This window comes from Callorhinus ursinus, unplaced genomic scaffold, assembly GCF_003265705.2.
Source record: "Callorhinus ursinus isolate GAN/ISIS: 27379988/994484 unplaced genomic scaffold, GSC_fseal_2.0 scaffold28, whole genome shotgun sequence".
NCBI lineage: Eukaryota > Metazoa > Chordata > Mammalia > Carnivora > Otariidae > Callorhinus > Callorhinus ursinus.
The window spans coordinates 13,028,452-13,086,240 of NW_027397090.1; the positions used below are offsets into that span (position 1 = coordinate 13,028,452).

Below are 57,789 nucleotides of genomic sequence, written 5' to 3' on the forward strand. Positions count from 1 at the left end.
ACCACTCCAGCAACCCTCAGTTTGTTTCCTGAGAGTAAGAATTTCTCCTATCAGTGAGATCATATGATACATGTCTTTCTCTGGTTGACTTACGAAATACAGTAAGATCTTGGGCCCCTTTTTCCCCCCAGGAGGGTCACTAAAGACCCCCAGGTGGGTCACTAAAGTCCTTATGACATGAAGAAGATATGAAGAGACATATTTCCATAGAAAAATGGAAACTCAAAGTCCTTATACCGATGGACACTCAAAGTCCTTCATTTCCCATCCCCTTCCCTTATAATTTTAAATTCTGACTATCAGTACACTGCCACAGCGAAACCCTCACTGGATACTCCATTAAAACCACTGACAATCACTTATATGTACATTCTCTCTTTGGAGCCAGATGAAAGGCTGTAAGAGAGGTAGGGCAAAAATTGTCTTCTTACTACAGCCAAACAAAGTGAGGCTCAAGGACGCCGAGCTCAGGAGTAACAGAGCCCAGATGCAAACCCCAATTTCTGAATCCAAATGTCAGCACAGATCGCATCACATTAAAGTGATAAAAATGAAAAATGTTGTGAAGCCAACCCAGGGTCAAAAAAGTCCCTTCCACAACACTCCTTGGAAAATGTATCCTTTGGTTCTTAAACAAGGAAATAGAGTCACCCTCTAGGCAAGCAGAGAGGATATTATTTACATTCTGGGTATATCTTATCACCAGCAGGGTCCAGAAATCCTTCTAACACACACATACACAAACACACTCACACACACACTCACACAATCTCCTACCAGTTACTCACTCAGCTGCTTATTAATAGAACATGTCCAGGCAACTTAAAATTTTATCTAGGGGTTGCAAATTTCACACTGGAGTTATCAAACATGACTGCTTATTGTCTCCCATGTTCCTGAACTCAAAGGTCCTGTGGAGCCTGGGGAAGAACAGAACGTTTCAAGAGTGCCACTTTTTAGTGTGTTGTTCCCCATCACAGAAGAGAGCTCCCTGCTCTGAAATCCCAATGTTGCTCGGACAAGGGCCATTCTCTCTTTCCCATATCAAGCATGGGCACCTCACCATTTCTCTGTGCGGGACACCTCTGCCCTCCTAGAGAGCTGGCCAGGTACTGGAGGAAGGGCTCTCCTGCACACCGCTCAGAGCTAACTCAGATCTGTGAGCACATGCAGCTCCGTGAGGGAGAATGGCTATGGGCTTCTGGGCCCTGGAAACTGGTGTTCAGGACCACGAACCGGAGCATCTCCAGGCTGCAGGCATAGGACAGACGTGCACCCCCAGGGCCTACCCATCAGAGCTCATACCTTTAGAATGGTGTATGTTGCATTTCATCTATATCACTGAACGAGTAGCACAGATCACATTCAGTGGTTAAAACTACACACAGTGGAAGCCTATGGTTAACTTCCTTCCATGGAGCCATTTTAGTGCAAGACAGGTGTGTCTTGTGTCCAGTCCCAGACTCTCCGATGCCAAGTTACACAAGGATTCCAGTATAAAGTATCACATCTAGGAGAGGCCCATGCTACGTGTTCCAAAGGACAGAACTTTATGAAGGCTTCAAATGTGTTGGGTCTGAGTTTGGATTCCAGTAGGAATTTCAGGAGGTTATAGGCGGTATAGTCACAGGGTATAGATTATCCTCATTAACCACTTAAGGGCCCTTTAAATGTGTCCACGTTGCAGCCTCCTAGTTGTGTGGGCTCCATGGTTGTGACCCCCAAAATTATAGGACTGTCAATGCAGTTGAAGAGACTGGACAGAGTCCTAAAAGTTTAAGAATACCAGAAGGAAGGCAAAGTTACATGGTGAACACATAGTAATGCTTTATGATCCTCAAACTTCTCGGGTATGACGTGTACATAACGGCAAAATTTTCATATACTCCTTCCCATGTGATACTAACAACCAGGGTCAAAGGTAAGCTGTGAGATAACACATGACTGTAGCAGGAGGTTCTGAGTAGGAAGAGGGGCTGATGAGCTCACAGAGATGGGTGGGGGGCAGGAGGGTCCAAGGGTCCAGCCTAAGGGGGCTAGCCTTTGGAAAGAAAGACAGTGGCAATTTGTCAACAAGTGTCATATGTACAACAGGGAAAGCTGAGAGGATGAATTTGGCAGTCCAATTACAAATAAATGCCACAAACCAATGCAAATAAATGACTCCCACCACAACCCCAAGAAGATTTTTTTTTTTTTTAAATTAAACAAGGGAGTATTTGGGGAGAAAACCACAAAGAGCCCTTCAAAAATCCAGATCACCACATGAAAAGGCACAGTCAGCTTGCTGCTGAGGTTGTAAACCCAACACGCACACTTGCCAAGTCTAGACACAGGACAGGTATTTATAGCTGAGCAAGGTTTAAATGGCCAGTAACATTTCCTTCCAGAGACAGTTTGGTGATTAAGAAAATCAAGCTGCTAACGGAACAGCTACTCCACCTGACAGGGAACAGACCTGTTAGCGGAAATAAACAAACTACTGCCATTTCACGTCAGAGTCCAAGGAAATGGGAAGAGAATTGACCTGACTGGTAAATAGTTCCTGTTTTCACCTTCAATTTCCAAATAATCCTTGTTGCAATATTTCCGATAACTCCTCCGGTGAATCCTCCCCTGAAGTGGACTTGATTTCAGGAAACACTATGAGAGCCACAAGGCACAGTTCCATTTCTCTTCATAGTCTACGAAATATCTCTCATGGGCAGAACCTGCTGAGATTTCTTGAGAGCGCCATTCAGGAGGCAGGCAGAGATCAGATCGACCGGGCGGAGTGAAAAAAAGGAAAAGAAGCAACTTGATTGGCTGTGATTAAAATTTCCTGGCAAAGACAGAAAACAGGACTTTACCTGCCACAAATTATAACTCCTGGGTTTTCTTTTTCCTCCTTCCTTCAAGTTATTAAGAGAATTTCTCACTGCTGCACTCTGCCACAAGATCCTAATCAAAACAACACAGGGAGATAGAATGTTTTCATTTCTCTTTCCAATGACTCTCCCCTAAGACTCTGGGTTTTGCCTGAGGTGAGCCAATGATAACACAGATACTACTTGGTATCTCTTGTTTTGTTCTGTCGTTTTGCTTTTGTCTGGCTCAAAAAAAAAAAAAAAAAAAAAGTTCATGGCCATTGGGGAGAAAAGGAGGAGAAACTATAAAAGTGTTCAGTGTGCCTTTTTAAAGCCTGTGATGTAGAGTTCCTCAAGAGACCTCACTTAGGTGGAGGCATCTCGCCACCTTTAGTGTGGACGCCCGTCTTTCTGTATGTGAGATTTTTAACGCAAACAAGCTGGGGACACTCACTTTAACTCAGAACGTTGATCTGTGCGTGAGCTCCTCCAGACTGCTGCAGGGGGATTATTCTCCTGCGCATGGGTCTGCAGTCTCCTCCGGGGAGTAATGATGTCACGTTTGCCGAGTGCTTTGAAACTTCTAAGAAAGGCAGTACACAAAGTCAAGACATTCTTCACACACTATGTAAGACAGAGCCTTCGTTTTTTCTGTTTCATATTTAGAAAACTGCCCCTCTAGCCAGGCTATGCTATAAAAGGAAGAGAAGATCTTCTGTGACCTTCCCAGATTTTCTCTTGAGTGTTCTGAATAGTCTTTATGCCAGCCAGCCCTCTCTCCCTCGCCTCTTTGTTCTTTCTTGGCGTCTTTGGCAAAGCCGAGAGAGCAATGAAGAAATGTAAAGAGACAAAACTAAACCACCCCCCGTCCTCTCTGCAGTCACTTCTTCCCAAAAAGTTGCCTCTCCAGAGTTCACCAAGAGAACCAAAAGAACCAGATCAAAAGATCTGTGCATACAGTCATCCCAGTTCCATTTCACAAACATGGCAGGCCTTCTAAGTGTTTAAGCCATAATTTTTTACCCTTCAAGGTGCTTACTTCTGACGACAGGAAAGGAATAAGTTTTGATTGCAGAGAAGGATGTTGGTGATATTGGGGTGTTCGTGTTAAGAAGGTGAAAGGTAAGCATTAGCTCTAGTGCAAATCTCGGGTATGCCTTTTCTCCCCAACCCCCTGATCCCAATTCCAGTACTATCCACCTCTCCGTCTATAAAAGACCTCTGATCTTTGCTTCCAAATGGCCTTCCATTATCTTCTTCCCAAAGCAAATCCAAGTCAATTTAGGAACAAGCTCTGATTGGGGTCATTAGCCATCCATCATCCTTCCATTTGGGTCAGTAACCAAGAACCACCCCTCACGTCCAGAAGCCCCTCCCAAAGGGTGAAGCTTTATATTTCCTTCACGTGCAAGAATTGTCCATCCAGAAAAATCGTCAGACCCAGCCCAGAAAACTGCTCTAATAAACACACCTTTGGAGAGAGTTCCATTTCTCCTGGATCAGGGAAAATAATTCTTAAGATCTCCAAATAGAATTCTAATTTCTAGGAGGTGCTAATTCTAGTCCCACCGTGGTTAGTACAACCGCAACCTGTGCTTTGTGATCCTATCAGATGATCAGCTGAAATCACTATTCATTTATGTTCAAAAACATACTTTCTCTCCCACACAATTTATTCAAGGGTTCCTTTAAGATTTCAGCGGAAGACCCCGCTTCTGCTGGAAGTGCTTCTCCAATTACAATGGAATCCCCTTAACTCTTTGATCTGTCTATCCATTTATTCCCGACTTCTGACTCCAGGAATCATTAAGTGGTCTTTCCTCTCTTACATGGCAAACTCTGTCATGCCTCATAATTGAGTGGGCACTCGATAAATGAATGCTATAGTGCTCTGAGGAATAATACACTTCCTATTGGCAGCAAATCCGGCAGAAACTTCCTTAGAAGAAAGCACTGTCAATTACCACTTAACAAGCCTGAATTTTGGCTCCCAGAGAAAAAGCAAACCAAACAGTAACAACTCACCCCCAACAGGAGCCACATCACTATCTGGCCCCTGTCCCCCAGTCACCTGACAAGTGGCTGGCCCCATAGCAGGTCCTTGTTGGTAGACTGACTCATAAAGGCAGGAGAATGGTGATACGTAATCCATCACTGATAGGTAGACGCCAGCTAGGTGCCTGACCGTCTGGCTCTGCGGAGCTTCTGACCTCCTGTGGTCCTTGGCTCTCTTACAGTTGACACATCTAGCTGCGATGAGAGATGTCAGGCCGGGAGCAGGATGCAGAGAGAGGACGGGGAGGCCATTCCGGAACACTGGCAGGAGATTCCACCTCTTTCTTCTGCTGCAGCCACCCCAACTTCCCTGTCTCCCTGAGGGTGAAGCCTCTTCCAACTCGACTACACAGCCTTCCTTCTACGCTACCCTGGGCCAGGCTAGAGCTCCATGCTTGACACCAAGTGGTTCACAATGAGAATGCCAGTCACCTAGGAAGTTCACGCCCAGGTCCCATTTCCAAACTTTGTCATCGAATTGGTCTAGAGTCGAACTTCAGTGTGGATATTCTGGAAAGCTCTCCAGGGGATCTGAATGTGCAGGCAGGGCGCAGGCCCGCTGACCTCCTTCATTCCAATCCTTGGCCCAGACCTGCAATCCCTCGGTCTTTTACAGGGGGCGCTGCTGATAACAACAACAATCAATATCACGTTTAATAATAGTACCTCACAATTCCTGAGCATTTATTCTATGCCAGGCACTGTTCTAAGTGCTTTACTCATACGAATGCACTGAATTCTCATAAGAAGTGGGTGCATTTGTCATTCTTATGTTTCAGGCGAAAACACTGAGGCATAGGGAGAGGTTAAACAATTTGCCTAAAACTTCACAGCTAGTAGGTGACAGTAGGAACCCAGGAGGACTGTCTCCAGCACCTTCTCTGTTAACCATTAACCTACACTGCCTCTCTGTATTCAGTGCACAAAGGTTTTCAGGTACCACAGGGGTGCCCTCTGGATCCTGTATGGATATAATCATCTCCTCAGAAAACTGTATTTCTGAATACATATATCTGCTCCCACTACCCCCTGACCAAGAACCTTCTATGGCTTACTAACTGCTCGTGGGATAAAAGTCCAAACAATATACAAATACCTTCCTCGACTGGACTGGGCTACCCCTCTGGTATCTCCTCCCACCTTCAGCCACTCTACCCTCCAACAATTCCGAATGACTAACAGTCCCTTCCATCCACCATAGAACCCTTGAGAACCAGGACTGCCCCCTCCACACTCTAGATATGGTTGTTATCGGCATTCGTACTCCTCATGAGTGTGTTTCTGAAACAATTTAGAGATGCCAAAGAGCCAAGTTGGAAGGAAGCATATTCATTTAGAAACTCAGCCCTTCAAGGGTGTGACCGGCAGTCTAATGTGAATTTAAACCATACCTGTAACAAGAAAACATTAGATACATCAACTCTCCACCTTCACAAAACCAAAAACTTAGAAATGGAATTATCGTGATGAAATGATATACGCTTATGGACCTTGCTGCATTACTCATAACTTGCAGATTAAAATTCTTACGTCCTATTAAGCATTTACACTTAGCTGGCTCAGTAGGTGCCACAAAGCCCCCATTTCCTTAGAAACTCCCATTGTAGGAGTGTTTTAAACACTATAGCACCACATTCCAAGACCTCCTATAAATTGCAGTTATGGCAAATGAGAACAATCCAGTTTGGGGCCAGAATCTTCGGAATTAGTTCTCAAGAGTTCCTGGAAAATAAAGTGAAACTGGTCCAGCACTTCATTCCTTCACTGAAAAACGGGTAAAGCAAAACCCAACACTTTGCAAAATACAGGCCACCCATTAGTGCACAATGCAACCGGACCGTGGATGTCCATTTGAATGTAAACTACTTGTGGTTTGCTCTCCTTTTCCCAGGTCTATGAATCTCCCCACTACCCTCTGATCCTGCATTCTCATCTGTTTTTCTACTGGACAAGTCCCAGTTTGTGCTTTCTTTGTTCAGAGAGAGAACATCTTTCTATTGGGCCACCAAAGTTCCAAATCATGTCCCCTGATCCTACTCGTTAGGTACTACACATTACAGAATCACTTGACTTCTCAGTCTAGCTCAGGATGTCTCAACCACGGCACCAGTGATATTTTGGACCAGACAGATCATTCTTTGTTGTAGGGGCCTGTTCTGTGTTCTGTAAGCTTTCGGTTTAACAGCAGCCCTGGGCTCTACCCCCGGCATGTCAATAGTACCTGTCCCGGGAGGGGTCTCCAGACGTTGCCAAACATTCCCCGAGGGCAGGATCACTCCCAGTCAGAACCACTGGTCTAGCCTCACACTCAACCCATTTTGGAGTTTCACTCCTGCTGTAAACGCTTTCCCGTGATTGGCCACATTTTTTTTCCTTTCTGAAATTGTTCAAAAGCAGCCTGCGAAAACAGTCTTTGGCCTTGGGATTTCTAAGGTGGTTTTCTTAGACTGTAACCCTCAATGGGGGCTTGTTTGTACTGAGTCCATATCGAGCATTTGATTTCGGTTGAGGTGGGGGTGCAGAGTTGAGAACTTGGCCATGACTCACAAGAAAGCAGCTGTTAGGACAGGCCTTCCTAGTACCTGCATTCCTTTTGTGAATCGCCTCCGGGAGGGGAGGGGCATGTTACTTCCGCTGGATGATCACACATGGAGTTTTGCCTAACACCTTACAGTAAGCACCCTACATCCCCCAAGGGGCCACCTCTCCCAGTCAGTTACTTGTTAGTAATAGAAAACTCAATCCAAACTGACGTATGCAACAAAGAGAATTTATTGGCTCCAGTAAGTGAGCAGTCCTACAGAATCAGCGCTTGCAGGAGAAGCTGACCTCCAGGTGGGCTGAAGGTCAAGTTTGGGTGCCATCTCTCTGAGTCTCTCAGCGTCCTCTTCTTGGTTGGTCTTCAAATTGGCTTCCGTCGTTGTGGTACAATCACCGTACAAGGTCTGGTCCAAGGTCCATATACCACAGTGCTTCCAAGAGGGTGCCTTTCCAATGAAGCAGAAGTCCTGAGCGTCATTTTAACTGGACAGACCTGAGTAATACGCTTAGGGCTGAAGCATCCCATCCATGTGGTCAGGACAAGACCACGGGCCGATGGGTTGAGGCCCTAGAATCAGTCACAGAGGCTGAGGGAGGTAAGTTATGCTGATGGGTTTAGAACAGTGCTTCTCAAAGTGTGTTCCCTGACCAGTGGCATCAGCATCACCTGGGGACTTGTTATAAATACAGATTTTCAGGCCCCACCCCAGATTTGCTGAATCAGGAACTCTGGAGTGGGGCCCAGCCATCCCTGGTTGAATAAGGCCTCCAGGTGATTCTGATGGAAGCTAAAGTTTGTGACCCGCTGGTCGAGACCATCAGGCCCTCCCCCACGGAGCCTGGAGTGGGGTGAATCTGATGCACTTCATTGGGCTGTCACATCATCACAAAAGGATACGGTAGAGGCCTCAGAAGTTACCAAAGCCTTTAAAAGGGGAAAGTTCATTTCACATCTTCCTCCTGTGGCTTGGCTACCGGGTAGAAAATGCAGTAATCAGAGCTTCAAACTAGCAACCGGTCTGGCGACTACAAGGCTTGAGGCAAAGGAAACATCCAACATCGTGTTTGCATTTTCTGTGGGTCCTACCCCACTCACCCCGGAGAAACAACAAATACACGTATGCATATTTGAGAAAAGTAAAGCTACTTGGCCATTCAAACCGCATCGAAGAAGACATTCTCTAAGAAAGTTTCTTAATCATGGCTCATCCTAGGAATCAACTGGAGTAAGATTATATACACAGCCCCTCGGGACAGACAGGAGACCCACTGAGTTAGGATCTCCAAGAGAGGAGCTGAGAACCTGCACTTTTTGCAGACACTGCCAGGGTTACGGATTATGAGTGTTTCTCGAAAACACTGTTCTAAGAGATACATCCAAAGAACTGGGGAGAAAAATCTCAGGAAGGAATTATATGAATATTTCTCAGCGCAAGTAACAGTTTCTTCCTCTTATTTACCTGTTCCCCTCACTACCAGAGCCCCCTAATTGTTTTTCCTCTCGACTTACCTGCTTCCCAGCTCCATCAGTCTTCATACCACTGCCAGAGGGAACGTTCTAGAATGCACTGGCTATCAGGGCTCCAGTCAAAACTCCTCATCACAACCATGGTTTCCTCCAGGGAAGAGAACTAGATGTGTTCCCAGGGAAGGACTTAGCTGGGGGTTACTGCCAATATTCTATTACTTGGAGGCAACTGTGGGCTTATAGATATATATATATATATTTTTATTTACAGAAGTAAATAAGCAAATAAAGAGAGCCATAACTGTACTGATTATGGCAACGTCAATACAATTCTGGGCCCTGAGGATAAAACTAAATACATTTTTTTAAAGTAAAGAAATAGAATATGTCAATATCTCTGGGTATTCAGAGTATGCTTTTAAAAATTCTTTTTCAGGATGCCTGGGTGGCTCAGTCAGTTAAGCAACTACCTTCAGCTCAGGTCATGATCCCAGAGTCCTGGGATCGAGTACTACATTGGGATCCTTGCTCAGCAGAGAGCCTGCTTCTCCCTCTGCCTGCTGCCCCCCCGCGCCCCGTTTGTGCTTTCTAATAAATAAAATCTTTAAAAATTCTTTTTCTCTGCATTTTATAATTACTCCTTTGTGAATCACATAATTTAATAAATTTTTTTTAAATTAAAAAAAAATCCATCACCAGTCCTTGCCATGGCCTGCAGGATGAAAGCCAAGTGTCACTATGCCATACAGGTCTCCACATAAACCAATCCCCACCTCTCCTCCTTAGCCTTCTTCCCCACCATAAGCCTACTTGAAACTCACCCTTGAAACATGTGGCATCTCTTGCATTTCCTTGAATACTTGATACTCTTTTGCCTCTGTTCTGTCTGCTCACGCTGGTTTTCCTTCCCCATTCACCCAGTGCATCAGCCAGGTTAATGCCAGGTCAGGCTGAGGTAACAAAATCCCAGTAGATGAACACAACGCAGATTTATTTTGCACTCACTCTGTGTTAAGAGGCTACAAGGTTTTTTTTGTTTTTTTTTTTATTCTCCAAAGACCCAGGTAGTAAATATTTTAGGCTTTGTGAGCAACATATAGTTTCTACTACATATTTTTCTTCTTTGTTTTGTTCATTTGTTGTTTTTTGGGTGGGGTTTGTGTGTGTGTGTGTGTGTGTGCAATCTTTTAAAAAACGTAAAAACCATTCTTATATTCACAGGCCATCCAAAAACAGGTCACTGGCCATTGGCTGACCTCTACTCTATATGACCATTGCCAGATACGTGCAGACAGTAGAGAATTACTCATGTAGTCATTCACACTGGGTTCATGAAGCAATCAGATCTTGCACATTTTTTGTCATTAGACAGCAGACAAAAAGTGAGGGTCTCATTCAAGTAATTAAATGCTCCAGTCTGCAAATGACATCCTGTGACTTCTCACAAAAAATTGCCCCAAATTCGTCCTTCAGTCCCACCCAACCATAAAGGGGCCAGAAAGTGCAACCCTACCATGTGCCCAGCAGTAATAAGAACTGACATCACTTGGTCAAAATGATGACTCTACTCAGCTCAGAGTCAGCTGCCCTAGAAAGCCTTTTCTGAAGCTGTAATTCCCCAGCCAGTTTAGCTACCCTTCCCCTATAATCTTATAGCACCTTGAACATCCCTTGGGCTGTGCTGTTTCTCTGCCTCTCCCCTACCCCGTTCCTGAGCTTGCTCTGGTTAGCATCTCCCTATGCGCACTGCATAGCACAGTGCCTACCTCCCAGGGATACTCAAAGCATGTTGCCTCAACAAAGAAATAAAAGTGATGGACTGTGGGAGTGAATGGTTGCCTCTGCATCTACCTGAAGGCTTCTGAATCTAGCATTGTCAACCTTTCTGAAACCAGTTTGTTCAACCACACCCGTCTCCACTCATGATAAATTTCTCATTTTGGTTATTTGGTTACTTTCTGTATTCATTAAGTCCATTTCTTCTTATAACTGTTTTCTTCTATCAGTGCTTTGCGGAGAGCTGGTCCCTGAGGCCAGAGAGCACTCGGACTTTATGTGGCTTAGTTTTGTTTTCAGTTTACAGGTCAGAGGGCAGGCACGGAGAGGCACAGTGATTTTCCTAAGTTACACAGCCAAGCAGAGGTCCAGCTAAAAGTTATGCTTCGATTCAACAATAAAGCTACCAGATTGAACACAGAGCCTCAGCTAAGTTCACCAACAATTTATTTATATCCCTAGGAGAGGCAGAAAGCATAGTACATGTTCATCAACTGTTAAGTCTATTATACCATACCAGGGTTTAGCTTGTAGTACCCAGGCATTTATCTCTGAGAAAAATATTAAACACAAGCCACATGGACTGTTTATTAACACTGTGCTTTTTCATATTGATTCCTCTCATCCCTCTACCACCTTTCCTCGTCTGTAAAGTGACACAGCTCATTCTCAGATGGTCTTTCAGAACCCTGAGAATATTGAAGATGATGTGCCCTGGAGGTTTTACCATCGCACCTTAATGCCTGTTAGGTAAACAACACCCGCATGCATTTTCACTACTAAACGGCATAAGACAAATTTGAATTCAATTTCACATGCAACATGTGCATGGCTGCTCCAGTTGGTATCAAATGTACAATCATAGAGAGGGCAAAACGGCATTCGAAATGAGCTATAGTCTAACATTCCACCCACACGCAGCGTGAAGCCCCTCAATGTTTATCAGTCACAATCCTGATATCCTCTGGCCCCACCAAAGTGTATCCTGATCTGCAATTTTCCTTTTCTTGACATCTCCTGAATACAGTAAGTTCCTAATAAATAACCCCTCTGATGGACAGCCTTGACAAATGCCTAGAAGAACCAGGGCAAAGAGAATATAGCGAGGCAGTGCCCACCACGTCTCAGATCACCAATAGAACACCGCTAGAAAGGGGTCCTATTGAAACCTGCAAAGTTTGGGTCATTTGATATGAAAATTAAAAAAAAAAAGAAAAAGGAAAATAACTTTTTAAAAAATATGTAAACCCTTTATTGAAGAAGGAGAAACAGCTCAGTGTGCCCTTCAACTCTTGTTAAGTGCTAAACAGACCACACGAGACAATGCACCTCAGCGAAGGGAAAGTGTGCAAGAAAACTGAAGTAAACACACACACACACACACACAACAAATTACAGGCTCAGGTCCTGCCGGGCACAAAACAAGAATCAGTCCTTAATAGGAATCTTGTCTCTACTTCCTTTTTTTCTTAAGCCTTATAATTAACTGTTACAAAGTGTATCAAGAAGAATAAACCTAGGTTCCCCTCCCCCCAAACAAGAAAAGGTTAAGCTTTTAATTACAGGCCCTCAAACTACCATTTTGTGCAATTAGCAATTAACTATAATCGTTGATGAGAGAATGCAGGGCTGCCCTAGCAATTTCCCTCCTCCCAGGCTGGGTTATTTTAGTCCCGTTCTATGACAGAGAACCAACCACAAACGCACGCACCCTCACACACACTCTCTCATTTAAAAGCACGTGTAATTTTTAGCGAAAATGGCACCTCGGCGCGCGACTGAGACAGGCACCCCGAACCGCACCTCAGAGCAGCCCGAACGTTTCGAGCCCGTCCACTCCATCACTTTCAGGTGGAGGGAGGAGGCCTGAGGAAGACGCTACCTACCAGCCTTACAGTACCAGCCTCTCTCTGGGGTGCAGGAAAGGGTGGCTGAGAGAGAGAGCGAGCGAGCGAGAAAGAGAGAGAGAGAAAGATGCTTGTTGCCTTTGGCAGCCGCAGGTGCCCCCGGGCCGCCAGCCCCGTTAGCGGGCGGTGGCAACGATGGCTGTAGTTTGCATCAGCGCTCACTGCCGCTGCTCCTTGCGGCCGCTGCATTTACAGTCGGCGGCTGTCGGGACCGTACGGTAATGACTGTAGGGAGCGCACCGCTGCGGCGGCTGCAGGTTCCCTAGATCAGGAAATTAGGGCAGGCACCGGGGATTGGAGGCGAGGGCGGCGCGCGAGCCAACCAGCGGCCGCCCCGGGCCCCCGTGAGCCCCGGGCGGACGCGCGGAGCAGCCGGGGCCCAGGAGCAGTCCGGGTGGCAGCGGCGGCCACGGCCACTCACGTACGCACACACACTCGCACACCCCCTGCGCAGGCACCTGGCTGCCCAGAGCTTGTAAGAGCGGCGCGTCTAGGGGAAAGGAGGGCTGAAGCCCCCCTTCCCCCCCCCCCCCCCCCACCCCTCGCTGACCACTCCCCCTCCTGCCCCCTCCTCGCTGCTCACCCCGCGCTCCTGCAGCCGCCAGTGTGGGTGCTCCGCGGCCGGCTCCGCTCTTCTGCCTTCTCCTCTGCTCTCGGCTCCCCACCCCCTCCCCTCCCGAGCCCTCCCCTCCTCTTCCCTCCCCTCCTCTGCAGCGCGTGCATTATTTTCTGCCCGCAGGCTCGGCTTGCACTGCTGCAGCAGCCCGGGGAGGTGGGTGGGTGGGTGGGTGGGTGGGTTGGCTGGTGGGGAGGAGATTGTGCAAGTTGTAGGGGAGAGGGTGCCCTCTTCTTCCCTGCTCCCTTTCCCCCTTTCTAACTCCTTTCCCTCCTCCTCCCCCTCCCCCCTCCCCGCCCCCACCTCCTTCCTCCTTTGCGAAGGGCTGGTAACTTGTTGTGCGGAGCGAGCGAGCGAGCGAGCGGCGGCGGCGGCGGCGGCGGCGGCGGCGGCGGCGGCGGCGGCGGCGGCACCATCCAGGCGGGCACCATGGGCACGTCCGCGCGTTGGGCGCTCTGGCTGCTGCTCGCGCTGTGCTGGGCGCCCCGGGAAAGCCGCGCCACCGGAGCGGGTGAGTGAGAACGCGCCCCTCCGCTGGCTGCCCGGACCCAGCCGGGGCGCCAGGGGGCCCCGAGGCGCGGGTCTCCTTTTGCCCACCCCCCTCCTAAGAGGCGCCTCTCCGCTCTGCTCGCCTCTTTCCCTCCCAACCCTGGTGGCGCCTCTGAGCTGACTGTCAGCGCCGCGGCTACGCGGAGCCGGGCTTGGGGGACAGTGGGATTTGGGGTGTCCTAAAGCCTTGCCTGAACTAGTCTTCATTCCCTTACACTCTGTCCCCCAAAGCCACTGTTTTGCCTCGTTTTTCACCCCGCTTGGCCGGGTCTGGGGAGTGTGGGCTTCTGAGCCACTGAACAATGGTTCTGTCTGCTCTGCCAGGCGGAGTGTTAGGAAGGAGGCAGAGGGCCGGGTAGGGCCGAGCGGTTCGCGGGAGCCCGGTGCACGCTCCCGGGACTTGAGGGAGGGTAGGAGTGCTCGGTGGACGAGGGTGGGCGCCTCCGGGGACGCGTGGCGCCGGGTGCGGGTCCCGGCAGCGAGTCCCTGGTGGCGGTGAGCGGGCGCACGTTCGATGGGCGGCAGCCGGGAGGCTCCAGGGAGCCACTACCAGTGCGCAGCCTGCGCACCCGGACTGCGACTGCCCGGGCGCCCGGTGGTCTCTCTGGAGTACGGGTTAGAGGACGAGTGCCGTTTCAAATAGTACTCCCCACTGGGTGTTTCACCCCTTCTCCCTCCCCACCCCTCCCCCCTCGCCCCCACGCGTGGTGTTTGTAAACCTCCCGGGTCTCCCGTGTAGCTGAGCGGGGGAGGGGAGCGCAACGAAGACTTAATCAGGTTAGTTTGCTGATCTTCGTTCCCGGTGAGACTTCCTCGGGAGGAATTGAGTCCTAATCTAGTGACTGTAATTAGCCTTCATTCCAAACAATAGATCAAAGGGAGTAGCTCGAGAGCTGGTGTGTGGCGCTGGGGACTACCGTCGAGTGCCCAAGGTCTGCCGCTCTGGGCCCGGGAGCCCTGTCCTCAGCCACTCTCCCAGTTGGAGCCGCACAACTTTCCTGGGCAGAGGACAGGAAGCCCTTCTAAGGATTCGGTCAGAGTCCCGGCGCGTCCCTGAAGTGATCTTGGACGTGCGTGACTCAGAGGGGCTTGCTGGCCAGCTCCAGGGAAGTGGGACCGAAAGCTGCCCGCGGCCTGAGTACCCGTTCCAGAGTCCCTAGCTCCTGCCGCCCGGTGGCTTAGGAGGCCCGCCTGCCTGCAGTCACGTGTCTCCTAAAGTGAGCCAACTTTAAAAAGTGTGTGGTCAAGCAGCCTCTCGGGCCATACTTGGGGGTTTGAAGCCTCCCAGTGCCCCCTGCCCTTTGGCTCCGACTGTCCCGAGCGAGCGTGTGAAGCTGGGACGGGCTTTTCTGCCCTCTGCGATTGGCTGGCCGCCCGATCACGTTTGGGTTGGTCACATGTCTCCGCGAACTCAGAATATAGCAGCCTGAGAAGTATTATCTGTAAGGGAACGTGGAACACCCGACAGGCTCCTTCGCGCTGTTCTCTCTTTCCCGCAACCTGGACTCCTTGAAAAAGGCGAGTCGTGGAGACAACCTCTGATATGTAACAAACCTCAGAGCCTGGAAAAGGCCTGCCTACAAGAATTTTCAGACTGGAACATTAATCATTAATGAATGAGCAATACTAACTTATTAAATGATTTCTCAGAATAGCACCATGACTTTCATATACTTTTCCTAACATTTCAAAAGACTAAGGTATACCAGAAACTATTGATAACCTTCTCGGAGGTGAGAGAAAGATTCATTTTTGCTGCATGTTCTCTCCGTATCCTTTTGATTTAACATGTAATAACTTACCCTTAGAGGTTAACTTTATCCAATAGAATGCTGGGAATGCCCTTGAACTGTTGAAATGAGTTAGTTGAAGCCATCTGTTGGCCTTGTCTTAGGTAGGTGAGGGTCCCTTTGGCTCCCCTGTGTCACGTGTGAAATATATGACATGCCATGAATAGTGAAAAACAGAAGCCCATGCAAGACTTAAATTCTTTAAAGGAAAGGCGGCACATCATTTTTTCAACTGGACAGAATCTGGGGTTGGCTGGGGAAGTATTGATCTTAAGCCAACCCAGACTGACTCCTCTCTCAAGTTCAAAGCCCCAGGGTATGTGGGTTGACTTTCTGGTCCTGGTTTTGTATACATCCCTTCTTCCCAACCCCTCCCCCCAAAACCCACTCATGGCACTGGTCTAAAATACTCGAGGACGGGGCAGGGATGTTCTAAGATCCTGACCGGAAACTTCAACCAGGCTAACAAGATAAGTTGAAATTCAGTAGGAGTATACCTGATTGCAAATCCCTAGGAATTCTAGAACATTTTCCTCCAGCCTAGGTAGTCAAACTTAGGATGTGGGATACCACATATTCATTAAAGCCAAAGCCTAGAAGAACCAAGGTTTTAGGAGAGCTATTCAGATATGGCTAGCAACTAGCAAAAGAGGAGACAGAAACTTCTCTGACTGTGGGAGTAGGCTGAATGAAGCTAGCAATACCGAGAGACCCAGAGGGAGAGGAGAAAATAAACTTGACTTCCAACCCGTAGCACCAAGGGAAAGTGTGACAGTGATCCTAATCCTCGTTCAGGCCAAAGAACGAGCGTGTGAGCTGGGCTCCTTTAAAGGAGGATCACCAGGCAAGTGACAGCTTCCTCAAGTCTGAGCACCTCCCTTCCATGAATCGGCCTGTTGCTCCCTTCATGTGACATTTAGCTAGAATGTCCGTCCTGTGTTGTTTTGATTCTCTGCTTTTACTGCTTGTGTCCCCCAGATTCCTCATGTGTGTATAAAGGCCAGGCTCAGTAGCAGAGCCCAATATTAAGACTTTACCATGATCAACCACATGTTGAAGCACTAAGCATTGCTAGTAAGGTTAATTATAGCAGTCTCCATGCTTCAAAGAAGTGAAGTCCTGACTTAAGTGTTTCTGCCTTTCATAAAATTGAATAACCATAAATTTGATTTCACACTTTTACTACCATTTTAGAAGCGATGAAAAGTAGCTACAAGCCCCTTCGATTCCAGAAGTATCCAACTGGTAAGACTTCACAGGAACTCCCAGAGTAGAACATGGCCATAATCAAGGGAACAGGTAGCTCCCAGGCACATGGTTTTGGGTTTTGATCCAAAGGCCAAAAAACTCAGAGCACAGCATATAGACATACAAATAAGTCATGTTAAAAATCTAGATCATTTTCTATTTCTTACAGAATGTGAATGAAGCTGTCCTTTTTGGTAGAAGGAAGAATGACCAAGTATAGGCAGTTACCTCTTTGACTTCAAGTTATATTTAAATTTACTTTGAGTACTGACTGTTCTTTGGAAAGCCACGTTCCTATACTAGCCTATGAGAAATCAAATGCCTCCAAAGGCTATGATAAGGTCTGCAGTGATGTTTGTGATAAATGTACCTGCCTTAGGAGTGCTGCTCAGGGCGGACTGCTCTCCAGATAGTCAATAGACTCAAAATTGCTTAGTGTATTCCCTTCTACTATAAGTTCATCTCAAGAGAGTTCTTAGGGCACAGCATGGAGACTACTTCCAAGACCAAGTGTCCAATAGTACCTTCTGCAAAGGTGATGGACGAGATGTACCTGTTGAGCAGAAGTGGTCCAGGGACAATTTTTTGTGCCCAGCTAAAGAATTTTTAGCTAGCAAATTTGAGGACTGATAGCTTTTTAGCTTTCAGGCTGAGTGTGACTTAGCTTGAGCAGAATCTTACTTGATGATTTCACTCTGTATCTTTCAATCTGAATCGGTGTCTCTTTGCTAAACTGTTCTGTTGGCTTAGCAATAAAAACTCTTAGCATGGCTAATGCCACCTCGTTAGATACACTAGCCATGCTGCAGGAACTAAATCAGATGGCAGGTGATACCATAAAGTTAGCATACTTTCTCCTTCATGTGATGTGTCCTAGGAAAGCTCGGGCCTGCTGGTTATTCGGGGGCTCTAAGTGAAGCAAGAGCTTGCCTCCTGGGTACCATGAGATTAAGGACAGAGATTATGCAAAAAAAAAAAAAAGGGGGGGGTCTTAATGTTTGCTTGCAGAGCCTTTGACTACTTTGTATTTTAGAAATGCCCCTGGGTGGGTGGAGTGGAGGAAGGGTATGCATGCTCTTGCATTTAAGAGGTAACTTTGAAAGCAGAAACTTTAAGATGGGACCACTGGCTGGAGTGGTTGATCTTGCCACCAACTTGGGGCTTCTGGCTTGGGCCTACTGGCTAGGAGCCTTTATGCATATAGATGTGGCTTTGGGGGGCCGGGGCAGGGGGAGTTTGCAATTTGCCAAGCAAGGGAGATGATAAAACCTTAGTGATAGACAACATTTGCAAATTACTTCACGTGTTTATATGTTATAACCTGATACTTCCCCTAAACACAACATTTGCAAATTACTTCCCATGTTATAACTTAATTCTTTTCCCCCCAAACACAATGAGTTAATAGGGTTCCTATTTTATAGACTGCCTCTAATCTTCTGTTTTCCTAAGAAGCCTTCCCAAGATCTGAGGTATTAACTGACCTGTAGGTTCACGAAGCAGGTGGTAGACTGATGTCAACATTTCTTGTACTTCTGCTTAAAACCACTTGACATCCATCTACTGAGCACCTACCATGTGCCATTTGGCATCACCAGGCATGGGGCGGGGAGGGCATGGACACAGTAACTAGGGAGTTGGTCCTTTCTTTTATGGCATTTGGTCTAGTGCGGAAGTCAAATCAAGAAATCAATGCTCCAAAGATAGCCTGGCACAGAAGCTCTGGAGAGGAGTGAGCAGATCCAACATTGAAGACTTAATCATAAAAGAGGCAGAAAGCAGTTGAAGGTTGCTGGAGTTCCCACCTGCTACCTCAGTTACACAATATGATGTTTCCCAATTGTCACCAAGAACTTAGACTCTAATGTGACAAAACCAGATACTACTATTCCATCTCCACAGATAACCTTACAAAAGTGTTCGGATTCGAGCCAACGATGGGTTGCTACCAACATTCCCAGAGAGCACAAAAGCATATCCCAAGTGAAATCCAGGTCCCACACATCAAATTTCTAACTCTACCAGGTAGCTGCTTCTACTGTTCCCTGTGTACCAGAACCTCGGTCCTCACAGGAAAATGAGGCCGACACACCCACACTGACACACTCACTCTGACAGATCAATATGGGAAAGCACACAATTTTAAATGATCAGGTGGCACAAGGATAATGTGCAAGTACCCCCACAGGCATAGGGAACAGTGGACTTTGTAACGTAGAGTCTTCCAAAGTATTCTAGCTGGTCAAACAACTGGTCACACGTTTCAAGTTCAGAAACGCTGGGAAGAAGGCCTTGGAAAAAGTCTATAGTTCAAACCGGTTTTATCAGTGAATTAATAAATCTGTTGAGTCATCCAGGAATACTCACTAGTGCCCAAAAACTCTTGAGACGTCAGGAACCTGGTCCCAAGTTACAAAGATAAATTCTAGGCCCTGCCTTACGGGGGCTCTCCACTTGTAGAGATGGAAATGGGCAGATAGGGCAAGCATCTCTCAAGGGGAGACATGTGTGCCAACTCCAGTAGAGAAGTACACAGGAGTGACAGGAGCAAACCATGACCAAGCAAGGGTGTGAGGGCACAGGCCTGGGGAAGTGGGTGGGTCCCTGGGTGTACTCTGAGCAGATGGCTGGTGGGCACCAATTGGGAAAAGTTGGGGGAAGTAGGTGGGGAACGATCCAGCCCTAGGTAGGGCCAGTGAGAAGCCCAGAAGTGATCCCATCCTTGGCCCTTCAGGCCATTCTAGGTTGCTTGCATCGCCATCTTGATTTGGATAGAGAATGTGGCAGCCTGGAGACAGAGGAAGAGGAAACAAATTTAGATCAAGTGATGGATGAGAGCCTGGACAGGGCCAGGGCTTGACGGCAAAACGTCAGGGGAGAAGAACCCAGGCTCTCTATGAGACCAAGGGTTTAGAGGAAGGGATGGAGCCCCTCAAGCATAGGGGCTTCTGGTGAAGAGAAGACAGATTTTAGAAGAACCTCTTTATCATGCATGCATGTTAAGGCATCTAGATACATTTTACCTTACCTAATGGGTACAGGGGCTTCGCCTCGTGTTATCACCATAATGTCTGTTATAAGCGTGGCATTTACCAGCCATGCCCATCCGGTGATGGGCATGCAGGCTTATGGGGGCAGGACTATGTATTCTAACCCTGAAAAGGACCTAGTCACTTCCATTGTGGGTCAAATCTTATACCTCCTAACCCTCGGGCAGTGCTTTCCAAGTATGGTCAGAGAGCAGCAGCGGTCAGTACCATCTAGGAACTTGGAAAGGCAAGCTTGGGCCCCACTCTGCTCTTGCTGAATCTGAAATTCTGGGAGGAGGGGCCCAGCACAGGTTCTAACAAGCATTGTGGGGGTTCGGATGCAAATGAGAACAGGAGCACCACTGACCTAACAATCTACCACCCACAGAAACTAGTAACTTCACAATGTGCTCCGACTTTACCAAGGTGCCCTAGACTAGAAAGCCAAGCCCTGTAGTCCTAGGAAAAACCTTGCTGAGGATACAAAGGTGGCTTTTTTTTTTTTTTTTTTTTTAATGAAAATGTGACAGGGAGGGAAGACAGCCTTGTCTTTCAATAATAAGACTATATTAGGATAGTATCATCTTGACAGCTGAAACTACCTAATTCTGGAATGATTTAAACAGACTCTACTACCCAAGTTACCAAAAGCAACAGAATATTCTAGCGGGAAGTAGTCCTGCATTAGGTGCTCTAGGTTGTGTGTGTGATAGGCAGCATGGTATCTGGAGCCAGACCGCCCAGGTTCAAATTCTCATTCTGTGCAGGCTGATCTTGGGCGAGTACTATGCTCCCTTATCTATACTCCTCTTTCCTGAGGAGTAGTGCTCAGAGCATAGTGCTCAGAGCGTAGGATTTAGAATTTAGGTGAATTAAAAGACTGAAGTCTTAGCGCCATGTTTGGCCAACAATTTTAAGAACTTATTTACTCTTGATTCTTAAGGTCACCTCCACCCAATGTCAGTGGAAAAACTGAAAACCGAACTGTAAGATTCACTTATTTCAGTGAATCAGAAGGATCAGCCAAAGTGGTTGACAGCTTCTGGTTGGTTCTTCCAAGCGCTTTAGAGGCTGACGTGAGGGCCAGAGCTCAGCCTTTGTGCCCACAGCTCCGGCCGTCTTCCTTCCTCCCTCTAGCTCACTAACCTCTTCTCCGGAGAGAAAACCACTCTCCTGACTCCCAAGTCTGCTGGTCCTAAAATGAGTTTTAGCCTATGAATAGAAAGATTGGTATTAAGGAGGCAGCAGAAGTGAGCCTGACTAAAAATAAATGCCCTTGGCGGCCCCGAAGTGGCCAACCCAGTGGACTGAAGAAATTCCTGTAGATAACAGCCGGGTGCTCCAGCAACGAGGAGAGGGAGAGCCACTGGACTCCTCGGGCCTGCCGGTCCCGGAGGAGTGGCAGCCAGAGTCTCTCTGTGCAAGTTCAAGTTCAGGTCTGCGCCTGATACCCGGAAACCTCTCTCTGGGAAATGCGTAGCCCGTGTGGAAGGCTGGGTATTTACTGGAAGGTCTATGCAGTTCTCCACTGAAGCTTCCATATTGTTCTTCCCTGTTAACCTTTGCGGGGACAGTCCCGACATCAGCAGGCTGACTTCTCTGTGCACGTAAACCCCTGAGTTTCTTGGAGCCAGTGACCTGCCAACATGGCTGGGTAGCAATGCTCACTCCTTAGGTAAGCAAGGCTCCTGGGACAAGGCGCCTTGACCTCAGTTTGCAGGGTCTGATTCCCGCCTGCCCCCCCAACCCCCCAAGCAAGTGACAGAATTAGCAAGTTAGCCTCTCACACTTCTGGACCTTCATTCAATACAAATGCAAATAGCTGTGATAAGGTACATATATGACTAGGTGCAAGTGACTTCCAACCCCCTGACCCAGAGGGGCAGGGATATTCATTCTAAGTATTAGAGCTGAAAAGAAAATGCAGATTGAGGCCAACGGTTTGGTTTCTTAAAAAGCAATACAAAGAACCCTTCTCAAATGCTTACACAAAACTCCAGTATCGAAAAAGAAAGCCTTCCTGGTTAAACAGACAAAATACCCAAGTTTCCCCACTGTCACCTTCCCCCTCAACTTTAACCACCCTTTTGGCACTAAGGCATTCCCATGAAACCCTGTGGCTTTGAGAAACCTGCTAAAAACCACGTTTTCTCCCAACTGTTCACCTTTCTGAGCAGATAGATCTGGGGAAACAGGCTGCCTAGAGCTTGTACTTCTGGGGTCATTTTTTGAGGCCTTGGTAGTCTTAGCTTAGTCTAAGAATTAAAAGCACCTTTGGGCAGGGGGGCAGACGCCTAGGTGGTGCAGTCGGTTGAGTGTCCGACTCTTGGTTTCAGCTCAGGTTGCAATCTCAGGGTCATGAGATGAGCCCCGCGTTGGGCTCCATGCTCAGTGCAGAGTCTGCTTAGAGCTCTCTCTCCCTCCCCCCTCCCCTCCCCTCCCTCTCTCTCTCTAAACAAAATTCTTGAAAAAAAAAATAAAAATCAATATAAGCACCTCGGGTAGAGATGATTTCAAGCTCAACCTGCCCCGTTTATGAAAGTAGAATGCTGAACCTGAGACATAACTGTCATGGATGAAAACAGACTATGGGTCCACAGTCTTGTAATCCCCCAAGGCTGTGGAAACCAAAAGCTTCTTAACTTGCTTGGTGCTTTCGGTTCTCCTGGAGCTCTGTACGGCGGCGTTCCCAGCTGAGCACCAGAGGTGTGAGGGAGAATCTTTTTGAATCTTGGACAGAAGACCCATAGCGCTGCAGTCTGGCTGAGGTCCCAGCACCAGATTCAGGGCCCAGGGGGCCCTGGCTACTCTGCACCAGGAGCACTTTCTGCCCAGGAGCAATCTCTCATAACAGAGTGCTTAGATAACAAGAAACTGAGGCACGGCCATGAGGCTTATAGTCTTTACTCACCTCTCTTTAAAGAGAGGGTCCTTTAGAAAGGCAGCTGGCCAGGCTTAGCCCCCACCACCCTCACCCCGCTCCTCTCATGAAGGGGCAGCAACATTCAGTACGTTTCTCCCCTCCTAACCCCCATCGTCCCCCCTGGTAATGCAGAGTCATGTGTGTGTCCCGGTAAAAACACAGCTTTAGGACAATCGGGCAGAAGTGGAAATACCTCAGATAAGAAGAGGTAGAAATTGAAACTCCTTTTGGTCCTAAGGTATTGGAATAAACACTAAGAAAATGCTTTTCTCTGTCCTGAGTCTGCTCGGTATCGACTCCTGAAGCAATGCTGCTGGGATTTTAAACATCATTTATTATTGCTGATCATTCTGTTTGCTACAACTATGTTCAGAGACCCTGTTGGAGGTGCTGGTGAGCTGAATGCCAGCCTTATTTTACCTGTGTCCCTGTATTTGATCCCAGGCTGGCTTGAGTGTCTAGGAAATCTGTAGCTTCAAAAGTCATTTTTAAGATCTTCAGGACCTAACCCTGAAGTTGGAAAACCATCATTTAACACCTACTTTTATGTCCCTGTCCAAGTGTGATTATATGCCTACCTTTTTGACAGCGTAGGGATCAGTGTCTGAATTTTTGTCTCTTTTTCACTGAACAACCTTTGGTACCGAAAACCTTTAAAAATAATTCAGAGCCTCCTACCTGCAGCCTGACTGTTCTTTCCAACTAGATTTCTATCGACTTTGATGACAAATTGTGCACTTGCTACTTTTCAAATGAAGTACTCTAAATAGATTCTTACAACTCCCACAGCCCTCAAAGGCCGTGGGGATAGAGAACTGAAGCCAGGGGCTCCTGGAGCAGATTGCCCCAGCACTGAGAACACAGAGAAGCTCTTGGGATTACAGTGATGGGAGGGGGGAGCCGCTCTTCCTATTCGGTTGAACAGTATAAAACCCAGACCCTGACCTATCCCACCAACAACCTCTTCCCTTCTCAATCCCTGATACCTTACGCCCAGTACGACACTTGTGGAATGGACGAACGGTACAATATAGAGGTAGGAAATGCCACCGGATCCTACTGCATTGTATCTGGGTCCCAGCTTAACTGGACTCTGGGAGCAGAGTGGTACACACCGTTTAGGAATACACTGAGGACCTGGGAATGTCACCACACCCATACGGTAAACCTGACTGGGACCGAATTCTAACCTCCCTGGGAATTAGCCACAAAGCATAGGCTGCCCCCGGAGAGTGGGGAGTAGCTATAGCCGGGAGGTAAAGGGAGTATTGTGCACCCAGCACAAGAGTTCCAGCCTGTGCTTGTCCCTGGAGCATCTGTTCTTAAACCAGCACGCCGCAGCTGCAAATGCAGGAAGGTGGCAGGAAGTCGGAAGGCTTTCTGCTTGGAAGGCCTCCCTGAGTAATCTGCAGGAGCTATAGGGCCCCCCTGGTTGTCCCGAATATTTGCAGTCTATTTCTATTAAGCAACCAGGTCCTCGCCTTGTAGCGCAAAGAAATCCATATGCTCATGGTAGGAAGCCTCTGAACGTCCCCTGTCCCGTGCCAGGCAAAAAAAAAACAGATGAAACTAAGTGCTCTACTTACAAGGATTAGTTCATACCACTGTGTGAATTAAATGTCCATACGTCGAGCCTAGGAACACGGAGAGTCAGAGGAACAAAATCCAGGTCTGTGGCTCTCCCTCACTTTGTTTTTCTCCCGTCGCTAAGAATGATCTCCCTTTACCTCTCAACTGTACCTTCCTGATTTTTATCTTCGAGGCGTTTTGTAAGCATGTCTTTTTCTAATGAGATCTCAAATTCTAAGACAAGGGGGCACACATTAAACTCTCTCTTCTGCCCCCTCCTTGCTACCCTTTCTAAATCTCCCTTAGTTTACTTGTAATGGGAGCATCATTCATGAATAACCGTAAAGAATATGGCCAAGAAATGCCATTAAAGGATTAGGATTTGGCTGTGTGATTGTAGCTACACAAGTGAGTTAAACAAACGAGGGAAATGAGTCCAGGGGCGGGTGACTCGGACCCAACTCCCCGTGGCCTCTGGGCAATCTAGGTTCCTTCTATCTTGGTCTGGCTCCGTTGGCCCAAACTCACTATTCCAGCCACCATGCCCAATTTTCAGAAGCCAGAAAGGAATAAAAGAAAGGAAAATGGGTCCCTGTCCCTTTGAGGATATTTCCCAGAAGTTTTATTTACCATTTCTATTTACATTCCATTAGCCAGACCTTAGCCCCATCCATGGCTATGCCTCACTGCAAGAGAGACTGGGAAACCTGGTCTTCTCCAGATGGCATTTGCCCAGCTAAGAACTCAACTACTGTCCCTCACTGCCCCAGTGCCCACCCAGCCCCGGCGACTAGAATGTTCTACCCTGCTATGTCCGCAGCTGTCCCTGTGAAAGGGACCGTATCCACAGGTTTTGGGTAACTTGCATCTCTGACTTCCCACGCTTGTATCCCAGCTTAGCTAAGTGCTCCCTCCTGATTTTAGGAAGAAAAGCCAAATGTGAACCCTCCCAATTCCAGTGCACAAACGGCCGCTGTATTACGTTGCTGTGGAAATGTGATGGGGACGAAGACTGCGCTGATGGCAGTGACGAAAGGAACTGTGGTAAGGAGCCCAACAGTGTCCCCGGCCACCTCATGAGGATGCATGCGCATCACTGAATGTGATGCTCTTAGCTTAGCTTCTCAAATGTATCGGGATTCTGAAGACAGAATCCACTCCTAAAAACTGCTTTGAACCAGGGTCCCAAGAGTCTATACATCCTGGTCCAGAGGAATCTGGTTCAATGTTTGACACTGTCAGCCTGGGTGTGGAATGCTGCAGATCAAATGGGGGTCCTTTCAAAGGACAGGACCTGGTTTATCGTAGGTCAGGCAAACATTTGGCATAGGAAGCTGGGAGAAGTGACGGGAGGATCTGAAGTAGAGACAGACAGAAACTTGCTTAGAACAGACTTTCTTTTTGTAATTCTCAAATAGCTCTTCTCCCCCTAAAAAGAAAGTCATGTATAGCAAGAAATCCCCTAAGGTTTCAGTGGGTTAATAAACTCGTGACATAGAAACTATAGGCCAATGCAGATCACAGATCACTTAAGGATTTTTAAAAAGTCTCTGCCCATAATAGATGCTAATTCTAAAGCATTAGGTAGGGTGGAAGACAATCTTTCCCCAAGAGAATGGGGACAGACAGTCATACCCACTGATCAGTGTCTATCAGAAGATCATTGTGAGAAATGCCTCATGTTGAGCCAGAACTACATGTCAAGGTGGTGTCTAGGTTACCTTGAATACATGCTGAAGTTTATTTTTTGATCCCTTTGTTCTATGTTGTAAAAATCCTGAAACAAGATGGTGTACAGAAGTCGGTGACAACATTGTCATTTGCCTTTTAAAGGATGTTATATAAAGATGTCCGCTCTACAAACAAGAAGTACAGAAGAAAAATAGAAGCTAAATGTAGATAGCATCCATTGCCATCTTGTTATGTCCTTACCTGCTTCTTCATGTGCGGTTACAAAAATGGCAGAGCATAGGCATCATGGCACCTGGTCTTACGCTTCAGCTCGCCAAGCAATATCATGGGTGTTTGCAATGGCAAAACCCATTGTTCTTCTAGAGCAATTATTCTCTTCATGTTTCAGAAGCCGCCTTTGACCGTCTGGCTTAGTAGCAGCTAACCTGGGTCATCTTAGGGGTGACCGCTGGCTTTTCCTAAAATAGCCTCCACATAAATAACTTCTAGACACACAGCAGGAGGGTTTGGAAGAGTTAAGGGGGTAGATGTATGTCCTCAAAATCACATGAGGTGGGTAAAATTAAATATATTCTTGGCCAGCACTGGTCTCTGCCTCCTAGGTATGAAGGTAGAGAAGGAAAGTGGGAACATGGCTCAGGGAAGTTCTGCATGTTTATTTTGAGATGTTCCTCCCTGGAAGGGAAAAGCCTGAACAATTGCTTAAAACTCCTAAAGCCACTTAGTATTTTTCCTGTCCAACGTCTTCATATTGAACTGGGCTGCAATCTCAGCAGAGCTGTTTCTTTCAAGCATGTCAGCCAGCATTTTTAGTCAGCTGCAGCTGGGAATCCACAAGCCATGTGTTTCCATTAGCCCCAGCAACTCAAGTCTTTTACAAGTGTGAGGCTGACTGGATTAATGAGCAACTTAGAACCTCTGCATGGGTAACTGGTACATCTCTTCCCCTGTGGCACACCTACATTTCTATCCATCTCTTAAGGCCCAATTCAAATAGCCTTTCCTGACCCTCCCAGTCTGTGTTCAGAATGGAGAGAGATGAACTCTAGCAAGTGTCTGTCCCTATTTATCGTTTGCTCGGACACTTTGTAGTATGGCCAGTCTTGCCTGTACCTGTAACATTTTATACATCTTCAGACCACATGGTCTCTTTACAACTACTCCCTGCTTCCTCCTCCTGAGGACCACGGCAGGTTGAATTATAGCAAACTGACTCTGTAGACGCTCTCGTACATTCCTACATGCTCAGGAGCGCACGGGCCTTGGATATTGCGTTAACCATTAATACTGGGGTTTGAGTATTTCAGTGATTCTTAGAAACAGGTGCAAATCTAAGAGCTTAACATGGCCTTTCTTGTTTCCTTGGCTACACAATTCATGGACATGAATTATCCCTTTCGGATCATTAGGATCCCTCACCACATCTTGAATTCTCAGAGTGGACTGTAATCACTGTATTTCCCTGCTGTACCATGTCCGAGGCTAAACTAGGGGGGCCCTCAACTTCAGTGTCCTCTCCACTCTGTGAGTTGTCCCTAGCTCAGACCCCAGACTTGAAGCAATCCCTTTCAAATTCTTAGCAAATTGTCAGCTTTTAGCTGATGTACCATTACAGAATATTCCTTAGAGAAGAAGAGTGTAAACTGGAAATTTAGGCACATGAGCAAGGAAGAATACAGCTTGGGAAGGAGAAGCCTAGAATACTCTATGTGGCTGCTTAGGGAGATCCTTCCTACTCTTTCTGACTACTTGGTGGGTAAGGTGACCAAGCTGCCCAGTGGGCTTAAGAGAGTCCAGGTTTATGCTTATCTTCCTGGTATAGTTCTCAGTGTCCCCATTCTGCTGAGATTGTCCCAGTTTGGACAAGTTGCATGATCACCAGAATTAGAAGCAGAATTGATACCTTTCTAAGGCGATTTTTCACTCTAGTCCTCAGCTGGGGACATTGGCAGCTTTCACAGCATCTTCTGTGACTTTTAGCTGCTGTTACTCCATCTCTTGAATTCTAAGTGTCACCGTGTTTATACCAGGGTTTAAGCTTTCTCTGTTTCTTACTGGCTGGGTTCCTCTGCCCCAACAGACCTGTAGGAGTGACAGTATTCAGTCCTGGGGCTTGTCCTCCCAACTCCACACTAAACCCATGTGCTGTTAAGAGATGCCCCCAGAACAGCTGTACTATGATCCAGTCATGGGATGGAATGTTTGGCTCTCAAACCTTAGGAAGCACTTGAAGGACTTGGAAGAAATGCATGAAGAGAATAAAACTAGTACTGAATAAAACTCAACAACGTAAAACAGGCAAGAAGTTAATTGTAAGGTATCCTTGAGTTGTAGGGTAAGGAGCAGCCCTGGTCTTACCGTGACTTCCATATCCCCCCAACTCTCTCAGATGAGCACCTTGCTCCCCTGGAGGAAAAAAAAAATAGATTTTTCTAGTGTTCTCCTGGATATTAGCAGTCGAGCACTGACTCCGTTCCATTGTTAGAAGAAAATGTGTCAACAGGCAATTTCACCCCCAGTGGGAATATCCGCTCTCGGGTGCCTATGACTTTAACCCTGCCAATAAACTCTTGTAGTAAAGAAGACGTGTGCCGAGTCTGACTTTGTGTGCAACAATGGCCAGTGTGTCCCCAGCCGGTGGCAGTGTGACGGGGATCCCGACTGTGAAGACGGCTCTGACGAAAACCCAGAACAGTGCCGTGAGTGACTTGTTTTGGACTGTAACTTTTCCCAGACTGTTTTGTGTCTCGTAGCTCTAAGTACTGTTTCATCCAAAACTTGGTTGTTTCCCTTGGCCTACCTTGATGTGTAGGCCAGTGGACTCCAAGGTCAGTCAAGTCATTAACAAGCTGATGAGTGTCCATTAAAGAATGTTGTCCCTAGTCTAACAAGACTGACATTCTCTTGGGTAGCTTCACTATTGAATATTTAAGACCGAAGCCAGCCGATTTGATGAAGAACTCCTTGACTAGGTGCACAGATTTCAAATATTTGGTAATCATGACTCCGAGCAGATGGTACTGGTCCTGGAAGCTAAGTCGAGATAGGAGGGTTCCCCCTTTGGGCTCAGGATAAGCTTTTAGATGTATAGCTTATGTTTTAAAAAACAAAACAAAAAACTAAAATCAAAACAACCTATTACTGAAGGAGTAAGGTAGCTAGAGCTAGGGCGACATTGTGATTTCTTAACAAACCTGTTACCTGAGGTCATTAAAGTAGGGTAAAGCTTACAGCTCATTCTTCAGAAAAATTTCATAGGTATGCCAATGTATATATGTGTCCTTAGGCAGATAACCAGGAAAAGGTCTGTGACATCACAGAGGAGAAGGATTTGAGATTGGTAAATTAGGATCATTTGAATGTCGCGGTGAAGAAAATCTTGGAGTTTATTTCAAAGCAGTAGAGACCTGTTGAAACACGGAAAGTGCAAATCTAACAGGACCCAAGTTTAGTTCCGGGATAGGGTGACAAAACGCAGTGAAGCAGAAAGGAAGATAAATGCATCAATTTCAGTTTTCAAGGCAAGGAATCAGGGGAGCAATAAGAACATTGGTCATGGCAGGTAAATCGCCCCAGGGAAAGCCAGGTTCCACAGAGAAGCAGCCCTGAGTTTTAGTAGAGGGTGACCTAGCGAAATCAAGAATCAGGAGGGGTCCCCGTTGTGGCAAAGCCCACGTAGGTCGCGAAGAAACCTATAAAGGAATCTAGTCAGGAGAAGACTTCCCAGGTGTTAGGTCATCCAGCCTTTAAAGAAGTGGGAATTAGGTGACCTTATCTGGTATCTGACAGATTAAAAAAAAAAAAAAAAAAAAAAAGCCACACAAAAAAAGGTCAAGGAGCAGGCCAGCCAGTAAGCCTACCTGCGCCAAGTAAAACAGAAGCCAGAGCTGAGCACGCCACGGAACCTTGAAGGAGTAGCACGGTCAAGGCTCTCGGTGCCCTGCCGGGCGGCACCGGCTCACATGGCTTCTCAGCCGTGGAGCTGGCGAACCATCTCCTCAGGCTTCAACTAGTAAGTCGAATTTCACCCCTTCGCCAGGCCACCAGGTGACAGGTGAGCACACACGCAGGCAGCTCAGGGGCAGCAGCTTGGCTCGGAGGCGTGGGGGAGGCTCTTTTGAGACTCTGTATCGTCAACAGATATGAGAACATGCCGTATAAATGAAATCAGCTGTGGCGCCCGTTCCACTCAGTGTATCCCAGTGTCCTGGAGGTGCGATGGTGAAAATGATTGTGACAGTGGCGAAGATGAAGAACACTGTGGTAAGAAGATCAGTGTTGAGTGGCTTTATCCCCAAGACCCTTTTGCTCAAAGAAGGGTGGGCAGGGGGAGAAGCTTCCAGGAGCGTGAAGATGCGGTTCCATTGACTGGCGTTTCAGTGACTTCGCTCTCTGCTCAGCTACTTGGCCTTCATTACTGCCCTAAAACTCTGACAGAAGTCCCCGTGGTGACTGACCACTGCTCGCTTCGGTGTTTGTCCTAGGCAGATAGAAGGGAGAAGGTAAGTCACTCAGGGCACTGCCATCCAGAAGTAGCTCAGTGAGGCCATGACGGTGTGGGCGTCTGTGTCCGTTAGGACAGGGGTGCACGGGCCTTCCTCCCCTGGGCTCAGTACAACCAGCAGGGCACTAGGGCCAGCAAGCTCGTTCCTAGGTCTCAAGTGGGTCTGCTTTTTGGAATAAATGACTTAAGTAGCATACGAGCAACTTGAGTTAGCCTCCGAACTAGATTCTCTTTGAGGCTTTCCAAAGGTTAACCTGGCACAGAAGCGTTACCTATTATCATCTTGCCATCAGAGACCCAAAGAAAACCATACCCAGCCGATGGTACTTTTGTCTCTTCTCACAGTTCCTGCCTGTAAAAACGAGCTCTGTTTCCTATGCTTTCATGTCTCTGATCCTGGAAAGTGTGTAATAAAGTGCTGCGCTTTCCAGGCGAGGCCCTGGGAAATATCTGGGTTGAACAAACATTGCTGTGAGCACTCTTTCAAGCTACCGCCCTTTTATAGGGCCCCGAGAGCGACAGCTCCCAAGGCTGACAGGCACGGGCCTCCTGAGGCAGCAGAGTACTAGTGAGCTGAGCGTGCTTGCAGTCCAAACGCCAGTCTTGCATGGAGAAGTCGACTTCTGAGGTCAATACCACTGCACCTAGTCCAATGAGTTTCGGTGTTCAATCTTAGAATTGAGCTTTATGTATTGGTAAGCCCCAGGGCTGCCAAGTGTTTCCCTCCTAAATCTAGACTTTGCTTCCCAAGAGAGTCGTGGTCTCTACCCTAATTACCACCAAACTGTGACCTTGATTCATTTGGCAGGAATTTGAGTCCAAGTACAAACTGGCTAGCCTGCCTGGTTTATCATCATTAGCATACCGGGCGGCTAGGACTGAGATCGATTCTAGCCCTCCAGTGACTTTCTAACACTTGAAAATACTCCAGGCCTGTTATTCCTGATCCTCATTTGAAGGACCAACAGAGAAGGAACCATGTATGGTAGCCTAAGTAACGGCTGGTTTTTTGTTCATAGAGTCGTAATGCTTATTATGAGTCTATGTTAATCGGTATACCTGATACATGGTAGTCTCAGCTGATGATCTGAACTGATTTGAGAGATGGCTGGCTGTCTATGTAGAGAGAGCTCAGTCTTGGCCATTCAAAATGAAATCCCCCGGTCAGGTTTAAGTTCTTGATTGCCGTCCCTTTAGGAATCTGTTGTGGTTCAAGGCTCGGATGAATTTCTAAGCCTTCAGCCATTCTCTTGGTCCTTTCTTTCGATTCTTATTCAAGTGTCCCTGTGTCTTGTCCATATCGAGACTGCTTGCTAGTACTCCAGGAACTTGGATCTGGATAGAATTCCACGATAGCTTTTTAAGTGAAGCTTGGAGAGCTAGGGTCCGCGATCCGAGATCCCGCACGTTGCACTGTGGGATGCGAGCCTGGAAGGCACGACGAGTCCCGCATGCGCTCAGCGAGGCCTGCTCTCCCCCCCCTACCCCGCCCCGCAGGCAACATCACGTGCAGCCCCGACGAGTTCACCTGCTCCAGCGGCCGCTGCATCTCCAGGAATTTCGTCTGCAACGGCCAGGACGACTGCAGCGACGGCAGCGACGAGCTGGACTGCGCGCCCCCCACGTGCGGCGCGCACGAGTTCCAGTGCAGCACCTCGTCCTGCATCCCCCTCAGCTGGGTGTGCGACGACGATGCCGACTGCTCCGACCAGTCGGACGAGTCCCTGGAGCAGTGCGGCCGCCAGCCGGCGATGCACACCAAGTGCCCGGCCAGCGAGACCCAGTGCGGCTCCGGCGAGTGCATCCACAAGAAGTGGCGCTGCGACGGGGACCCCGACTGCAAAGACGGTAGCGACGAGGTCAACTGTCGTAAGTAGCCTTCTTAGCGGTCCGGCGAGCTCTGCGTCCGCCCCGCGCGTCCGCCTGGACGGCTTGGCTGACCCTCGCCTGTTCTCGCCGGCCCCTCCCCCCCCGCCCCCCGCAGCTTCGCGAACCTGCCGCCCTGACCAGTTTGAGTGTGAGGACGGGGGCTGCATCCACGGCAGCAGGCAGTGCAACGGTATCCGGGACTGTGTGGACGGCTCCGATGAAGTCAACTGCAAAAACGGTGAGGGGCTCCTCCTGGGGGTGAGTCAGAGGACTGCCTGGAGCAGCCCCACCAACGGGCTCTTCTCCGCCTTTGTGTTTCTCTTTGCAGTCAATCAGTGCGTGGGCCCTGGCAAGTTCAAGTGCAGAAGTGGGGAGTGCATAGATATCGGTAAAGTATGTAACCAGGAGCTGGACTGCAGGGACTGGAGTGACGAGCCCCTGAAGGAGTGTCGTAAGTGGAGGGGTTGCCTGAGCCCAGAGTCGGGAAGGGTCATGACGTCGCCCCTAACTAATGCAGTGTGCACCCCGCGCAGTGCCTGCTCACACTGCTTTTAAGGAACCCAGTTCAGTTGCTGGGCCTCAGAGTGGCATTTTTTAAGCCTTAGAAGTTGGAGCAGTGACAAACTAGTTCATAGCTTTACCTCCTTAAGGATAACCGATCAGCAATAGAGACACTTGACTCAGTACTACTTAGCCAGCTGGTAACCTGCCAGGGAGATTGGGTTTACTCTTCCCCCAAACCCTCCGAGATGCGTATCCTGAAGACAGATTATTAGACCTTAGGAAGGTCATGGGTTTGACCAGACTAACTAGATAAGTTATTGCAAAAAGCCCAGAGCTTAAATGTTAATCGGGGCAAATATCGATTTGGAAAATAAGGTGTGGGGTAACCCTGGTCCCTTCTTCTTTCAGATGTAAACGAATGCTTGGTTAATAATGGTGGCTGTTCTCACATCTGCAAAGACCTCGTTATAGGCTACGAATGTGACTGCGCGGCTGGGTTTGAACTGATAGATAAGAAAATCTGTGGAGGTGAGTCCAGGAGGGAGCCTCAGCCCCTGTGCCTGGGGGGAGAGATGGGAAAGGACAGTATCTTGCTTTAAGTCATCTAGGCACAAAAGACTAATCCTAATTTCCCTCCTAGATATTGATGAATGCCAAAATCCGGGAATCTGCAGCCAAATTTGTATCAACTTAAAAGGCGGTTACAAGTGTGAATGTAGTCGGGGCTATCAGATGGATCTTGCCACTGGCGTGTGCAAGGCAGTAGGTAAATGGACTTGGACTGGTGTTGCTCTGGTACCTTTAGGAGTAAGTGCTTACCAAGGGTACAGCCAGGGACCCCAAGAGTCAACTAAATTATGGAATTAAAGTAGTACAGCTCTTCCTCGACTTATGATGGGGTCACAATCTAATAAACCCGTTGTAAGTTGAAAATACCCCAAGTCAAAAATGCACTTAATATACCCAACCTACCAAATATCGTGGCTTAGCCAAGCCTGCCTTCAATATGCTCAGAACTCTTAACGTCAGCTTATAGTTGGGCAACATCATCTAACAAGAGCCCGTGAAGTATTGAATGTTTCATGCAACGTATCGAGTACCGTACTGAAAGTGTAAAGCACAACAGTCGTATGGGTATAGATGGGTGTCAGCGCTTCGGCTGTTCACATCCTCGTGATCACGGGGCTGACCAGGAGCTGCGACTCGCTGCTACCACCCAGCATCATGAGAGAACATCACAAGAGAGGATGGTAGCACATATCACTGACCTGGGAAAAGATCCCAACTCTAAATTCAAAGCGTGGTCCCTACTGGACGCAAACTGCCTTTTTTTTTTTTTACCATCGTAAAGGTGAAAAATCCTAGGTCAAACCATCCTAAGTCCGGGACTGTCTGTTCTTGAGATCCGTGCTACTTAACTCCCAGTGCGGTATCACAGGTTAAAACAAAAGAGCGTTTCCCTAGACACCTGCCTTGGTCAGTTTCTTTTGCATAGGATACCGTGAATACCTACCAGGTGTGGTCACTTCCTGCTTCCAAAACTTGAATGCAATCCCAGTAAGTAACTTAGTCAACAGCTGCTTAGAAACTGTTCTGAGGGCTGATCAGCCACCCTGCTGTTGAGTGTTGTGACCCAGGACTGCCTTCTTGAACAGTGGGAAGTGCTTACAGTTCCCCGGGGGCACAGACTGCAGCAAGCATACTCCTCAGCTGTTTGGCAGTGCCTTTACTTTTTAAGCGCTCCTCCTTTGGGAGGAGGTGACTTAGAAGGACCTTGCCTTCTTAAGGTGAAACTAAATAAACCTGACTGCTATCTTGCAGGCAAAGAGCCAAGTCTAATCTTCACGAATCGAAGAGACATCCGGAAGATTGGCTTGGAGAGGAAGGAATATATCCAGCTAGTTGAACAGCTAAGAAACACTGTAGCTCTTGATGCGGACATAGCTGCTCAGAAACTGTTCTGGGCTGATCTAAGCCAGAAGGCCATCTTCAGGTAACTTCAGTTCCCTGCTTAGTGTCTCAGCCTAAGTCCTTGGTCTTTGGGAAGGTTTGGAGGAGTTTCTAGCGCTACTCTAGCATCTAATTAGCTGGGACTCTTAAATCTGGACACTGATTGATTCTTCAACTAGTAAGTTACTATCAGCTCCTCACTGGAGACTAACAATTGTGTACAAAGTAAAAGGTGGCAACAGCTATAGGATTGTCACAAAGGGCATCTTAGTTTCTCCTCTTGTCACCCCTTTCTAGTTAATTGACAACTTTTCACAGCGGCTACCAATAGAAATGGTAGTGGCAGCGTTTTCTTAAGGGGAACTCTGGAAACTCAGATGGTGGCTCCTGCAGCCAACACCTTCACTTAAAAATGTGTCAGTCCTGCTTATCGAGTACATACCAGCAGCTAAATAATGGACACTATTAATTACTATCAGTAAGAAGCATCTGAGTGGTGAGCTCTGGTGTTACTCGAGTTTCTTCTGAACAAAGGGGTTGACCATTCTGTAAACAGAAAGTCCATTCTCCAGGCTCTGATGGTGTCAAACTCTTAAATTTCTTGTGACCTATTCTGTTTCAGTGCCTCAATTGATGACAAGGTTGGTAGACATGTTAAAATGATCGACAATGTCTATAATCCTGCGGCCATTGCTGTTGATTGGGTGTACAAGACCATCTACTGGACTGATGTGGCTTCTAAGACTATTTCAGTAGCTACCCTTGATGGAACCAAGAGGAAGTTCCTGTTTAACTCTGACTTGCGGGAGCCTGCCTCCATAGCTGTGGACCCACTATCTGGGTTTGTAGTCTCTTTTTTTCTAGCCTTTTGGGTGCTATCTGCATATGCCAGGAGCTTTCCTCCTGGCTGAAACAGTACTGAAATCCCAAGACTTACAGCTCCCCACAACAAAGAATTATCCAGCTCAAGAGGTCAGTGGTATCACGGTTGAGTAAGTCCGCTCTCTTCCAGGCCCTCCCTGGCAGTGTGAGCGCTGACTGACCTTAAGAAAACATGTTTGACTTGATGTACACACAGAAGCTGTATCTGAACCCTTATGGCCACCCAGCATCAATGCAAGTTATTTTTAATGTTTTTCTGAATGCTTTGTCAGGTTAGCTCCGGATGACCAAACCTAAGTACAAACATGAGCTGTGAGGATTTTGGTAGCCATATTTCCTCAAAGCTTTCATCTAAATGTCCCAAGTTGTCTGAAAGTCCAGTTGAAATAAATGGATCTCTCTAGCAACATTTCACCAGGAGGTTGCCCTAAATCGGTGCTAAATAATATAGAAAAGCATCTTAGGAAGTTGACTAAGCCTCTAGTAATGACACCTGACCCCCGGGGAATCCTCGCGAGAACAGTCAGCCAAGCCCCTCCGATAAAGCTTAACGTATATTCATCTTTCACTCCTCTGAAAGAACTGGCCTTTTGTAAAGGAAATATATAACCTGTGATTTGGGGTTGAAATACAATTATCACACTTATATAGATTAATATAGTTCATAATGAGCTAAGCCTAGATTCTTAGTGTTAACTTTTGTTTACCCGGAACGTAATTTAGACCGTTACCTGTTACTGTTGGTCTCCATTTTCTAGTCATTCTTTAAATGTGTATCTCAAACCACAAGTTTATCCCTTCTAAACCACTGAGGCTTCTTTCTCATTTAATTCTTCCCAGCTTTGTGTACTGGTCAGACTGGGGAGAACCAGCTAAAATAGAAAAAGCAGGAATGAATGGATTTGATAGGCGGGCCCTGGTGACAGTGGACATCCAATGGCCTAATGGAATTACACTCGGTATGTCTGTCCTTCCTTCCTTGGCCACCAATCCAACGGTCCCCACAGCTTTCACTTCCCTCCGTAGTTTATTCTGGACTACAGCAGACAGCTCCCATGGTTCCTTCGATAGCAGGAATTTTGGACGAGAGTAACTGAGCAATGCAAATCCAATGGTGGGGCCTTAACATATTAGATGCTCTGTCATTCATAGCTTTTCTGTCCATTTGGGCCGAATATGGGACATAAATTCAGTGCATCTTGGGCCTTAGGAACTCTCACCCATCAGGGGAGAGTAACATGCTCGCCTCTCTTAACACTCCCATAATGTGGATAGCATACCTTAAGTCAGCTCCTTTGAGAATCCTAGGTCCTCCTTTAATCCCCCAGAGTGAGTGTGGGTACAGACCCCACATGCCGCCTCGCAAGGCTTGTGGCACCCCTTTGGGAACCCATGCTGGAGAAGAAGCCATGAGAATAGAATATCGTATTCCCTGGATATTTTCAGTGGAAGCCAGGGCTGTCTGTGATGGCGTCTCACGAGCCGACAATTCTTTTCCTCCCCAGACCTCATCAAGAGTCGTCTCTACTGGCTTGACTCCAAGTTGCACATGCTGTCCAGTGTGGACTTGAACGGCCAAGATCGCAGGATTGTCCTCAAGTCTCTGGAGTTCCTAGCTCATCCTCTCGCGCTGACCATATTTGAGGTGAGATGTGTGTGTCACCTCTAAGTGTGGACCTCTGACTTGCCAGAGTGCCTCAGGGGAGAAAGGAGAGAACAGGAATGGGGCGAGGAGGGATGGGCAGAGGAGCATGACCCGAGAGACTATTTTCATGTCAGGCATGGGACAAAGTCGATGCTCATTTCCTATAGCACCTGAAGAAGCCTGAACTTGCATCTCCAACAGTGCAACGTCTAACCTCCCAGACCAGTGTTGAGTAAATTTGCGCCATTAAATTGCCAGAAAAGAACGATGACCTTAGATATGGACCTGTCTTCATCCTAGGCATTCCTGCTAATTTGAGGGTTCTGTTTTAGGATCGTGTCTACTGGATAGATGGGGAAAATGAAGCAGTCTACGGTGCCAATAAATTCACCGGGTCAGAGCTGGCCACTCTGGTCAACAACCTTAACGATGCCCAAGACATCATTGTCTATCATGAACTCGTCCAGCCGTCAGGTAACGGAGACAAGCACGCCCTCCATCTGGAAGGCCCCTCTAAGGACAGCAGCATGGTGTAGGACTTGCTTGGTTTTCAGTGGCTCTTTAACAACTCAACTTGCTCTAAAATGGAACTTTCCCCTCCAGTCCCCTGCCTCAAACACGTCAAACATGGTGTTTTGTTTTGTTTTGTTTTGTTTTCATTTCCGACCTCCTAGTGAAAGAGCTTTCCGAACTTCAGCTCTTCCCTTCCTTTCCCACCCTCAGCATTCAGGCTTTTGTTCCAGGCTTTTCCATACCTCCCGGCCTTCAGTCCCTTGTACTAAGACTCTTGCACTATCCTCCAAAGTAGCTTTTATGCCACCAACTTTTCCTACCTCCCCATCGTGACATAGCTTCTATGTACATCCTCAGACACATCTATCTGGTCACACCAGCTCCTACTCAAAACATTTGACTCTTTCTATCTAAATGAAACCCTTCAAGCTCCCTCTCGCTGGGTTCTGTAAGGCAGAGTGAAGACCAAGGAGGACATGCTCATCTCCTTCCCCCGAGTCTTCACTCTAAGCTTTGGGCCTGTAGTGGGTGCCTCCTGCCCCCACCTGCTTCCTCACCACCCGTCTGTTCCAGGCATAATCCGTATGCCACTTTCAAGAACTTTCTTTGCATCTGTGGTAGCCTTAGAGCATACTGCCTGTCCTTGTATTTCTTCTTCATCATATTGAACTGGAAGGTTGGAGAGAGGAGACAAGTGTAACCTCCCTGGGAACAAAGCCTCAGGTCTCCAGCATCTAGAATGGGGCTTTAGGAATAGCAGGCACCACAGTACCTCTTTTAAGGGACCTTTATCTCTGAATAGGTAAAAACTGGTGTGAAGAAGACATGCCGAACGGAGGCTGTGAATACCTGTGCCTGCCAGCGCCACAAATTAATGATCACTCTCCAAAATACACCTGTTCCTGTCCCAGTGGGCACAGTCTGGAGGAGAACGGCCGGGAGTGCCACAGTAAGGCTTTTGACTTTTTAACCACCAGCAGGACCCAACAACAGGTGGCAGAATAAGGCACTAGCCGTAAAACTAGCCCGGATGTTCAGAATTCTGCTTTAACCGATTCTTGGAAGAGATCTGAGGGTGTATCTGCTACCGGTGCGTGGCAGGTTGCTCCTGTCATGCCTTCACAACTGACTTCTCACTCCTTGCCGCAGTGGGTGAGTCTATAGGTGACCACAGTGTGAACGGGACTATCCTGATGTGTCCCAATTAATCCCGCGACAGCATTGAGCTAGCCAACTTGCAGATAATTAAAGTCTTAATGTTTTCCTCCAGAGAGGCAGGCCACAGTTACAGGAAACCTTATGGCCCCAGAGGGTGACACCGTCCTAAACTCACACTTACACCCACCTTGATTTTTGTCTTCTGTTCTTAGCTTTTGATTGAGTGGCAAATTAAATTCTCACGTTGTGAGCAAGGAGCTCCTATTGTGAGGTTTTTATCAGCTTAATACGGAGTCCCTGCAGGAACTAGCTTGGTTTACTGAGAAAGTAATTGCAAGGCAATCTGACAGTAAGACTAGTATGTCTGATACTCTGTTCTCGAGAGCATTTCTGGTAACTTCCAGGACGGTACTGAAAGGGCTAAATGTGAATGTGCATCTTTTTGAATTGTCAGATCACAAATGCTGACTGTTCTGGCCCAAGTCTCGTGTGTCTCTGGTTTTGCGTGAAGACTTCCTTTCAGCTCTGGCCACGCAACTTAGCTCTGCTGTGGCTTGTCCATTTCCCGTGGGGTTAAAACAACCTTTCGACGGGTTTGTCTGGATGAAACAGCTAGCCGCTCTGGAACCTTGGCCTTAACCAGGTTCTTGGTCTTTATAATTCAGGTTCTGCAACTCCTGTGACTTACAGTGAGACAAAAGGTATCCACACAACAGAAATTGCACCAACTAGTGGACTAGTTCCTAGAGGTACTGGGCCCAGTACTGTGCACTGTGAATCTCGACTAACAGCCACACTCTTTTTATTTATTGCTTCAATAATTCATGCAGACCCTGTAACCACTAGTTCTTCCCCTCGCTGATAACCTACATTTCAGCTCCAAAGCCTGAAAGCCTGCAATTCTTCACCTGACCCGACTTATGAAGGTGTCTACTAGACAACTCTTAGTGAAATAGCTATTCGAGCGTGTGACTTTCCAATCTTTCTAGACTAGTTGTGCCTGGTGTGCAGTGTAGTAGGTACTGACCCACAGTGATGGATGCCAGGGCATGAGGTGCTCCGCCCGATGGGTCCGTTTCTCAGTCTGAATTCACACCCGTCTAAATGGATTCCTTTCATTCTTCTGTAGGGATCAATGTGACCACAGCAGTATCAGAGGCCACTGTCCCCCCAAAAGGCACCTCAGCTGCCTGGGCCATCCTTCCTCTCTGTAAGTACCTTCCCCACACATCTGGATAAACTTGTTAGATGCCCACCAAATGGGCATTTCGAATGCATCTAGAGACACCCCTCCCACCATCACGGTACTCGTGACCCTGATTATGTTCGCTCCCTCGCCAGCCTGGTACATTGAGTTGAGTCCATACCTTTCCCTTTGATGGTATCCTTGGCACTGTGAGCGGCAGTGATACACACTCAACTGTTATATGAAAGGTGCCGATTGCGCTCTACCTCAGGGGTTTTAGTCTGGCTAAATACATTCCTTTAGGTAAAGGGCACCATTTTCTTCCCCCTTGGAAAGGTGTAGAATGCTTCATACAGAGGAGACATACAAATGCTTAAATGCTTTCTTGAGGAGTTGTAGGACTCGTAGAGGGTAAATTAGCAACAGGTAAGAATCCTCAAACCCAGGGGGAAGAACCTGTAGAGCAATTACTGGGTGTGGGGATTCTAAGTCCCTGTGTGTGCTATAATGGTCACTTTGTCCTGGAACACTGAAGTCCAAACTTAGCAAACACACCTGGGGGACCACTTGAAAAGCTCTCCGGAAAACTCTAAAATTTTCATTCAGTTGGCCTGCGCTGGGGCCCAGAACTCTCCACTTGCCCAAATGGATGTGCTGAGCTTAACACCAGTCCACAGAATAATACTTGATCACTGGTCTGAACTTGTTTCAAGCTCCTGGCCAATTTATAGTCTAACATCTAGTTATGCTAGCTTCCCACAACATGAAATTTTTAATAACGTCAAGTCTCATGGGTTCCTGAACATGACCTCTTTTTGTATGTTTTGAGACTAGACCCTGCTTAGTCACCTTCTCACTTTTTCTCAGTGCTCTTAGCAATGGCAGCAGGAGGTGGCTACTTGATGTGGCGGAATTGGCAGCACAAGAACATGAAAAGCATGAACTTTGACAATCCTGTGTACTTGAAGACTACTGAAGAGGACCTGTCAATAGACATCGGTAGACACAGTGCTTCTGTTGGACACACGTACCCAGCAGTAAGTCAGCTTTGGGTCTTGATACACCCTGGCTTGCAGTAGGACTTTCTGGAAAGGAGACCACTAACTCAAGCTATGGCTGCTTGGGCTAGGAAGAGCCATTAGGATCACAGAGCCACCAAATAGATCTACTACGCCTGGAGATTAGACAGTCTAGCCTGTCAGAACACATGCCAGTCAGTTGATAAGCATCTGTCCCAGAAAGAATGACAAGTAAGTCAACCTAAGGTCATCACTACACTACTGGAGATATTTTTGGTTATAGAAACTATATGTGAATAGTAGCATGAAGCAAGGGCCTCCTATTTGAATTGTCAAGTCATCTGTCTCCTGGACACTTAAAAGTTTACATATCCTATACAGGCAAGTTGGCTTAAAGTCAGCGTATTGAGCAAGATTCCTTTAGCCATCATTACCAAATGCTTGAAAGTGGCCTATCCTGCCGACTGCAGCTAGCTTCCTTTCAGCAGGGGAGCTAGTCCCTTGTTCTTCAGTTGAAACCCAACTGGAGTATTTGGCCTTCACTTAGGGAACAGTCTGAACAAAAAAAAAAGGGGGGGGGGGCTCAGCGCTCCCTCTCAAGCTCTCTGGCGAAACAAAGAACGGTGGTCCATTCATGGCCCGCATGTGTCTTTTCCCCATTTTTCTCCAGGCTTTACGATCATTCAGTGGAATGGCAGCAGCAGCTCCACTATTTTCTCTCTCTCCCAAGTAGACACCATTGAATTCAAGTGAAAATGCACCAGTCACACAACTCAGTACTGCTTTAGGTCTGACTTTCCTTCCATGTCCCTTTGGTCTCTGGATGACACACTCAAAAGCAATGTCCATTTGAGAGACTGGAGTGAGTACCACCACTGAGTGATCACCACGCTCATCCTGTACTTTTTCTCTTCCACAGATATCGGTTGTCAGCACAGACGATGACCTAGCCTGACTTCAGAGACGAGTCTTGACCTTTGAGGTCTAAAACCATTAACCCTCCACCTCGAAATGGTAACCGAGCCAGAATCTGAAGTCTTTCTTCCTCCAGTCTGGAAGAACATCAAGATATCTTTACGTGGATCAAGCTTATATACTTGACCGTTTTTATATTACTTTTGTAAATATTCCTGTCCACATTCTACTTCAGCTTTGGATGTGGTTACCAAATATCTAACCCCTGAGTTTCTAGACAGTATTGCCACATCTGGCCAAATATGCACTTTCCCTAGAAAGCCATATTCCAGCAAGGACCCTCACTTGTGCTATAGTGTATACCATCTGTACATACATTGTATAGGCCATCTGTAAATATCCCAGAGAACAATCACTATTCTTAAGCACTTTGAAAATATTTCTATGTAAATTATTGTAAACTTTTTCAATGGTTGGGACAATGGCAATAGGATAAAACGGGTTACTAAGATGAAATTGCCAAAAAATTTGTAAACTAATTTTGTACGTATGAATGAAATCTTTGACCTCAGTGGAGGTTTGCAAAGACTGAGTGTTCAAACTACTGTACATTTTTTTTCAAGTGCTAAAACAATTAAACCAAGCAGATTAACCATGGTTTGTGCCTATTCCTCTAGGATAAACTTCTATCAGCGGCCTGAGTAGTATCAAGCATTCTAACTAAATATACGAGCTAGATGATACAGATCTTGATGTTGTGTAACCAGGCCTGTAAATTGGCTCGTTTCTCTTACAACCAAGTACTGAAAGAACAAGGTACCACTTAATATTCACTCCCGAAATATTTATTTTGTCAAAGAAGCTAGCTTAGCCTGTACCTAGAATTCCTCTTGTTTAGAGGCAAGTTCCTTTTCTGACTAATTTGTTTCCTGATCTAGAAACCTATGCTAAGATTTCTAGCAATTCTGCTTCTTCATACTTAAGTCTCTGTTTTCCATGTTCTGTCATTATATGTAGCTCCAGGACAAGTGCCTTCTTGTCCTTGAGCTTGTCCTTGAGCAAAGCGTGTCCATCTTTTATAAGTCTACACCATCTACCATGAAGAGAGGTAGAGAGGTAACAGGTAGTGCCATTCTTGAACGCTCTAAGGCAGTGGTTCTCAGTAGGGTTAACCTCTCCATCCCCTGTGAACCTGTTAAAAAGGCCCCTTCCCAGATCTGCTGAGTGAGAAACTTGGGGGGTGGGGTCCAGGAATGTGTTTTCACAAGCCCTTCAGGTGATTCTGATGTCAACTACAGTTTGAAAACCACTGTTCCAGTGGGACTTCATGGAGAACCTATCTTCTCATTTTGCAGTCTGGCTGGCAGAAGATCCTTCTGTGGACAATGTCTGAAATTTTTAGTACGAAGAACAGATAAGGAATTTGGGCAGAACAAATAGAAGCACAGGGCTTTAAATAAGTTTTCCATCAGATTACTGCCTTTTTCTAAAGTCTCAGGATGTGAGCAAACAAGGGAAGACGTGAGGTTTGGAGCCCTGGGAAGATGCTGTAATTCCAAAGGGAGGTGGAGAGTCTGCTGTAGATGTGATTCCTCTTGGGACACACTGAGCAATGCAGGAGCTAGAGGATGAAGAGATGTACTGAGTAGCTAAATGGATGGGTGGATGACTCCTACGCTACTTGCACGTGGAATGTAAGTAAGGCAGTTGACAAGTTGCTTGTGGCTCAGGTGGAGACCAACGATCTTAGATGAAGTTGTTTCTGCCATATTGTTTCATAGATACCCTGTTGTGATTTTGGTCAAATGGATGAAAGTGAAACAACAGGCGTGGGCTTTTGTGAGTGTGTTGGGGGTGGGGGATGTATACAAGTCTGGCATATAGAAGGAAGAGGCTATAGCTGTGAAGGAAGGACTCTGTGTGGTACATCTGTTGCTCCCTCTTCAGAAAGTCATTACCCTAAACAGGATGTGGTCTGCTGACACAGGGTATCTGGAGTGCCCGCGTGATAAGTAGGTTAGCGTTCATCGTATCTCAACCCTGAAGGCCATTTGGTTGACTGGGACTTTGACCCTGCTATGATATAAAACCCACCTATTTCTTTTTTTAATTGGAGCAATACAAAATTCCTACCTAGGAAGCCTGAAGATAGCAGCGTGTTCTCCCATTACAAGGACTGTATAGTATTAATTAACATCAAGGCCCAAAGCCATAGTTTTCAAGAATAAAATCCAGCATTATTCTCTATCATCTTCTCTTAGATTCCAGTTCCTACTATGTTCTTTTAAGTTCTAGGTCCCACTCTCCAACCTTCAAAGAGTGTAAAGTATTTCCTTCTTTTACCTTGCCCTACCCTCAGTAAGTAGCCAAGGACAGAAAGCCACCTTAAGAGTTGAAAAATATGAAGTAACTAGATATTTCCACTGAAATAAAACTAGTTAACATAGCTAGTCAATTCAGCTTGTACTAATAGTTGATGAGGACCTAAATAAAACCTTGGGCTTTAGTATCCAAATAAGAACTGTAAGAATCCTAGATGAAACATACTGGTGTAAATTTGCTATATCTGTAGAGTTTACTAGAGAAGATGATACTTAGTTAAGAGGTAAAATAGGAGGCTTATGTCACACTAAAAGAGAGTGTTTGGAGTTAAATGTGTCACACAAAGTCACTGAACATGGGTCCTCCAGAGACTTTAGGAATTGCTACCAAGTTTGATAAGAGATGAGTAAACAAATATGTGGCATCTGGTAAAGAAATCCAGCCAAGTCCCTGAGTCCAAATTCTCAAGTGACCTTTATAAGCTATCTATTTGGCAAGAAAGAATCCCAGTTGTTCAACCAGCTCCCTGAAGACATTCTTATAGCTAAATTAGAGCCATGGCATCATCTTCAAGCCTAGGGTGTTCTATTCTTGACGAACACAAGGCAAAAAAGAGAGAGAAGCTTCAACTTTGGCACTTCTGTTCCTTGTATCTTTGGAAGTCAGATAGCCCTTCTCAAAAAAAAGAAAGAAAAGAGAAGGAAAAAAATGAGAAGACAGGCTTTAAATAGCAAAACTACAGGACATTTAAAGAACTAACTCTTTAGTTTAATACTGAGAAATAGGAGAACTAAAGTATACCTTTAAACTATCCTCACCCCCAAAGCACAAGATTCTGGTGGAGTGTTCTTTGTCATGTAGTGTAACTAGAGGAATTTCCTAGAATTCTTACCTAGTGAAGCAGTTTATTCTTTTGAACCCAAACAGAAGCTGGAATCCTTGATTTTAGCAGCAGGGAAACTTGCAAGAAGCATATGTGCTTTTGCTGTAATAACTTAGGTCCAAGAACTTAGAATACAACCTGCTAATCTTGATCACTGAGTTCGAGCTCCTCAGTTTCATCAAGTATCCAGCCTGACTCTTCGGAAAAATTGGGAATTATATGTTCATGTTTCTGCCATACCATGGACCTAAACTGTGGAGGTTCAGGAATACGTAGAAGTAGAAAAAGTCTTCAAATATACCTTGCTTCCAAATATAGGGGACTTTTGTGCATACACCATCCTTGTCTGCTTTCATAGATCAAAAGCTCAATCAGAGTTAGCAGTGGGGGTCCACAGGTATTAAGGAATAGATGACAGAGGTGTCTCAACCCTCTATTGTATCTCCCAAATCCGTTGAACATTTCCAAGCCTGGCTCATTCAAGAAACAGGGATGAAGTAGACCACTGACTGATAGTCCCCCTGTAAACCTTCCACCCAGGGTCATAGAAGCCAGCATCAAACAGGCTGAAGGTGGGGTTCAGGCTCTGCAGGGGACCCTGGGCACATCAATAGTTTTCTTTTTCATTGCGCTTAAGGGGAAAGTTAGATTGTCATCAAGGAAGTTCCCAAGCACGGACTCTGGTGTCAGTCTTGATGTGGTCGCTTGGGCAAGCTACTAATCCCCTCAGTAAATGGACAAGATGGGGTCTGTGTTGTCGTGCCATGGCAAGGGTTCAGGAGAATGCAGAGAAGGGCTCAGCATGGTGTCTGGCATTTAGTGGGTACAAGGCAGGTGTTTCTACTGGAGATCACTCTCGATGCTATGCCTCTCTTTGTGTTCATTGTGGCACGACCTAGAAACTGGTATGTGACTTTACCAGTGAGAGTTACAGTAACTTAACTCATTATTGAGCATAACATGCATTAGGCCTTGTCCCAAGAGTTTTCCACTACACCTGCCTGATGAGATCTATGTGTGACACTCAGGTAGCGATATCACCTTTATATAGTTAAAAAAAAAAAAAAAAAAGCTTCAAGGGTTACATGATTTAAACCCTAGACATGTAGCTGGTGTGTTTCTACCCCAACCTTTTGACTTTACTGCCTGGAACATGGTAACAAGTATTTGGTGGCCTGCACAGTCTTTGCATGGCAGCTAAAGCACTTTGAATCTCCCTAAACTTCTTAATAGTTTAATAATGTGCTAAATAAATGCTGGCATGTATTTTATTTGATCTTCACAACAGCCCAAATAGGTAAGTGTCTTCATTTTATAGACATGAAAACTGAGACCACAGACAACATGGGGATTCCAAACCCTATGAGCTTACTGCCATCCCCTCTCAGAAAAGGAGGCAGAGCTGTGTAATAGGTTAAGATGGACATCACACTGCATATTTGCGGAGTCCCCTTTACTACTGATGGTAGGGTCCTTCAGCAGTTTCCCGGTGTCTCAGATGCCCTTAATGGCTAGCATCCAATATGGCAGCATTCCAAGAGAATAACACTAGCACTACATCAGGTCGGCACAGGAGAACAGTGTTAGTTATGTGCCCGTGCCTCAAGATGCCAGAAGTTCCAGAATTACTTTCCTTGTGAAGTAGAGGTAGATTACTGGATTGCAAAGTAAAAGATAAAGACCCTCTGAGGAATTTATGGACATGCAACATCCCTCCTGTGTATGAAGATAATTGGGGAAAACAAGCTGTATCACAACCAACTGTTCATCGTAAGGCTCTCATAAGGAAAGATATGCCCAAGAAGACAGGGAAAACTGTGACTTGGGTCAAGTGACTGATGGATCTTAGGTATTCTGGAAACGACCCCTGAGACCTGCTTATCTCATTACCACAGACATGCGCAGGGGGAAAAGAATTCTTCTCACAAAATGACTGGCTTTGAAAAAACTATCTGGTCCCTTTTAAAATGTCACTCAATACCAAAATGTGACTTAAGAGCATGTAATGCCCCAGGAGTCCAGAGCGTACCACCACATTACTGTGCTCAGGATCTTCAGAATTCTAGAAATACATGTTGGAATGTGTCCAGTCCTGCTGACCTATAGATAAGCAGTTTTCTTTCATTAATGAACTGTACATGTAACTTAGATAAAAGTTTATTTTTGAGATGACTTTCATAAGCCTTTCCTTTTTCTACACAACTTTTCCAAAAGCTCTTCCTCAAATCTTTCTCCTCTTTGCAACTGAATCACGGAACATGGCTCGGTCACCCCTTTGCGGAAAACAGCTCAGGTCACCTAGATCTGGACTCATCAAGCTTAAAGGATGGGAGGTGTCCCCTTTCTTGCCATCCTTAGAAGTACAGTTAGTGTCTCCCTAGAGGTAGCCAAAACATCACCCTCTCACACTCCTACTTCCCATTCTTCCCGTGGAAGAAATGAAAATCAGAGCCTGTTATTACCAGGCAATGTGAGGCCACAGCCTCCTTCCTCCCTGCTCCCTGTGGGTGACAGAGTCTAACACATGCTTCCTGGCCACAGGGAGGAAGCCCCAGGGTGGCAGGACAAGACAGGCCTCAACAAGCAAGTCAAATCATTTTGATACTTTCCCCTCATCAGTTCTTCAGTGGTTTGTGTTGAAATTCAGGTAGAAGCCTAACTGTTTGTGGGCCTTAGAGATATTCCATCTGAAACTTGTCCAAGCAGGAGCCCCCACTTGTTGGAATCACGTTGCGTGCTAACCCTTGAGATTGGCACAGGGAATCCACAAAAGTAGTGGGAGGAAAGTAAGTTGAGCGAAAAAGAAATTGCAAAGAAAAAAAAAAGGAAAGAAAAATCTTTGAAAGCTCAGGAGTGAGTCCTTCATGAATGCAATGCTTCGCTTAATGAGTGAAATGGTGAGTCAATACCCGCTGTGCAGTGATAGGAAGGCAGTGAGTTTGGAGGTGTCCCCCCACTTCTTCATTAGCTGTAGCCACAGGTTAGCTGCTTACCATCCGAGCCCTGTCCTCATATGGCAATTAGAACGCCCACCTGCACAGGGTTCTCATGAGAGAGAGAAGCAACACCCATAAAGTGTTTCACTCAAATAACTCCTGTCTTCCTCTCTAGTTCCAAAAAGTCATGCTTCATTTCTTATTAAAAAAAAAAAAAAGTTAATATGTTTTACTTATGTCTTCTTGGAGATCTGATTCTGGTCTGTGCGCTCACATTAAATCCCACCTGTGAGCATGCCTTCTCAGGTGTCCCCTCAAAATGCTAGGATTGGTGATCTGTTTTTACTCCAGGGAATGAAGAGGAATCCTCCCACACCCGTAAACTTTGCAGAAAGCCTTGTGTGTGTGACCCTCTGCTGATTCAAGGGCACAGGTTCAAGGTCAAGTTCACCAGTTATACAGAGAGGTCTGTTTAATCAGTGAGAGAGGAAGATGCTGAACTTTATACCACTCCAGAAGGTCAGGTTAGCATGCTCTTTGGATTCGACATGCTCAGCAAATGTGATGGGTCCATAATCTAGGAAACGGAGAATGCTAAGTTTTGGTTCTGAACATCTAACTAATGTTGTAGTTACTCCTTCAGAGGCATTTCGCCTACCTGTTGATTGAGGACAGACCGTATTTTTCAACCCAGAGTCCTTTCAGTTTTCTTAAATTTGCCCATTTACATGTGAAGTTTGCTAAGGATTAGTTTTTTGAAGGCAAAAGCAAATTTGCCTTTTGGTCTGACCCCAAAGGAATAGCCCTGTGATCTCCTGAGTCGAGCTTATAAATGCTGGAGGATGACTTCAGGTAACAAGTTAACAATCAGCATTCCTTCTCAGGCACTGGTGCTCATTCTAGCTGGGTGTTGGGCACAGAACAGACATTCAGTATGTCAGATAATGATAAGAGCTACAAAGAAAAACAGAACAAGAGTAGGGCATAAAGAATGATAGAACGTGCTGTTTTAGGTGCAGTGATCAAGGAAGCTCTCCAAGGAAGTGACTTGAGCAGAGAACCTGGACTAGAAAGTGTGGGAGTGAGCCCACTGAGGACACAGCCAAGGTGAAAGTCTGGGGCAGGAAACATGCTTGATTCTTCCACCACAAAGCAAGGCAGCCACAGAGTTGGGAGTGGCCGTGGCAGAGAAGGAGGAGAGAAGAGTAAAGACCTAGTGACGTAGACATTAGGGGCCATGGTTGGGATTTAGGATTTTACGTAATGGGTTTGGGAGCAGCAGAATGACTTCCCATCTTAAAAGGATCATGCTGACTGCTTTGATGACAAGAGACCGCAGGGATGCAAGGGCGAAAACAGGGAAATAAATCAGCTGACTATGGCAGAAGGGCAGGTAGATGGCCATGGCTTGGGCTGGGCTGGTGAGGAGGCAAGACACCTCCACTCCACATCTGGCCTGTCATGTCAGGCAGGTACAGGCCCAAGCTTCCCCCAGGAGTGGCCAATGGGTCATGATAGATGGTCACCTCATTCAGGAGAACCTAGCAGGTTCCTATCTCAGCTGTGCTCTCTGTCAGCAGGGTATCAGTTTGGCTGCCCCCAGAATGGGCACAGATGACAGGCCCAACCCCAGCACTGGTGCAAAAACTCAACAAGGCTACATGGAAACCAGGAAGAAAGCCATGCTTCTCCTCCCTAACAAAGGAAGTCTGAATCTAGAAGAAAAGAAGAGCCTGGACTGTAATTCCCAGTCCACACGAGTGCAAACCTTTCACCCATTCAAATGGGAGTTCTTTCCTACGTTCAAGGTAGACCCTGTCTAGGTACACATCTTGGCAGAGTCATTCTGGTACAGAGTTCGGAGCTAGCTCTAAAGTAATGTCTTCTAGAGGCATGTTTTCTACAGGTGGCAACACACACACACACACACACACACACACACACACACACACACACACACACAATGGCTTTAGACAGGATCAAGCCTTTTCTGTCTATCCAACCACTGTATCTTTTCCATATTACCTGCCTTCTCCTTAAAGGCACTAGAGAATTACCCAAACCACTTTCCCTAAGAAACTTTAGGGTCTGGATTAAAAGAGACCCCAAGGTCACAGAGTCTGGTACTTGTCTGATCAAGTTGGTCACAGGCCCCAGTTGCGGGAGCAGAAAATGCCTGAAGTTACCCAGCAAGGAGACCCCTATTCATCAACAATGCCCCGAGTCCCCCACAGAGTAACAATCAAGAGAAGTAACCTTCTCTTAAGAAGGCTCGAAATTCAGCAACAGCTTGTGAGCCTTTAGTATAAAAAACAAAAGAGAACACTGTTTTGCAAAGTAAGAGCTGCCTAGAACTTAAAAATTGAGGAAAGGGCTTTTTTTTTTTTTTAATGTATTAAGAAGTGAGGTAAGGTTCTGAAGGGCACCCATGCAAGTCACAGAATAGAAGCCAAATATTAACAAACAGCTTTGAAACAGAAAAAGCAGCCTCTTCTCAGACGTCAGCCCCAGTACCTGTTTCCATTCAGGAAAGAAAAGCAAGCTTCTGTATCTGGGGATCTGGGAGCCTCCGGAGAGGAGGCCGAGAAAAGAGGCAAGGTCCATTTCCCCTCGTTTCTCCCTCCCCTGCAGCAGGCACTGTGTTCCAGCCCTCTGTGAACTGTCTCCATTAGGAGGCAGATAAGATTTCAAGGGGCCTAATTAATAGTGCCAGTTTGCCAAAAGTGGCACACCAGTTAGTACAGAAACCCACCTTCTCTCAGAAATCCAAAGAAACTGGGCTGGAAAAAGAACACTTAAAACCCAAACTTACTGTAGCTCCTTTTGCCCTGGCAGGAGGGCTGCCAATGTCCCTGGAAGGGAAATTTCTATATTGCCGCAAGAGAAGGAAAACCTTTGGATTTGCCAAGAGAGTGCCAGGCTGAGTTTGGGGAGTGGGCTACAGATGGCTGAATGGTGCCACACCCCAGTGAGAGAGGGCTCGGGTCGGGGGTTGAGAAGTGCTGGGAAGGAGCAAGGCGGCGCACAGTGGACGCAAGAACATGTCATATGAGACTGTGGACCGGTCACATTCTCTGTGCTTCCAAAGTTCTTTCCTCTCCAGCCCTTTGGTCAAGTGTATAGCACCTCATCTGTTGGTATGACTGGCTTTTGATGAAAGTCCCAGAAAGGAGCCCAGTCCTAGGTCTGGGCTTGACATGGTACAACAAGGAAGGGACTTACAGAACAATCCGGTAACTCAAGTGAACTAACTCAGTAGCTGCAAGAGCTTAGACCCGCAGAGTGTAAGCTCTCAGAACTCTGCCTGGGACAGTGGACTTTCTGCAGGATGGAGAATGCCAGTTCCAGCCCATACTAACTGGCACTTAGGGGGCAGAGTGACTCCATATGATGTCACGAATTATTAAATTTATTAGGTGAGGTCAGGTGGCTTTTTAGATATTATGCACCCAGCATTTTGCTAGTTACTTGGTGTAGAGAATTTATTATAGCAATGGCCTTAGGGCTTGGAGTATTTCAAACTATGGAATCATCTTTCCAAAGTACAAACATGACAGTGTCACTCCCGACCTTAGATGAGTTCATTTTGCCCACTGCACAAAAGGCAAGGTCCTTAGACTAAGGCTCAAGACCACTATGACCTGATCCCTGCTACTCAGTTCTCCTATATCCTGCCTCCCTGAGCCCAGATTCCATGCTTTGCTAATGCTCAATGGTTGGTAATTCCCCCTCACACACCGCCCCACCCCCAACCTCACACACAGGGCTGCTTCCTACACAAAGCTGTCCCTTTGCCCATACTCTTCTCTCTGCTTTCAGTGTCTTCTCAACTTTCTTGCTTGACTCTTACTCTTTTTCCAAAATTTCTTCAGGTATCACCTCCTCCCAGAAGGCTTCCCTGTTGCCCCAATTTGAGTCATGTGTCTCTTGCCTATCCAGAATTCTATAACATGCACATCATTATACTGAGATTATTTTTTATGTGTGTAGCTTCCTGACTGAACGAAATACAACTTCTCTAATGCAAGAATTGAGTCTCAGTAAACTTTGTGGACGCCCCCCCCACACACACACCACGTACAGCACAAAGTGAAGCACTTTTTAAGTGTTCAAATACTACCTGTTAAACTACATTGAGCCTGTGAATGCAAGCAGTATTTTGTTAGCAGGCAAACACCCTCAATTACACAACCCACACAAGTTTGAGGTCCTTTTGTGAATTTACGTTCAGGGAGCACAGAGCTCTTTGGCATACATACCATGATAGCAAACCTTACGTCCTTGATATTTTCAAACAGCAAAAAATCATTGAGTGTTCCATCAGGGAACATAGTAATTTAACTTGCCAGTTAATACCATTTCAAGACCCTCCATAGCTGTCCTAACAAGAAACTCTTACAGAGCATACTTAGAGCCAAAGTTACCATCTTTGAAATAAACACACAACCAGCTAAGGGAATTGTACTCAATGAAGTAACCCTCACCTAGGTTCCTATGTATTGTTGAGACTATTTAAAAGTTATCCTGTAACTTGAAAAGCACACCTGTTAACTTCATTTTTGTATTCAGAATTGATTTGCAAACTAAGTACCTTACAAAGCATGGCTATAAGAAGTCTGGATCCCACAAACGTCCACGTGCTCCAGGACAGGAATTTAAAAGATTCAAGCTCCAATCTTCATTTCACCACTTACTTGCCTTATAATTTTGTAAATTCTCTTCATCTCCATGCTTTCATTTCTTCATCTGCAAAATGAGTCAGTGATAACGTTTGACTTAGTGATCAGATTGCTGAAAGCCAACATTCCTGAGTCTGTGATTTATTTATTATTTATTTATTTATTTATTTATTAAACATCTACTCCATCTGGGGACCCTGAAACACACACAGGGGACTGACATGCAGCCCCTCTTACTTACACATACAGTTAAGTAACAAGGCAAAGCCATGCTCAATGGGCACCAGATCAATGTAGCAGGCAGACAATAAGCTCGCAGAAAACTCAAGAGATGGAAAAATCTTTGTGGACTGCCTTGGTCGGGGAAAGAAGGAACTATTTCTGTGTCCATCAGGGTAATTCACTAAAGTTCTTCACAAAACAGACCTCTCTTTAAAAACATAACAGAACCAAAGAATACTACTCCCCCCAAAAAAAACATGCATACTCATAAATTTTTATATTTAATTTCAGGGAACCCTGTACCTCCTAGTGCTTATCTGTGGATTTAAAAAATGTCTACACCCTGAGGTTAGGAATTTCTAATTTATACATTTAAATAAGTTCACATTTTCTAGGACTGTCTCCTTTTCCCTAAGATTCTATACATAAGTTCCCTGAAACACCAACAAAATAGTATATTCATGGACAAAATTAATATCTCACTTAATAGCAAAACAACAGTTCTCTATGGAAATGAAATATTTGGGAGTTTATTTGTAAAATGTTCACCACCAGTGGTGTAATACTGGCTTGCCTGGTGTTACATATCAGGTGTGCGTATTTTGAGTTCTGCAAACTGGTAAGCTCTTAATCACCATATCCGTATTTTCACTCTGGAGAGGCAATGTGCCATAATGGTAAAAGCATGGAAACCAGACTTGAGAGATTTGAAATCCAATGTCTACTTTGCCACTGACTTCCTCTATAATCCTGGTAAATTCTCTTCATCTCCAAGCCTCCATTTCTTCAACTGTAAAATAAGTCAATGATAAAATTTGACTTAGTCACTTCCACATGGATGTTATAAGGACCAGATGGGATAGCAGATGTGTACTATCCAAATAGGAAATAGCTATTTCCCCCCTCCTAGGGCTGTTTGAAAAAAAGACATTTACCTTGTGTACATTTTGCAGGTTCACTTCCCAGAAAGAAATTTTATGGAAATGTGACATCATGGACTTTTGGTTTACAATGAAAATCACTGGGCAGGATGTTCTGTGTTTAAAATAACACCACCCATATTGACAATACTAAGTCATTCACGCTGATGCCAAGTGAAAGCCATTCCCTAATCCATTGAATTTTCCATTGATGTCACCTGTGCCTCCCTCCCAACAGCACATTATTTTATTAGAAAGGTGTGCTTGCTTTACTAATAGGTAGGTGTTGAGTTGCAGTGCAAAAGAAAATGCTGAAAGATGTTCTTCTACGACTTAAATTTTAGGGAATATGCTCACCCATGAGCTGAAAAGAACTCGTAAAATACGATGGTTTCAGTCTTCAATTCGTGTTGCTAACTCTGCAGCTTCGGTTACTAAGCTCTTTGGCTGGCACTGGCCTCGCCTCGCCTCGCCTCGCCTCGCCTAGCCTAGCCTATCCCCAGAGTTGATGCAATAAAATGCAACTCCCTAAGGGTGGCTGCTGCAATCAGATGATCAAGTTGCAATATTGTTCTTAACTAATCAATAGGGCAGAAGTGGATATGTAGACTACCATGCCCAGAACAGGAGGCTATGCTTGTTCAAAATGATAAACATCCAGTGCGGGGGGTGGGGGTGGGCGGCAACTTGACAGAGTTATGTTATCAGCAAGTCCTTAAGATTTGTGTTTCTTTTATGACTCTTTAAAGCTGTAAAGAAAGTCTGAAATAACCACTTTCCTTTAAAAAAAAAAAAAATCCAGTCACTTAAAAACATGGCCACCTGAGTGTGGTCTTGGCAGTTCACAAAGCAAGTGTCCAGCTGGGGGGGTGGGGATTTATTTAGCTGAACTGGAAAGCCTAGCCACCAAGGGTCATTTTTAAGTGACAATACTTGCAGACCCCTCATAACCTCCTCATCAATAAAAGCATCTTTCAGCCTATTTTCATCAAGTGGGGTCACTTTTCTGTGTGGGCAATTCCCTCCACTCTGTGAAAGACTGAGCAAAGCTTTATCTGCAGGAATTTTGGAAGAATATAATGTTGTTCCTAGGACTTAGAGCTAGGCCCTCACTGCCAACATAGCTCCTGCCCACAGCTGCCAGATTCATCTTTCCCAAACACACTTTGTAGACATCATCTTTTTACCATGGAAACCTGTGAAAAATTTCAAAGGCCAAGCCCTTGAGCCCTCCAAATGGCTTTTCTAGCGAATTCTACCAAACATTTAAAGAAATAATACTATTTCTGCCCAATCTCTTCCACAAAATTGAAAAGGAGAATATCTTTCCTAACTCATTCCAAGAGCCTCTGATACCATAAACAAAGACATTTTAAGAAAACAGATTAATATTCCTCATGAACAGGGATGTAAAAATTCTGAACAAAGTGTTAGCCAATCAAACTCAACAATATATTATCATGGCCACATGGGGTTTACCATAAAGATGCAGGGCTGGTTTAACATTGAAAAATAATGTAATTTATAATATTAATGGATCAGAAAAGAAAAACAAATGATTGCCCTAAAAGATACAGAGGTAGGATTTGACAAATACATCTAATCCTGGTAAAAACTCTCAGCAAACCAGAAAAAGAACTTCCTCAACCTCATAAAGAGCACTTTCCAAATGCTTATAGCTAATTGTACACTTAGTAATGACATTATGAATGCTTTCCTCCTAAATAAGGAACAAGACATTTTCTCTCACCATTTCTATTCAGCATTGTATTGAGGAGTCTAGACAGTGCAATAAGGCAAGAAAAAAAATGAACAAAATGCATCCATATTGGAAAGGAAAAATTAAACTTTATTTACAGATAACATGATCATCTGTATAGAAAATCCTATGAAATCTATCATTTAAAAAACTCTACTAAGATCAGGAAGTGTATTTAGCAAGATGCAAGCTACAAATGCAATTTACAAATATTGTCTTTCTATACACCAGCAACAAGTGGAAATTGAAATTTAAAATACTTTTTACATCATCAAAAATATGAAATACTTAAGGATAAATCTGATGAATATATGAAGATCTAAACACAAGAGTATGGTCTATCTTTATAAATGTCACATGTGCACTTAAAAAGGCTGTGTATTTTGCTCATTAGGTGAAACATTCCATTTATGTCAAATTGGTTGATAGTGTTCAAATTTTGTACATCTTTGCAGATCTTCTGTCTTATCAATTGAGAGAAAAATGTATTGAAATCTCTAAGTGTATACTTCTGTTTTTGTTCATGTATTTGATGCTCTGCTTTTAGGTAAAATAATCCTGTTCTACAACTGATGATGATTTGCATGCATGCATATACAATCATATTTATGCCCCTGTAGATCATTGTCACTTATGAATGCAGATGAAAAAAAATCCCAAATCAAATGCTACCAAATCAAATTCAATGATATAAAGGACAGAGCTCACCATGACCAAGTCATAATTCTCAAGCTATGTTAGGATAACTTAATATTAAATAATCTAATGTGGCCTATCAATGGATCAAATGAGACAAGTCTTATAATTAAAAAAAAAATCCAGAAGGCATTTTGTAAAATTCATCAAGCATATTTTAAATAAAAATTATTTGAAAACCAGGATTACAAGGCCACTTCTTTAATATGATAAAAACATACAGCAAACTCAATACACAGTAATCAGTGGCATTCTTATACACCAAGACAGAAGAAAGAGAAATTAAGGAGTCGATCCCATTTACAATTGCACCCCAAACCATAAGATACCTAGGAATAAATATAAGCAAAGAGACAAAGAATCTGTACTCAGAAAACTATAAAATAGTCATGAAAGAAACTGAGGAAGACACAAAGAAATGGAAAAACGTTCTATGCTCATGGATTGGAAGAACAAATATTGTCAAGATGTCAAAGCTACCTAGAGCAATCTACACATTTAATGCAATCCCTATCAAAATACCACCCACTTTTTTCAAAGAAATGGAACAAATAATCCTAAAATTTGTATGGAACCAGAAAAGACCCCGAATAGCCAGAAGAATGTTGACAAAGAAAAGCAAAGCTGATGGCATCATAATTCCAGACTTCCAGCTCTATTACAAAGCTGTGATCATCAAGACAGTATGGTACTGGCATAAAAAGACACATAGATCAATGGAACAGAATAGAGAGCCCAGAAATGGACCCTCAACTCTACGGTTAACTAATCTTCAACAAAACAGGAGAGAATGCCCAATGGAAAAAAGACAGTCTCTTCAACAAATGGTGTTGGGAAATTGGACAGCCATATGCAGAAGAATGAAACTGGACCATTTCCTTAGACCACACACAAAAATAGACTCAAAATGGTTGAAAGACCTCAATGTGAGACAGGAGTCCATCAAAATCCTAAAGGAGAACACAGGCAGCAACCTCTTTGACCTCAGCCGCAGCAGCTTCTTCCTAGAAACATCGCCAAAGGCAAGGGAAGCAAGGGCAAAAATGAACTATTAGGATGTCATCAAGATAAAAAGCTTTTGCACAGCAAAAGAAACAGTCCACAAAACCAAAAGACAACCGACAGAATGGGAGAAGATATTTGCAAATGACATATCAGATAAAGGGCTAGTATCCAAAATCTATAAAGAACTTATCAAACTCAACACCCAAAGAACAA

The 57,789-nt window shown here is 45.8% G+C and overlaps 1 protein-coding gene and 1 long non-coding RNA gene across 8 annotated transcripts; one reads left to right on the forward strand and one right to left on the reverse strand.

Annotated features, from left to right (window-relative positions):
• Window positions 1–1,312: 1,312 nt before the first annotated feature.
• Window positions 1,313–13,360, reverse strand: LOC141370199 (uncharacterized). 2 transcript variants are annotated; one of them, XR_012374045.1, is made up of 5 exons: window positions 13,177–13,360; window positions 3,301–3,429; window positions 2,850–2,940; window positions 2,556–2,723; window positions 1,313–1,768 (listed from the first exon to the last, which is right to left on the reverse strand). It is a non-coding gene; the product is annotated as an uncharacterized lncRNA (long non-coding RNA). The 2 variants fall into 2 exon arrangements; XR_012374044.1 differs by lacking the exon at window positions 1,313–1,768 and having other exon boundaries at window positions 2,219–2,723.
• On the forward strand, window positions 12,968–42,811 carry VLDLR (very low density lipoprotein receptor). Of its 6 annotated transcripts, XM_025891707.2 has the most exons (20): window positions 12,968–13,068; window positions 13,533–13,720; window positions 25,242–25,361; window positions 28,586–28,708; window positions 30,150–30,272; window positions 32,011–32,382; window positions 32,498–32,620; window positions 32,711–32,833; window positions 33,295–33,414; window positions 33,527–33,652; window positions 34,708–34,879; window positions 35,459–35,677; window positions 36,559–36,677; window positions 37,224–37,363; window positions 37,696–37,837; window positions 38,679–38,825; window positions 39,700–39,783; window positions 40,164–40,244; window positions 41,088–41,257; window positions 42,159–42,811. In XM_025891707.2, the coding sequence occupies exons 2-20, from the start codon at window positions 13,639–13,641 to the stop codon at window positions 42,192–42,194; spliced, it is 2,622 nt and encodes an 873-aa protein (XP_025747492.1). In that variant the 5' UTR covers window positions 12,968–13,068; window positions 13,533–13,638; the 3' UTR covers window positions 42,195–42,811. The 6 variants fall into 6 exon arrangements, with proteins under 6 accessions (XP_025747492.1, XP_073734227.1, XP_073734228.1 ...); XM_073878126.1 differs by lacking the exon at window positions 12,968–13,068 and having other exon boundaries at window positions 13,592–13,720; window positions 39,700–39,735; XM_073878127.1 differs by lacking the exons at window positions 12,968–13,068; window positions 39,700–39,783 and having other exon boundaries at window positions 13,592–13,720.
• Window positions 42,812–57,789: the final 14,978 nt, after the last annotated feature.

Bases quoted from the DNA above. Each gene is read 5' to 3' on its own strand.
- VLDLR (XM_025891707.2), top strand. From the start codon at position 13,639: ATGGGCACGTCCGCGCGTTGGGCGCTCTGGCTGCTGCTCGCGCTGTGC. The intron at 32,834-33,294 runs GTAAGTGGAGGG...TTCTTCTTTCAG, and splicing joins CGAGCCCCTGAAGGAGTGTC to ATGTAAACGAATGCTTGGTT. The intron at 37,838-38,678 runs GTAACGGAGACA...ATCTCTGAATAG, and splicing joins TGAACTCGTCCAGCCGTCAG to GTAAAAACTGGTGTGAAGAA.